The sequence below is a fragment of the Vulpes vulpes genome, chromosome 15 (genome assembly GCF_048418805.1).
Source record: "Vulpes vulpes isolate BD-2025 chromosome 15, VulVul3, whole genome shotgun sequence".
NCBI classification, from domain to species: domain Eukaryota; kingdom Metazoa; phylum Chordata; class Mammalia; order Carnivora; family Canidae; genus Vulpes; species Vulpes vulpes.
The window spans coordinates 83,011,966-83,084,054 of NC_132794.1; the positions used below are offsets into that span (position 1 = coordinate 83,011,966).

Here is a 72,089-nt window from a genome sequence, read left to right on the forward strand (position 1 = left end):
ATGGCGTCATCTTGTATATATGATTTTGAGATTTGCTTTTCATATTTTACAATATATTTTAGAAACTTCTTTATGTTGTTTGAACACAATGTCAGACCTAGTTCATTCATTTAACTGCAGCCAGTATACCACAGTGTATTCATTTCCCTATGGAAGAACAATCATTATTTGCTGTTGTTGTTGTTGTTGTTGTTGTTGCAATGAACGTGCTTGTGCATGTACTGTGGTGCTCATGTATATAATTTCTTTAGTGTGGGCACCTGGAAACAGAATTGCTAAGTGGTAGGGAATGGACTTCTTCACTCTCCCCGGGATTGACAAATTGCTCTCCCAAGTGGTTGTACAAGTTCACATTCCTAGCAGATTAGAAACTACTGTTTTCCTCCATCCTCACTGTCACTTGTGACACTTAAAAAATTTTCCAACATGATGGGTGAAAGGCATTTTGTCATCTTAATTTATGTTTCTTTGATTACTCATAAACTTAAGCATTTGTGTATGTTTACTGGCCAGTATTATTTATGTGTCGGTGTGTATGTGTGTGAGAGAGGGAGAAAGGGGAGGGAGGGAGAGGAGGAGAGGGGAGGGGGAAAGGAGGAAGACCAGTTCTAATCCTTTGGACCTTTTATTTTTTTTTTGTAATAATAAATTTGTTTTTATTGGTGTTCAATTTGCCAACATACAGAATAACACCCAGTGCTCATCCCGTCAAGTGCCCCCCTCAGTGCCCGCCACCCAGTCACCCCCACCCCCTGCCCTCCTCCCCTTCCACCACCCCTAGTTCGTTTCCCAGAGTTGGGAGCCTTTTAAAAAACTGGTTTACCCTTCTCTTATACATTTGTAACTAGTCTGCATTTATTCTGAAGCTTTTTAAATTGTGGACATCTTCTACTAAACTGCATCTAGCTTTTGTTTATGCTACCCTCTGTTATAAATCACTCTATAAATTTGATGTAGTCAAGTTCATAAATCTCCTTAAGATTTGTGGGTTTTGTTCTTTAAAAAATCTGCTCATAACTCTACATTCCGAGATATTCTCCCATATTGTTTTCTAAAAATTCTAAATTTCTGCTCTTCACATTTAAAATTTTGTCCATCTGGAATTTACTTTTGCTTATGTGGTGAAGTTGAAATCTAATTTTATCTTTTCCAAATAGAAGCTAAATGTTTCAGCACCTCATAAGGAGAATCCAGCTTCTCCCAGTGTTTGAAATGCCATCCCTGTTAAATACAAATTTCCATGTACAAGTGGCTCACTCTCTTGACTCTCCAAACCATTCTGCTGGCCCACTTGTCTGTCCCTGCACCATACTGTAATTTGAATATTATTACCACTAATGGTGATATTTAGCAGTTGGTGCCGTGATTCACCTCATTCTTTGTCCTCACAGTTGTTTGTTTTCCAGTTTTAATGAGATATAACTGACAAATAACACTTCTAACTTTAAAGTGTACAATGTGATGACTCGATATATGCACAAACTGTGAATGATTACCACAATTATGTTAGTTAACACATCTGTCACCTCAACAGTTACCGATTGTGTGTGTGTGTTGAAGACATTTAAGATTTCTTCTCAGCAAATTCCAAGTATGTAATAAAGCATTGTTGTCTATAGATTCAAATTTATTCTTTCTTTAGTTCTTACATTCCAATAATTTAGGCTTAGCTAATTGATTTCCTGTGAAAAACGCTATTGGCTTGATAAAGGAAATGTGTCTAATGGAATAATTTGGCAAATGTTTGCCATTTGTACAATATTGAATCTTCCTGACAAGAAATGTGATGTATCTTTCTGCCTAGGCCTTCGTGATAAATTATACATTTATATTATTTAATATAGATTGATACTTTTCCCTGTAAAGATTTTACACCTATTTATTAGCTATTGTAGGAGGCTTTTATAATGCTTGCTACAACTGTAAATAGTGTCTTTTTAAAAAATTATATTTTCTAACAATTTGTTGCAGGTGTTCAGGAACCATTTTTAAAGTGAATTGTAAATAAGGCAACTAGTGTATTTCTTTATTTCTTCTAATAGCTGCTGATTACTTCTCTTGATTTTTAAAAATAGATAATCATAGCATCCACAAATAATGATACTTTTATTCCTTAATTTTGAGTATTCATTTTATCTATTTTTCTTGTCATTACTTCATTGGCTAAGACTAACAAAGCAATGTTGAGTAAGGGCTTTTGATAGTAGTCATCCTTGCCTTGCTCCTGAACTGCAGTGAAATTATTTTAGAGACACATCAAGTATGATTTTGACTATAGACAGATCATAGACAACTTTATTGGGTGGTTCTTCTGATTTCTAGTACGCTAAAAGATTTTGGTTATGAATGGTATCAAATTTTATCAAATGCATTTTCCACATCTTTTGAAGAGATCACATGTTTTGTCTTCTTTACCGTGTATGGGGCAAATTGCATTAATATTGTTTGCTATTGTTAAGCTTTCATCTCTTTAGCAACCCAACTTGGTTATAATGTATCATTTGCAACACTACTAGTCAGTTTGCTAATGTTTATTTCAAAACTCTATGTATTTCTTCATCAATGAAATTCATCTGTATTTTCCTTTTTTGTAATTGTCTTTTCCAGTTTTTGTTGTCAAGGTTATATTAATATCATATAACGAGTTGGAAAGTTTTGCCTTTTTCTTGTTTCTGGAACAGATTGCATCATAAGATAGGAATTGAATTCCCTTGAAAGTTGAGAAAAACTAAACTGTAAATCTCTTTGAGGTATGAACTCTTTTATGAATAGATTTTTTAAAAAGATTTTATTTATTTATTCATGAGAGAGGCAGAGACATAGAGAGAAGTAGGCTCCATATAGGGATCCCGATGTGGGACTTGATCCCAGGACTCCAGGATCATGCCCTGGGCCGAAGGCAGATGCTCAACAGCTGAGCCACCCAGGCGTCCCATTTTTTATGAATAGATTTTAAATTACTGGTTAAATATTTAAAAAGCCATAAGTCTATTCAACTTTTCTATTTCTTTTTTAGCTATATTTACTTGGAGTGTTTCCATTTTATCTAAAATTTCAGTGTTATTGCAACAAAGTCATACATAGTCATCATCTCATGACTTTGTGAATTTATACTGTATCTATAGTTACATCTTTTTCTTTCCCAGTGTGGTTCATTTGTAACATCTTTCTTTTTTTTTTCTTTTTCTGCTCTTTTGCCTTTTTTTTTTTTTTTAAGAGACTTTATTTATTTGGGAGAGAGAAAGAGAGCATGTGCAATTGGAGGGAGAGGCAAAGGGGGGAGGGAGAGAGAATTCTCAAGCAGACTCCCTGCCAAGTGCAAAGCGCCTCAAGGGGCTGGATCCCAGGACACTGAGATCATGACCTGAGCCGAAATCAAGATTCGGCCGCTTAACCAACCGAGCCACCCAGGTGCCCTTATTTTGCCTTTGTTAATCATTTAATTTGTCTTCTATTTTATTCATTTTGCTTTTCTTTGTATCTTTTTTCCTTTGACTTTTCTTGAGTTCACATTGGTTTTTTGTTTTTTTTTAACTTCTTTAATTAGATATGTTCGTTCATCCTCAAAATGTCTTCCTTTTGGGTGTATGCATATGTGGGATGCCCACGTGTAATTTCCTCTCTGAAGTACTACATTAGTCACGTCTCACAATTGTGATACGTACTTTTTCCCCTCACCATTCAGCTCTAGATATTTTTAAATTTCTATTGTGATTTCTATTTTGACTCATTAATAATCCAGAAATGTTTTTAAATTTCCAAACACATGGTTCCTTTTCTGTAGTTACAGTTTGTAATTTGTTTCCAATTTAATAGTCTTTTGGAAGGGGCTGTGGTCTGTATGATATTGATTCATTTGTTACTTTTAGATACTTGCTTTGTTGCCAAGTATGTGGTCATTCAAAAATAAGTGCAATGTATACTCACTAATTGTTAGATACAGGAAATGCTGTATTCAAGTTATTAAATGTGTTGCTTCAATCATTTATGTTTGGTAATTATTTTGTTTGCTGAACCTACTTAATATAGAGCAATGTGTTAAAATAGCTCACTATGCTTGTGAATTTCTTGATTTTCTTGTGATTCTGGTCATTTGTATATCAAATATTTTAAGACTACATTCATAAAAGTTGATGATTTCAGAATTTTTAAGTCTTTTTGATGGATAGTTTCTGGCCCATCTGTGTGATGACTCCTGCTCTGCTCCATTTCTTCATCTTAGAAGTGAAACAGGGTCAGAGCATTTTGCCATCATTGCCCATACCACATCCCCACTGCTCTTGCATTGAGATTTATAGCCTACCTTTGAGACTTAGATTTTCCTGACTTTTTTCTGAGATTTGCAGCCACAAGACACTCTCCAGGCTTCTACCCCTACACCTCCTTTCCTGATGTCAACTGCTTTGGGGAAGCATTTCCACTTACTTTATGATTCAACTTTTGGCTGTCTCATAGTGTTGCTAAAATTTAAGATTGAATTTTATTTTCCGTTCTCCTTGTTGCTTTTGGATGCTTTCCAGGCAATCCCAATTTTTACTGCCATCTTCACGCTGGAATTTTTACATAATGAAGCCTAAGCTTAATCAACATCTTTACTTGTCTCCTGAACATTACCTTGTCCATATCCATTTTGATCACTGTTTCTTGCACTATGTGCTCTCCTTGTCTAGTATTTTAGTTATGCCTTGTCTTTATAACCCCAAACAAATCATCATTATATTGTTTCATGATCAATGCTCCTTTAGATTTGCCCATGTCTTTCTTTATCTGTCTCTCTACTTGCCTTTGCTTCTTGCTTCCCGTGGCTTCTCCCAAAGAGGTAGAGCTTCTGGAATCCTTTCAGCAGGGAGCTGTGAATAGTAAATTGCTTCAATCTTTGCTTGTCTAATGATGTCTCTAGCTTGCTTTCACTTTTGAATTTTACTTTAGCTGAGATAGAATTCTAAAGTGTCCATTATTTTCTCTGAAGTTATTGTTTCATTACCAATTTCTATTATATTATTAAGAAATTAGCTAGCAATTTAAGTAATAATAGCAAGAAAAAAATCTGGATGCCTCACAAAGGCACGAAGGTATAAATGAGAACAACTGGAGGAATACTAAGTCATGATACTCATTTTTCTTTTATATTTTAAAGATTTTATTTATTTATTCATGAGAGACAGAGAGAGAGAGAGAGAGAGAGAGAGAGAGGCAGAGACACAGGCAGAGGGAGAAGCAGGCTCCATGCAGGGAGCCTGATGTGGGGCTCGATCCTGGGACTCCAGGATCATGCCCTGGGCTGAAGGCAGGTGTTAAACCGCTGAGCCACCCAGGGATCCCCATGATACTCATTTTTCAACCCCTTTATAAATTACACAGTTTTTTTTTAAATTCAACTATTATATTTTTATTTCCCCTGATGTCACTAAATTATTCTTACCAACTACTTGGAATCTGTTGCATTTTTACATATTTAACCCATATGTTCAACCCAATAAAACTCTTCATTTGGAAGAGCTGTAAACAGGTCAGAAGTTTCTGTTTCCAAATTTGGTTTTTGCTCTTTTTTTTTTTTTCTGGTAAATGTGCAGCTATGAGATATTTTCCTCTTCAGAGGTAACACTCTTACATTGTTTTGATGACGAAAAAAAAATCATCTAATTATGGGAAATGTCTTGACATCCCTAACAGCTGGAATCACATCTGCTAGCTGTATGTGGCACTTCAGGCAAAGCACTTCCACTCTTTCTGCCACCCTGTCATCTTCCCAGGCCCCTGTGGTCCTGCAACACATTCCTAAGCCACCCTTGACGTGCCCAGCAAAAAATCCAGGCCTTTGAGTAGATGTGGCTCCATGAGTTAAAGTAGTCATTGGAGTGGATTTCCAACACAGCTTTTTAAAAAACAGCAAGGGAGGGGAGGAAGCCTGTGCAAAATGTGATCCCTTTTGTATAAAAATTTTTAAAAGATAAATAGATAGTTGGTGGTATAATATAAACAATTCTGAGGTGAGGAGAATCAGTGGTTAATTGTTCACAGTGGTTAACAGTTATGGAAAGAGAAACTAGGGAACTTTCTTTCTTTTGCACTTTTTTTGAAGTATTGAAATCATATAGCTCAGCAGACATACTATATACATAAATGTACAGGTGTATGCTGTATATTTATATGTGTATGCTTGAGTATATATATAATACAAGCACTGTATATGCTAGATTGAGATTATATATAGTGAGATCATATTATAATACATATTATACATTATATATAGTGGAAAATTATATATTATATGATAATATATATTACATACAATAGGAATTCAGAAACCTGCTATTATATGTATAATATATGATATATAATTGTATGTATACAATATATAATGAAGGTACATATATTTGTGTGCATGTGTATGTGTCTGCACACATACACATTTATTGACAGCAGGGATTTTCTGAGCAGGAAGACTCTATACTACCATCATTTCTGGCTTATTTTCTTCTTTATACTTTACTGCTGACAAAACATAAAGGAAGAAAATGTGGAAAACAAAAGGCTTCATATTATACCTGTACTTGCCTGCCAGGGCTTCCCTCACAAAGTACTACAAATCCGGTGGCCCAAATGACAGAAACAGAGTGCCTTACACTTCTAGAGGTGAAGTGTGACAGTGAGGTTGCCTCTGTGGGAAGGGTCTGCTCCAGGCCCTTCTCTTTGGCCCACAGGCGGTTGTCTTCATTGTGCACTTCTTCACATCATCTTCTATGTGTGTCTCTGTACCCAAATTTTCCCTTTTAATAAGCTAATTATTCACCTTGGATTGGGGCCCCCCTTAAAATACCTCACTTAACTTGATTGCCTTAAAGAGACTCTATCCTGAATGAGGTCATGTTCTGAGGTACTGGGGGTTAGGATCCTAATGCATCTTTTGGGGGAGCACAATTGAACCCACCACAGTCCTTAATATGACAGGAATTCATAGAAATGGAGAAAATAAATAAATAAAATGGAGATACTTTCTGCAGGAGGTGATATTGGACCTCATTCTTGGAGGATAAATCGTCCTCCATCCTTTGATGGGGAGAAGGAGTGGATTTCACACTCTCTTCCCCTCTTTCGCTGGAACAAGCTAGGAAGGTGAATGTTAGGAATGAGGATTATAAATGAGCAGGACATTCATGAGGTCCATCTGCCTAGAAATAGATGTTTCATCTCGTGCAGTGAAGGCAAACTGGAATCGAACTGATGAGGCCAGAGTAAGGGAGTAAGGGCTAAGTGGAACACAAGAAAAGACTTGCAAATACCCAGAGTTGTCCTATAATGAAAATGGGCCATTCCACAGCTGAGGGCATGCCTGGGGGAAACTGAGGCCAAAGGCACAGAAGAGTTCTTACTGGGTAGGCAGCTGGCTTATGCCAATTCTAGTCTTCTGTGAAGTCCAGCCCAGCATAGGTGTGCAGGTGAGTGGGATGGGAAGGAGCATTCCCGCTGGGGGAAAAATGAGACCCCAGACACAAGAGGGCAAGCTCCTTTCTAAAACCTGAGCCAGAGGCAATGGGGGAACAGTGGGAGCAGGGCGAGAAGACACTCACTTCAATGGGGAAAGTTGGACTTGCCAGAGCAGCACTTTGCAGCCATTTTTTCTCAGAGCCACAAAGTCCAGGCCCAAAACATGGAGTCAAGGGTATGAGAATTTTGGCCCAAGATGAATACACCTGGCCTCAGCAGCTGCCACCACTCTGGATATTTGTATTTGAAAGAATGTGAGCACTTGAGACTATTTCTAGTTCCAGCTGCTCTGTGGTATTAATAAAGGTCTAATTGCTAAAACCATGTGCAGTGGACATGGTGTTCATTTTCCTGACACATGAATAATGTGGTTTGGAGGCCAAGCTGTCAGGCCCAAATCACCTCCAGATTCTGCCTATAGCAAGCACATTTCATCACTGGGCAGGACTTGGGAAGCTTGGTGGATGGCCTCATTACAGCTATTTGTATCCAAACGGGGGAGCCAACATGACAGGTTTGAACGCCCGCTAGAGAAGCACAGCACTGCTTCCTTCCGGCACCATTTCCCAGGTAACGCGGTGTGGAGAAAGACCATCACCTTATCATGCCTGCAGATGAAGGAGCCAGTTGTCCAGCATCCAGACCAGGTTTGTAAGGTATCCCCCAACGCTCATGAGGTAGTTTGATAAAGAAGGCACCACCTTATAACTCAGAGGCAATTAGGCTTCCTGTGCAAAAGGAGGTGGTGGGCAAGGGCAATAGGGGTTGTAACCCTGTGTCTCTGCATCTCTGTGGGGAGAGACAGGAGGAGGCTCCGTGTGGGTCAGGGGCAGCTCCACTCTTGTTGCCACCCCGACCCCACCCACAAATACTGGTTGCTGTCTCTCCTCCCAATCTAAATGTAGTTGATTAATTTTTTGCTTCAGGGTACCACCACACATATTCACAAAAATTACTCATAAGTTGTCCCATACATCAAAGATCAAAGTCCATACATTTATATCGTAATACTAGCTGCAGTTTTTTAATGGGGAATCCCCCTCCCTAAGTTCACTTACTTCTAATTCATCTTTCTGGCTTGTGAAGAGAGTTCCCAGCTCAGTTTTCATTCCTTATTGGGCTTTCCAGGCACAATATTGGAGTACATTAAATGACCCTTCTGAGAAGTTCCAGGAATATATGCCTTGCTGATTTATGGGCCTGCCTCCTGGACACGTAAGTTTTAAGAAACCCTGGAGTTTGGTCGATGGCCTCATTGGAGTTTGACAAGCAGTATGACATAGTGACCAAGAGCCCGAACTCTGCAGTAAGACTCCCTGGATCACAACACTGTTCCACCATTCATACCTCATTATGACCTTGGGCAGGTGTCTTTGGTTTCCTTAAATGTAAATTAGGAAAAATGATGGCACTTCTGCATAGGATAGTTGTGACAATGAAGTAAGTTATCATGTGTAAAGTGCTTTACAATAAATGTCGGCCATTATTACTGCCTCCACAGAAAGAATGTTGTTAGATCAAGGAAAAGTGGGGGGCTCTAGGAGACCCAAAAAACAAATGTTGGATTTGCACAGATGCTCCTCACAGGGTCATGCTGTGTGCCATGTTACATGTAGAGTGGGCATGATATGGTTAAAAAAAAAAACAAGTACAGCTTGGACTATTGGAGGAGTGGATGTTTGCTGTTGCTGAACAGCAAGCCCAGCCTGGAAGAGGCTATTTACCTTGGAAGAGTCCTGGCCCACTTAGCCAGAGGCAGTTCAAGGAGACACAGACATCCCTGCTTTGCAATGAGCTCAGCAAAGACCCAGTGCAGATGGAGAGAGGCAGTCCTTTCATGAAGTGGGCAGCAGGAATTCTGCAGAATGTTTTCTGGGGGTTCAGCAGGGCCCAAATCTATGCAGTAGTCAGCAGGGACAGCTAAAGCAGTTAGGGGTGAAGAATGTGCTTTATGCCCAAGCTTAATGGAACTGCTAGCAGACAACTGGTGTGGTTCCCAGGCCAAGCCGGTGATTGGCTTAAAGCCAGGGTGATGAAAGAGGATTCAGATATAATCTGTGCAGAGACATCTGCTTGGAAGAGCCTATCATGTTCACCACAGGGGCGCTGTGGTAAGCCCCCCAGCCCCTGTCACAGATGTAAGCAGGTCTTATTTCCCAGCTGCCAGCACACAGCCCTCAGGTGACAGTCCTGTCTGGAATTACCTCGGCTGAGCTACCTCACTCAGGGCCATACCTCTTCCCAGAACAGCCTAATCCAGTGACCAGCTGATGCATAGGTACAAAGGTCCAGCCCTTTTGCCCCAACTCAGGACAGCCCTGAAATTATCTTGTCTTCAGAACCATTCTCCCCTCCATCCCCCAAATCAGGTAAGGCTCCTGAGGAGACTGCATGGAGGCTTAACCTGTCACTCTGTCCAATCCTGCTTTCTGCTATAGGTGTGGACCCCAAGAATGCTCCCTCAGAGATGCCTCCCATGGTAACCACCACCTCAGGATCTCCTTGTCTTGCAGCACCTGCTTCTCCCCTAATGAGCTGTGGGCTCCTCTACATTTCCTAGCCTGTAGGTTGGGGCCATGTGACAGGGCTCTGGCCAATAGGATGTAGGCAGAGTCACGTGGCCCAGGGATCTCCCAGTGCCCTCAGAGGCCATACGTGTGAGGTGGCATAGACACTACTTGGAGGAAACTCGCATGTGTGGCAAATGAGTCTTTGTTGTTTTAAAGCCCTGAGACTTGGGATTTGTTTTCGTTGATGTATTTGTTTTCTCAACAAACCCTATCTTACCCTGTCTTAGCTAACCTATCAGCCATACTCTTTAAAAACTTTTCTAATTCCAGAGAGAGAAGGAACTGCAAGATAATATCTGAATACACTATGAAATATTTGTTGCTCGTTTTATGTCTGCTTAAGTTAACTGTTAGGGAAGCAGAACATAATTAATCCCATGTTGTAGATTTAGCTATTCTCAATAATAATATCGCTCATGAATCCTTCTGTTGTGTTTATGAATTTTAGTTATGCTCAGTGGCGATATTTCCAATGAAACATTTCTGTGTTTGTGTATGTGTATTTACAAGATCCAAGTTAAATAGACCATTAGGCATTTTAACAAATAAATCTGACCAGAGTGCCTCCAGCTGAGAATTACAGTCAATATTATGATGCCCTAAATAGAAAAATCAAGTTAATATAAATATAAATAAGTATTTGCACACCCACTGATTGACTCTCTTAACCAGCATTAGCTAAGCACCTAGTATGTGTATCATGTGCGTGGAGGTTTGCTACATAGTAAGGGCTTCCTAGTCGCAGGGAGTTTATTGGTCAGTGGGAGAGGCAGACCTGTACCTGACTGCCTTTGGGATTCAGCACAGTAGGGATGCACCAGGGCACAATGGTGGCCAGTGGGAGGGAAGGGGTACTCAGCTCTGCCTGTGGAGGGCCAGGGAAGGCCGTAAACACACAGTTGACCCTTCAGTTACAACTTGAAGAGTTGGGGTTTACCAGGCACATGAGGTGAGGCAGGGGGATTCCAGGTAGAGACGCTAGAAACAGCGAGATGCATCTGGGAGAGTTAACCTGGCGAGGTAGGACAGGAGTGCGGCAGGCAGGAGATGAGGTGGGAGAGACAGCACAGGCCAGGTTCTGGGGGTTTGTAGGTGATAGTGGGGGATTTGGACTTTTCCATTTATTCTTTCTTTGATTGCCAAGTTTGTTTGACCTGCTTCATTGTTACTCTTCTAGGCTCAAATGCAGACATGACTTTATTCTGAGTGGTAGAGTTTGTGGAATTGTCATCTTCAGGCATCATTAAAACTGATTTCCCATGGTTCATACCAGTAAAAATAAGATCCCAGCGGTACATCCAGATAGTGGAATATTATTCAGTGCTAAAAAGAAATGAGCTATCGAACCATGAAAAGACATGGAGGAAACTTAAATGCATATTACTAAGTGAAAGAAGCCAGTCTGAAAAGACTGCATACCATATGATTCCAACTATATGACATTCTAGAAAAGGCAAATCTATGGAGACAGCAAAAAGATCAATGGTTGCCAGCCTGGAGGAGAGAGGGATGGATAGAATTTTTAGAGCAGTGAAAATACTCCATTTGATACTATAATGATGGATACATGCGATCATACGTTGGTCCAAACCCACAGAATGTACACCACCAAAAGTGATCCCTAATGTAAATTATGGACTGGTTATTATATTATGGGCTGCTAGAAAGTTCAGGCCCAACTGCCAAGTGGCTTTGTGTCGGTGTAGATTCATCAATTGTAATGAATGTTCTATCTGGTTAGGAATGTTAATAATGGGGGAGGCCATGCCTGGTGGCATGAGGAGGTATATGGGAAATTTCTGCATCTTCCTCTCAATTTTTCTGTGTACCTAAAACTGTTCTAAGATATAAACTACAATAATAAAAGACCCTCTGAGCCTCTAGCTTCCACCATGCAAGCACTCATCCCTCAGCTTCGAAGTGGCCCCAAGCAAATTCTAAGGTTCCCTACAAGATGCTTTCGTACCTGTATTCCTAGATGACTAACTCATCCCAGTTTCTCCAGAACTTTCTTGGTTTTAGCACCGAAGGTCCTACAGCCCAGGAAACCTCTCAGTCCAGGGCAAACCAGGGTGGAAATCCTAAAGTGTGCTTAGGAATTTGTCCGACCTGCTCATGTGGGTCTCCTTAGACCCCTCCTCAGGCTGCCAAGCCACAAGCTACTAACTCAGCCAGATCCCTTGGGAGGTTCTACTGGCCTCTGGCAGCTCTGGGCAGCCAATCTTTGTTGGGCAACAGATACCAGCCGTGCCCCTTTGGGCAGGGAGAAATAGACCTCCTACTACTGGTCAGTTTGAGGCATGAACACCTCCCCACCCTACACCTGAATTTCCCACAGCCCAACAGAAGAGTAACAGGACATCCTTAGTCTTCCTTCACAGGAGGCTTAAGGATAACAGAAGTAAGCTCAGCTTCAAGAGTAATCTCAGCTGTTGGCAGAGGCAGCTCCCTGAAACACACCTCACAGAGTTATTTTCAGTGTTCATGGTACCTGGCCTGGGCTCTGTGTGGCAGAGTCCAGCTCACACCTGCTGCTAGAATGTTCAGGCCCAACTGCCAAGTGGCTTTGAGTGACAAGGCACATCTCTGCCCATCTAGGTTCAGGCTTGCTTCCCAGATGGGGGACTCTCCTGTTGCCCCTAAGTATCCATTCCCCTGACTCTGTAGTAATAGCACCCCCATTCATTTAGGGTGCAAGGCACCCTGGTAAGAGACTTTCTCAGCCCCTCAGCCAGTTTTGGAACTGTTTGGGGCACTTCAGAAAGACTTTAAAAGACAATCAGCTGAGAGGCCTTACCCTAAAACACATACACTCACACAATTTTCTTCCTCCTCCAATTTTCCTCTTTCTAGGCTCTGCTGTGAATATGATGGCTGGAGCTCCGGCAGCCATTCTGTGACCCTAAGAACAGAAGCTGTTCATTAAGGTAAATTAAGCAGAAAAATAGAAGGAAGCCTGAGTCCTTGGGGACCAAAGAGCTACCCTAAAAGTTCTGACTGCCAACTTCTAGACTTTATTTCAGAAAGAGAAGCAGCTATTTATGTGTTTAACCTACCCTTTATTTGGGGTTTAACCTAATCTGGATATAATTGGTTTTTCTTGGGATGATTGACATGGGAATTTCTCCTTCCTTAAGGAGCAATCCCAACCCCTACCACTAGGGGGTGGCCTTGCCCTATATGCCTCAACCTAACAAGAGTCCAACATCAGTTCGTTCTTCCTTTTTTCTTTTTTTCTTTCTTTCTTCTTTTTCTTTCTTTCTTTTCTATTTTTTTTATTGGAGTTCAATTTGCCAACATATAGCGTAACACCCAGTGCTCATCCCGCCAAGTGCCCCCCTCAGTGCCCATCGCTCAATCACCCCAACCCCCCACCTACTTCCCCTTCTACTACCCCTTGTTCATTTCCCAGAGTTAGGTGTCTCTCATGTTCTGTCACCCTCACTGATATTTTCACTCATTTTCTCTCCTTTCCCTTTATTCCCTTTCACTAATTTTTATATTCTGTATAATTCAGTCTTAGCAGTGTGCCTGCGACAACTGTGTGCCAATATGGGCTGAGCTGGGCCCAACTCTATTCAATTCCTCTAGCATGAGATATGGATCTCATGTTTTGCCTGTTTTGCCTGCCCAAATCCTCAGCTTCTAGAAGCAATCCCTAGAACCAAAACAAGTATACAGAGAAGCCAGTCTGACAAAGGCAAACATAACAATTGCTATTTCCAAACAGAACAGTGAACATCTAGTCTAAGCAGCAGTCAGGTCAGTGATAACTTTACACTTTTCAACAAGAAGCAATGGGTAGATACTTGCTTTACATTTGTGTAAATAAAAGTGATTTATTAACCACCAGCTGGTAGTACTAATAAAGGAAGATTCTAGCCTAAAGGATTATTGAATTTCCACTTCCTACAAGGTGGAAAATTGCCTGCAGCACTCAAGTGACTGTTTTTTTCAGTTTATACTCATCGAAGTTTCAAAAATCTTGAGGCAGAGAGTTTTAGTCATTAATAATCTGATGGGAGGAGAGTAATTTATCTAATTCTCACTTTAGCTAAGGGCAAGTTGCTTTCTCAAAATGAGAGTACAGTACTAGTGCTATTAAAAAAAAAAAAAAAAACCACCCACAACTAACCAACAAAGGACTCTGTGGTGTGAGAGGTGGTTATAAATCAAATCTCTTTTGACAGTTTCAGATCACATTGCCTTGGTATTTCTGAACTGGCCTTGTCTACCTCCAGCTTACACCCCAATGCTGGAGAGTGAAAGACACAGGGGGTTTTATAGGAGAACTAATAATGCTGCATTTCTCTTCTCAATTTCCTTACTGGGCTGCTGTGTTCAGTACAGACACACACACACAAAAATTGTCTAGAGAGCTGAGAAATATGCACTTCGCTCTCTCTCATCTCCTAGACCATGCAGAAAGTCTTCACAGGTAATAAAATCAGTGATCATTGAGCAATCTCAAAGTAGAAAAAAGGACTAAAGCCAGCTGCTTGCTCACAGGCACAGAATCAGGTGTCTTTTCCCTCAGGGAGTCCCCCCCCCCCCCCAAGAGATTAAACATACAGGATGCCCTGTTAAATTAGAATTCTTTGTGCAATATTCAGGACACACTCATGCTAAAAAGTTATTCAATGTTTATCCAAAATGCAAAGTTAATTGAGTGTTCTGGATTTTATCTGGCAATCCTACTTAAGAATCTGCCCCTGATGGGGGGCCAGGGGAGAGCAGTAAAAAAAAAAAAAAAGCAGATTCTAGAAGCTATCAAGGGGACTGCCCCAGGGCATGTCACTGATTAAAAACAAAACAGCCACAAACCACTAGGCCTGTGAGCAGGTTTCTCAGAGTAGCTAATGTCCTTTTGTTTTGTACTTTTACAAAGTCTCAGATGCCCTCCTGCTCTGGGCATATTGAGAGCTGAGTTAGGGAGGCTGATTGCCGGTGACCACCAGGAGGAGGCATGAGGGCCTGGCTCAAGCTCCCGGGCTTTGAGATGGTGTGTTCTGTACTTTCAGACGTATATCTGTGTGGGTCCTCGTTACCGTGAGTTCTCTTCTTAGATACAAGACGGTTATTACAAGGATATCTAGCCTCCCCTACCATCTTTCAGAAGGCAGCTTGTCCAAACCATGAGGTAAGGAAAAAAACTGGTACCCCTTCCTTGGGTTTGTCCACTCCGCAGTGCTGCTTGTCCCAGCTCTGTCTGGCTTACTCAGAACTCCTGACCAGAATCCACCTGACAAAGAAATATAAAGATAGGCACCCTCTCCTCTGGATCCGGTGAGGATGTAGGTGGACAGCGCTCCATTTTCGGCCTTTTGGTCTCCATGTCACACTTGGCAGGCATAAACACATGACTGTACTGAACAGAGAGTCAATCTCAGATGAGAATTACAGGTAAGGATCCTCTCCTTCATTCCAATTCCCTTCTGGCATGGAGCCCTGCATCCAGTAAGGTCAAAGATCTCACCAGCTGAAAACTTCTTGAGTTCCAGAGGGAGGTAGCTGAAGACTTAGGCATTTCTCCAGGGTGAGGTCCTCTGCCTCCTTCTCTCTCCCCTGCTGCCTTACCTTACCCTTGGGTTTCAGGCCCTCCCAGGTACTTTCTTCCCTAGCTCTTGTCTAAATCTTTACCCATCTCCCCTACAAAAAAAACCCACCTTGATCAACCCTAAGAGGCCTCCCTTTCTGGGTTCTTCTTTCCTTCCCATGCAAGATCCCAAGTCCCTTTTTCAGTCTAAAGTAGCATTGCTGGGTGTTCAGAGATGTCTATGGCCACCCAAATCTGAAAGAGGGGAAAAAAAGAAAGAAAGAAAGAAAGGAAGAAAGAAAGAAAGAAGAAAAAAGAAAGAAGAAAGAAGAAAGAAAAAAGAAAGAAAGAAAGAAAGAAAGAAAGAAAGAAAGAGAAAGAAAGAAGAAAGAAAGAAAGAAAGAAAGAAAGAAAGAAAAAAAGAAAGAAAGAAAGAAAGAAGAGAGAAGGAAGGGAGGGAGGGAGGAAAAGAAAAACAAATCTCATTATCATCCTGGGTAGATGTGGATCCCTCTGGTCACAATTCCACTTCATTTCTACAGGCATACCAGCCCTTTTCGTCATGGCCATGTTAAATTGGGCACGTACACTATCTCAGGAATAATGTGAGCTGAATCCTCTTCGAGAGAGACCTGTTTTCTCACTGGCAAGACAACCAAGCCCCATTATTGTGCAGAACAGACTTCCCACCAGGAGCCAAACAGCATAGAGAAAGGAACAAGGCCACTTGTTAACAGATGCCCCTTGACACACCAGGAAGAACTCCAGACTACTGGATTAAATTATTTAGGTTCAACCTGTCTCTTTAGGTGGGGAAAGGGAGTGGAGTGAATTCGGCTGGCATTTTTTTCCCATGACACAGACAACAAATGTTCATCAGGACTTAACATGGGGCCTCATTTTCTTTAGGGTAGCTTCACCAATTTCAGTCTGTTTGAAATTACAAAATTGCTTGCATAGCCAGGTTACCGGACGATTAGTGTGAGATTGGTCAAGCCAAGTTAATCTTATTATTTCTATTTCACTTTATTTTTTTATCAGAATTCACAGGGTCCAGTTCTACCACCTTCTGATTTCTCTTTGTTCCTCCTACGATTCTTCATCTCTAACCACTGTGCTTCCCTTATATACTGGTTCTTGTTGTAGACCTGACTTTCTTATACTTCCAGATCTTGCTCCATGATGCCCTTTAGGCCTGGAATAATCTTTTCCCACCCCTCCTGCTTGTGACTTCCTCATGCTCACATTTCCAGTCTCAGAGTAAATGATATTTCCTTATCTAGGCCACATAGACCTCCTTGGCAAGGCTTTTCAAACTTTGGAATACATCAGAATCACCTGGAGAGCTTTTTAAAGCTATAGATTCCTTCTGTTCTCTGCCCCCTTCCACCAAATTCTAATTCAGTAGGTCTGGAATGAGGGGGTGGGTAATTTAAACAAGACCCCAGGTATTTCTGATTCTTTAGACCATGCTTTGGGAACCACTTCCCCCAGACTAAATTAAATCCCCCAGCACTGTGGTTCTGGAGCTTTCTCTATGCACCTTATCAAAACACATTATTGTTGATATCCCCTTAATATCTCTCCTCCTGGATAGGCTGAAAACACAGTGAGGCAGATTGTGTCCATATTATTCACTGCTGCAACCTCATCAATTAGCACGTGTGCCCCAAGTGTGTAGCTAGTTTACCTCAACCCTGGGGTCAGTAGCTTCTCCCCACAATTATTAATAACTAGGTTGTCTCAACTTCCCGTTTTGCTCTTCTAGACTTCCTTCCAACGTCTGTGAAACAATTCCCTGTATTAAATTTCCTCTGTTTGCTATACCTTGTATGGTTTCTAATTCCCTGATTCTGCTGTTACAAAAATTTGTTTTAAAAAGCACCTCTTTCGGGGCACTTAGGTAGCTCAGAGGTTGAGTGTCTGCCTTCAACTCAAGGTCGTGATCCTGGGGTCCTGGGGTCCTGGGATCGAGTCTGGCATTGGGTTCCACACCGGGAACTTTCTCTGTCTGCCGATGTCTCTGCCTCTCCCTCTGTGACTCTCATGAATAAATAAATAAAATCTAAAAAATAAAAAAATAAAAAGCATCTCTTTAAATACAAATGAGGGTTAAGCATTCATATAGTCATGTAAGTTATATACGTTATTTTCCATTTCTCATTATTTTTTCTGTTCATCAGACATTGATTGAGCATCTAATTTGTACTGGAGCCTATGCTTCCACCATTGGTTTTTTAAAAAATGAAACAGTTCTTGTTCTAGAGGGGCTGGGAGTGGAGGTAGGCCCGGGTGAAGTGACTGTGATCACAGTATGACAAGTGCTGTCGGAACATACGAGGCTGGGGGGTGCTAACCCTATCCAAGGCTGAGGAAGTGATATTGCCTTGGATCTCGAAGGATGAAAAGCAACATATGATGTAAAACATCAGAATACAGTGATTCTATGAAAGGGAGCCCTATTTGCAGCAGCCCGGGGACACCACATTCCTGGTGCATGCTCAAGGACTAGCACAGAAACTGACGTGCCTAGGCTACAAGGTAAAGGGATTGGTTGAAGTGAGGTCCTTAAGGTCAATTATAAAGGACCCCAGGAGCCTTATTGATGAGGACACTTTCGGGCAACAGGGACTGAAGGTTTTGAAGATGGGTAGGGGTTGATAAAATAGATTCACACTTTAGAAAATCGTGTCTGGAGGACAGAATTGAAGAGTAGAGACTGGCAGCAGGGAGAGCAATTACAAAGCTGAGGCCGAGGTTCAAGGTTTGGGTGGGAGCCGATGAGAATGTGACCTATGAGAAGCTGGTAGGGGTGGAAAAGAGCAAGCCAATCCCGGGTCACTATGCTCCATCCTCAAAAATACTTGTCAGTTAGAGCCTCCATTCTTCTCAAAGGAAGCCTCAGAAAGATGCTTTTCTTCATCTTTCTCAAAACTTGGCTAAAGTGTATTTAACCGTGTTTTAAAATTCATGCCCTATCCAAGCAGAGGTTTTGTTTGTTTGTTTGTTTTTTTATCGTTCTAAATTCTTTTGGAAGGCATCTGAGGGAAGAGGGAAAGGGGAAGCATGGGAACTCAAGCAGAGTGCAAGGCAACACACCGTGGATGTAGGGAGACCATGTTCCAAAGAAGGCTAGGGTGAGGAGGACTGGACCTGAGTCAGACCTGAGTCTGAGACAAGACACTGGGGGGATTTTTTTCTTCTTCGGACTGATGAGGGAGAGAGAGGAAAATTCTGGGAACAAATGGTCAGGTGTTATGAAGGCAAACACGTCTGGGAAATTGGCAGGTGATATAAATGAGGCAGGCTTGCTTGAAGAGCATAGAGGTGCATGGTCCATGAAAAGAGCAGATACCCACAAGCTCCAGCGAATTGTTGTCATGTGGAAATACAGTGTTGCCAGATCTTGTGATTTGTCAGCAGAAGCCAGAAGTCTAGATATTCCTGTAAAATTACCCACTGTCTTTAATATGGGTAACTAATTCAAATTTTTTCTAAACACCATGCTGGCCAAGTAAAACACATCATGGCTGTGTTTGGCCCTTGGGTGGCCAATTTGTAAGCTCTGATCTAGAGGGAATGGGAGGGTTGTTCCTTGAATAAATCCCACTAGCCATAGCAGATATGCAGCCTACTTCTGCTAGAACATAAACAAGTCATGAGCATACCTCATTTCAAAAAAAAAAAAAAAACTATTAAATCTACTGGCTAATTTTGGAAAGCTGATACAGAGTGTGCTGATATGTAACTGTGGTCTTGTTTTGGTCGGAAGAATTTTATGACGCTGAAGTGGAAGGAGATCAATAATCTCTGAAGCAGTCTCTAACACATCTTTTAAAAGACAGATTTAAGAGAATGACACTTCAGAAGAGATCATGGTCTAATGTCTCCTTCAGGAGTTTAATATTAATGATTAAAGTCAGTTATTTTGATATATACCACAGACAGTAAAAAAGAATTCCCATGAATCAATAATAAGACAATACCCCAACAGAACATGGATAAAGAATATGCATAATTCACAGAAAAGGAAGTATTGTAGGTTTTTCATCTGGAAAAATGTTTTGCATTACTTCACTTATCCTGTAAGAAATCCAAATTATGACATGTCTTTAATTTATGTTGGAAAAAGTTAAAAGGAAAGTTGGATAACAAATAGTATAGATAAGGGTGTTGGGAAATGACCGTCATACACTGGTGGTAGTATTGTAAATTCCGCCATGGCTGCTAAAGAAAGCAAATTAGTGGGATCCATTAAAGTTTAAAAATATGTAAACCTCTTGACCCCCAAATTTCTAAATATAAGAATTATTAATTACATGGTTTTATTCACACATTTGTGAAAGGACATGTGCATATATGAATATTCATCATAGGATCATTTATGCTAGCAAGAAAATTAAAATAAACAAAATGGTCATCACTATGGAAATAATAGACGGTGAATGGGACACTGAAGCCCTAAAGGTACTAAAATGGACATGTCTCCTGCATACTAAGAAAGAAGCAAGGTTAAGTAGTTTAAGTTGCATGATAGCATTTGGGATTGCATAAATATGTACTTATATATGAATAGAATGTGTTCAAAAGATTCAAAAAGTATCTTTTAAAAAGGGTTGCCTCTGGGGAGGGCAGGTTGGGTGGGAAGCAGAGATGGGAGGGAATTAGCTTTTTGATATACACTCTTCTGTATGTGTTGAATTTTTGTTATATATATATATACACACATATATGTATGTTTAATGAATTACATTGTATGACATAATATGAATACTACAATGTATAAGATATATTACCTATTAAAAGCAATTTTTTTAAAAAGTCCTACTAACTAAAAAACTAAAATAAAATCACTAATGCTGTCAATCCTTTCTAAGATTTCCTAATACTTTTGAATCCCAATATCAAACTTTGGCTTCATAGTGCTAGCAACCCTACCACAACTTTGGCTATTGAAATAATTGTAGTTATTTTTCTTTTGCTATCTCAGATTCAGATCCAAATCATTAGCTTCTCTATCTAGCATGCTGGTGAAAGTACATCCAAACCCAGGAATGTGAAAAAATGAGACCTGGAAGTATGACTCGTTTGTGTAACATTTCTGTGTAGTTCCTTTGCGGGAGTCCAGAAGGCTCCCCAGCCTTGCTCTGAATCGTTTCTCTGAGTGAAATGAAATGATAAGGCAGACATTGAAACGAAAAGCTGAGCCTGGGTCTGGTGTGCTAGAAGCAGAAAATTCAGTGAACTTTTTATGTTCCCACTGTGTTGGAGTACAAACTATCTTTCTCAGGCAGACATGGGAGCATATAGAGGACTTAGAAATCCCATTAAGTTTCAGAGTCTACTGCCAATAAATTTAATAAGAAATGGAAGCAAGGTTATTTATTTGTTTTATGGCATTCTCAAGACGGCACAGAAAGAAACTCTTAGAAGAATTTAGATCAGTGAGCAAAACATTAACGATTATTCACCAAATCCCTGCATACATCCTAAGCACCTACTAAGCGCTAGGTCAGTAGGCTAGGCACCATGGTGGGGTTACAGGGATGGATAAAGTGTTCATAATCTAATTCAGGACTTCCCAAAACTCCTCTGAGAGGAATTTTTTTTTTAAGATTTTGTTTATTTATTGATGAGAGGCACAGAGAGAGGGGCAGAGACACAGGCAGAGGGAGAAGCAGGCTCCGTGCAGGGAGCCAGATGCCGGACTCAATCCTGATACCCCGGTATCACACCCTGAGCCAAAGGCAGATGCGCAACCGCTGAGCCACTCAGGGATCCCAACTCTGAGAGGATATTAACATCCTTTCAAGATAAGAAGGATTTTCTCAACAGTTAAGAATCAGAAAATAAGTAAAGAAATGAATCAAATATATAATCCAAGTTTCAGCGGTACAGGACTTTTTAGATTTTTTTAATATGTTGATAGGCAATGGGAATCTTCTAGAGAGGGGCATGGTATGCAGCTTTTCCCCCAAAGTATTTGAATACAACGAGCTTTATGGTTTGAGCAGCTGGAGGCACTGATGTTTTTGCAACATACATAGGAAGGCAATCGCCCAAATGGAGAGAGAAACATACATACATATGTGGAAAGTTAAATAGCAAAATAAAACTTTCATAAAACAAGGTGTGGTTCATTGCCCAAACATTTGGCCCTAAACAGCCTGAAATCCAAGGAGGAAAAGGAAATGATGACTCAGAGTCAGAAAGGTTGCAGGGAACCAAAGGGCTGGGGCTAAGCCTCCAAGGAGGGAGCTATCAGTCAAGGAGAAGCAGCTGGAAGAGATAGAGCTCTGTGGAAGGGGGAAGGTGACCAGCTTGGCTGGAGCAGAGGATTCATTACAGAGGAGGGAAGAGATGAAGTCCAGGCAGGGCTGGATTGGAAAGTGCCCGGACCTTGTCTTTTTTTTTTTTTTTTTTTTTTTTTGGCCCGACGTGGGACTCGATCCCGGGACCCCAGGATCACGCCCTGGACTGAAGCGCTAAAACGCTGAGCCACCCGGACTGCCCCCCTCCTTTTCTTTTAGGAAGCCAAACCCCACGAAAGTTGGGGTATCCTAGAAGGATGCGCAGTAGTAACAGACAAAGGTCAGGGAGAGGCAGGGCAGCAGAGGTGGACAGCAAGGGAGGATGTTCTGACAAATGTATACACCCTTGAAACCGTGACTGTGATAGAGAGAACCAACACCTCTCGTCCCCCAAACTGTCCTGGCGCTCCTCGGCCACCCCTTCTTACCTCCCTCCGGCCTCCGCCCCGTTGGTAGGCAGCTCCCCGACCTGCTCCCAGCCCCTGCTAATTCCTGTCCACCTTACAGCGGTGCACGTAAACAGACGTGGACAGAGGAACTTCTTTTTGGCTGGCTTTTTTCAATCAGCACGATTAGACTCGATTATATCCATCTACGTAGTTTATCCTTGGTTCGTTCTTTTTTACTGCTGAGTAGTATTTTGTTATATGGATAACAAAGGATGGATTTTTTGTTCATACCTTCACTTGTCAGTGAACTTCTGGATTAAGATATGAAAATTCTTTATGAATTCTGGACAGAAGTCATTTACCAGATACGTGATTTATAAGCATCCCCGCCCCTCACCGCCCCCCCACCCCCCACCCTGCCGCCCCGGGCTGTGGTTTTTGTTTTTTTTTTTGTTTTTACACTAGCCTTAACAATGTCATTCAAAGAACTGTTCTTCTTTTTGATAAAGTCTAATTTATCAATGCATTCTTTTGTGGATTGTGCTGTCACTAAGAAATCCCAGGGTAAACTAAGGTCGTGGAATTCTTATCCTATGTTTTTTCCTAAAGTTTCCACAGTTTTAGGTTTTATATTTAGGTCAATAATCCATTTTTTAAAAATATTTTATTGATTTATTTATTTGAGAGAGAGCATGAGCAGGGAGATAGGGAGAGGGAGAGGGAGAAGCAGACTCCCCACTGAGCAGGGAAATGGACTCAGGGCTCTATCCCAGAACCCCAGGATCAGGACCTGAGCTGATGTCAGATGCTTAACCAATTGAGCCACCCAGGCATCCCAATCCACTTTTTAAGTTAATTTTTATATATGGTACAAGCTATAGACTGCAGAGGTTTGGGCTTTTTTTTTTTTAAATATGTTTTAGTTCTTTTGTTAATGTTAATTTCTTGTGTACAAAGATCCAATTGCTCTAGCACCCCTTTGTCAGACATCAATTACTACATATGTGTAGGTCTATTTTTGGATTTTCTATTCTGTTTGCTAATTTATTTGTCTATCTTTATGCCAATACAACGTATATCTTGATTCCTGTAACTTTAGAATAAGTTTTGAAGTCAAGTGGTATAAGATTTCCAACTTAATTCTGTTTTGGCAATTCTAAGTTTTTGGCATTTCCCTATGAATCTTAGAAACAGCTTGTCAATTTCTACAAAAATAAAAGCCAACTATAATTTCAGTTGTACTGCCTTGAATCTATAGGTAAATCTGAGGAGAATTGGCAATAATATTGATTCTTCTGCTCCACATCCGTCCCAAGATCCTATTATTTAGGCCCTCTTTCATTATTTTCAGCAATGTTTTATAGTTTGCAGTGTACATACCTTGAACATATTTGGTCAGATCTATCCTTAAGTATCTCATCTTTTTGATGCTATTGTAAACGGTTTTGTTTTGGAATTTCAATGTCCACTTGATGATGTAGCCTTGTTAAGCTCACTCATTAATTCTAGTCGGCTTTTTAAAAGAAATGTCTACATAGATAATCATGTCATCTATGGATATGTCTTGCTTTCTTTATCTAGATGCTGTGTATTTTTTTTTCTTGATTTATGGCTCTGTCTAAAACCCCCAGTAACAAGGTGTTCTAGTTATTTTATGTGATGACAGTCAGATACAACCACAAGAGAAAACACAGGAGAGGTTCAGAAAAACAAAAGTTTATTATTCTCACAAGTCCTAGTAACAGGAGGCCACGTGGAAAGCCTTAGGTAGTCAGGAGGAAAACAGGAGCAAGGGGAAAACCAAGGATGGAGTCTTTATGAGGGTTTCTGTGGAAAAGATAAGGCAGAGAAGGATGAACAGTTTAGGACTGGCTAGTTTGAACAATTTCAGCAGGTTCTAGGCTCTAAGGATGGTCTCTGGTTGCCTGGTACCGGGCCCTGGGATAATTAAAGTAGAGGAAGACTGCCTTCTGGGGAGTTTGGGCCAGACAGGGAAAGTTTGGCTCTAGATTGTCTAGTTTTAATACAAATGCATGCTTTCAGCTGAGCCCTTTGTAATCGCTTAGAATTGACTAGTTTTAGAAGAACCATTCTCTCCCCAGGCACGATCCTTTCTCTTTTCTCTTTTTTTTTTTTTTTTTTTTTGAGACGTCAAAACATTTTAATGTACGGAAATATATATTATATATATAATATACAATACATTTATGTACATAAATATATAATACATTTATATATTATATATTATACATAATTATTATGCATATTATATACCTTGTATATATATTTGTATTATACATTTTTATAATGCAAAGGTTGAACAGACATGGTGAAGTAGACATCCTTGCTTTGTTTCTGGTCTTCTGGGTTGACAGCATCACCTGCTCAGACAGGGCAAATAAACAGACTGAGAAGCCATTAGACTCAGTGACTGAGAGATAGCTAATGTCCTTGTAGGGCAAGTTCAGTACAATTGTGATAACAGATGCCCACTTCAGACACTTCATGAGACAGCGTGGATGAAGATGTCTCTGAATAAGTATGGGTCATTCTAAGGGTTCAGCTGTGAGAAGTTAAGAAATTCAGGCAGTGGTTTGAAGGTGGTGGGGATCCTGAGGAATAAGCAGAAGGTTTTACTGACAGGAAAGACCTAAGATGTATGTTTAATAATAACCATTTTTCCATCTTCCAATATTACTATTGTAAAACATTCGTCACAATTCCAAAACTTTATTTTTAGAGAGGCAATTCACTCAATTCACTTACCTAGTACAAAATAAAAAGTGCAAATATAAAGAAATCCTTATTTAAAATGTAAATGTTATAAGAAATAAATGTTGTTAGCCCCTAAATACAAGTAGAAAAACTATGATTTTTTTTTTTTTCTAAAATTAGGAGTCCTAGCAATTGGCTCCTTTTTACTTAACAACTGTTAATGCAAAGGATGAGAAAACTGAGGCGCTGGGTGTGAAAGCCATGGAGACAGAGTATGTGAGATAACTCAGCAAGTGGCCCAGGGCACGGGGAACTAGGCCCCTCTGAGCCCAACTTTTGGAGCTTCTGTTCCATGTCATCTGGTGATTGGAGGAAGCCTGCCTGCTCGCTGCTGTCTACAACTCACTGTCCTTCTATCTCTATAATATGTCTTGTGCACAAGACATTTGCAATTGGGCCCTGAGAAAATAATGCAAAGAAAATGGTAGAAATTTGTGTGTGGGATGCTAATTTGAAGTTGGTTTAGAGAGATCGAGTTGACTAGAAACAAGAAAACTAAATCCAAATTAGCTACAGATAGGTTCTTTTCCTGTTCCTGTGTTTAAAGTAGAATGAGGATATGATTAAAAAATAATAGTAAGACTGGAGCAGATAGAGCAGGACAGGGGAGAGAATCATGAGCTACTCCTTCCAGTAAACCTGCCACTCGGGATCCCTGGGTGGCGCAGTGGTTTGGGCCTGCTTTTGGCCCGGGACGTGATCCTGGAGACCCGGAATCAAATCCCACGTCAGGCTCCCGGTGCATGGAGCCTGCTTCTCCCTCTGCCTATGTCTCTGCCTGTCTCTCTCTCTCTCTCTCTCTCTCTCTCTCTCTGTGACTATCATAAAAAAAAAAAAAGAAAGAAAAAAAAAAAAGAATAAAACCTGCCACTCTGGGTACGAACCGTGGGCCAGAAGCATAAGCATGACTGGGACTAGAAGCAGAATCTCAGGTCCCGCCCAAACCCTCTGAATGAGACTGTGTATTCCCAGGTGACCTGTCTGCATGCTAACGTTTGAGAAAGGCTGCTTTTGAAAACATTCAGGAACCATGGGATGGTTGGTATCTTGAGAAGTTCTTTGGGGATCAGTTCTTTGAGAAGCTGGGAGGCAAACCGGTCTGCCTGGAAGGAATCATCAGATTAGTGAGACATCAGTCAGGGATTAATCAAAATAGATTTGCAAAGGAATCTTAGAGAGAAGAGGAAGCCAGAGGTTAGGGAAACTGAGTAAGAGGCTGAATGTGAGAAACAGACATAAATCCTGCCAGCTTCATCATGCTAGCAGAATCGGTGGCCTAAGGAGATTGAATTTGTCTCGGGAAACCCAGAATAAGGAATTTTGCCAAAGCCGAGGCCTGGAAGTTTTCTGGATATTTTAGCAAGGAGAGTTTGAACAAAGCGTGAGGCTGGAGAAGGAAGAAGAAACCAGTGGGTAGTGCTTGGCTTGGGAGCAGATCCAAGTACTGGACATACTCGGTACACCGAGCTGATGGGATCTTCCCTTTTATCTTAAAAACCCCTCATATGGCTTGTGTTGTTTGGACCCTCCTTAGGCGAACTACCTCCAAACAAAAACAAGATAGGCCCGAGTACAACTTTCAGTAACATAGTCTCCACTGGAAATTCTTAATCCTCCCTGGTGATTGCAGTGATTGCAGGAGAGAGTTACTCTCAGAGAGTCAAGGCGGGGGTGGGGGGGGGGGTGGAATTGGCTGGGGACTGGTGGTGGGAAGCTGCTGAGAGGCACCTCTGTTTGTGACAGCTGTGCATTGCAATGACTCGAGTCATCATCCACACCCTCCCTTTCTGACCCAGCCCCCGCACCACTATATTATACAGTCCAGTGCCCAGGATCTGCCCTCGCTGACCTCACTCCCTACCTGGGCCCTCCCGACACAGCCGGATCTATTCCTCCCGGTTTTCAAATATTTTGGGGCTATCAGGACTACCTGGGAACTTTAGCATAAAATGCTAATTCCTGCCCTCCCGTGCCCAGGGCCCTGAGAGATCCTGATAGTGGAGGTCCAGGTTAGGATCCAGAAAATGCATTAGGAACAAACACCAGATAGTGGTTCTCCTGCACATGTTCGCAGACCAGATTTTCAGAAGCATTGCTTGACACCCTCCCTCTGCTTCACCAGTGGCTGCTCAGGAGCTTGCCAGTTGGGGTGAGGGTGGTGGCGGTGGCAAGGATTTGGGAACTCAGGTGTGTGCTAGAGCCTCAGCCATGGCCCTCCCTCTCCTCACCCCCTTTGCTGGTGTCCCGGCCAAGTTCTTTTCCTCTGCCCTCCGCGCCTGCACAGTGACCAGCAGACGGGTGCAGGCCACCCATCTGCACATCTGCAGCCCTACCAACTTTCAGCTCTAAAGTCTCCCAAACACGTTCTCTTTCTTGTGGTCTCCACTTCACTTTTGGAATTCTCCTCTCAATTCCAGCCGGCTTTTACCCATCTCTTCCAAGACTTCTCTAGGTCTCCGATTACCTCTTCAAGGGTATATTCAAGGGCCTCTTTCTATTCCACCTCCTTGACCTCCAGCTGCATCTGCCACTGCCAACCACCCTCTTTGAACTTTCTAGCTCTGCAGGGCTGGCCATTTCAAGGCTACACGACACTTGGCCTTTCTACTGAATCAGTGGGCCCCGCTCCTCAGCTGTGAACAGATCTCAGGATTTCGTAGGCATTCATACTTGTCACTGCCTCATATGCTTCCTTTAATCCCCTGAGAATTGGAATATCACTGGTGAACCTAAAAAAGGAACTTTCTCCACAGTCAGTTGCCTTCCTCGGGAATGCTCAAAGATCCCGTCTTATAGTCAAGACCTGCTACCTAATTTGCAGCACCCAAGTGCCACATGAAAATCCAAGTCCCCTTATTTTAAAGGCACTAAGAGGGGCATCTGGGTAGCTCAGTGGTTGAGCATCTGCCTTCAGCTCAGGGTGTCATCGAGGGATCCTGGGATCGAGTCCACCATCGGTCTCCCCACAGAGAGCCTGCTTCTCTCTCTGCCTATGTCTCTGCCTCTCTCTGTGTGTCTCTCATGAATAAATAAATAAAATCTTTTTTAAAAAGTGCTAAGAAATACTTACATACATTAAACCCATACCTAAGACGGGGGGCCCTTTACAGTGTGGAGCCCTGTGCAACCTCCCAGGGCACACACACTCAGGATGCCAACTCTGCTTACAGGTGACCCGACCTGTTAGCCCAGTGGCCACCCGGACCAGAGAAGTGGGTGAAAACAGGGTAATCGTTCAGATAAAATCAGAGCGCACATTCCCAGGTACTAGCTAGGTCTCCCAGGGAAATACCTGGCAGGTTCCCAGTCCCTGGGCTCGGCATCTTGTCCCTGGGGTAGGCAGAGGCAGGGGAGCATGTGAGTGACACCGCAGGTTCTCCCACTGCCGGGGGCAGAAACCACGCAACAGCGAGGCTCAGAAGCATCCTGGTCATCCATGCGGCTGCCCTGCATCGATTACGGCACACAGGGACTTCTGTCCTAAATGCTGTGCTCTAGCTTTTCCCCTTTTGAGCCCCTAAACCCCAGGCGACCAGACTGAAGATAGAAGCTAGAATCCCGAGGCAGCAAGTCTCGCTGCTTTCTTTGGGGCGGCGCCAAAAAGAGATAAAGAAAGTGTTGTATTAGGCAGCAGTAAACAGGCAAGGGACAAGCAGGCCTTTAATAAAACAGACCTTTATTGGGGCTAAAATGGCCCCGGGCTGACCCCACCCTAAATCCTGGCAGTGTCCAACGACAGGAATTCAGAGGAACAAAAACGCTGGCATTGCTGGCTGCATCCCATGCATACAGAACAGAAAGCATTGCAGGAACCTGCAAGCAAGGAATACATAAATACTATTATCCAGCATTTCAGCCCAAACTTATTTTTTAGTCCAGACGACTGTGCTATTCTGCATTCTCCGCCTCCAATTTCCGTCCTGTGACTCACAGGGAAGGCCTAGGGACAATGAAATATCCCAGAGACCTAGAGTAGGTCCTTCTCCCTCCCAGCAGCATCAGGATGCATTTCCTACAGCATTTGTTTTTTTCCTGTATTAACCAGGCATGAATGATAATATCGCCTGGGCTGAAGCACTCATCTCTGTCAGTGGTAAATATAAATAATGAGGCACATTCATAGAAAAGCATGCCAGAATTTCATTGATTAACATCCTGTGCCGCAGCCTCTCTCTGAAATTAAAAACACTTCCAATGACACTGCACAGAAAAGGCATTGCAAGAAAAATATTTCCAAGAGGAGGTTGTCATTAAAACGTGCCCGAAATAGAAGTGTTTTTATTTAACCATTCTCTCTCCTGTCCCCCGCCCCCACCCCGGTGGGCTGGGAAGCTGCTCGCAGTTACATCGCCAGCATTACAGAAAGAAATTCCATCCATTTGAATGTTAGGAGCTTCAAGAGCAGACCTACAACGGGTAATGCTTAGTTCATGGGTCTCTTTCCCCCACTGCAAGTGATAATCAAGGAAGTGATAGAGCCAGATGTAAAATCCAGCTGTTGAGTCACAGATAAGGAGGGTTTTTAAATGTCTTAACCATGCATCAGAATCAGCTCCCCTGCCAAGGTCTTCAATCTGTGCCTCATCATCCTCCACACACAGCCTCCTCATCGGTCTCCTTGACTCCAGCTTTGCACTGCTTTTGCCCTGGGACACCACTGTCTCAAAGCAACTACGAACTGGTCGCGACAAGGCCAGGCTCACTGCAGGCTTGTTGGGCTTTGCAAGTACAGTAGGGTATTTTGTCTGGTTTGGAGTTTTAGGTTTTGAATGCCTCTAAATGGGGCTTGTGTGCTTGCTGCATCATACCTCAGCGCCCCCTCTTACCTCTCCCTGGGCCCTCCTCCCTCTACTCTGAGGCCCTGCAAGTAGCTGGTCCAAGGAACACAGTCCAAGCTCTTCCATCTCTGACTTAGGATCCTCTGTCACGTCAGGACTGTCAAGCTTCCCATCTCCGTGTCTCACAGTTCTTTTAATCTCTACCAGCCCCAGTCTCCTCTCCTGCTGGCCTTGTCGGCCTCTGTAGGGGGCCAGGGCGTTCTTCAGCTCACCACAGTCTGCCCTCCTCCTCTGATTCCTGACTCTGCCTGACAACCCAACTCCTCTTTCAAGACCCAATTGAAAGGTCACTTTCTCTGTGAAGGCTTTGTTCTTCTTTGCAGTCTAGTGTGAAAGAAAAAGCAAGGGTTGTGGTGGCAGCCGGACCTGAATTCGAATACTGCTCTTTGACTTAGCAGGTATTAGAACTTGGCAATTTTCTGAAGGTCTTTGAAGCTCCACCCATGGATCTGTAAAATGAGAATGATTTTTACCATCATCATAGACTTGTTTTGAATATCGAAAGAAAGAATGTATGTTAAAGGTGCATATGTAGCTCCTGCCACAGGAACCTGTGATTACTATGTGCTTTTCTACTTTCATGGAACATATTAGAGCATTTTCAACGTTTTCAACATCTAATGAAGATATTGGTGCCAATGCCTTTCTCATACTGAATCACAGAGCAGGCACCTTATCCGCTATGTCACTGCATTTCCCACAGTGCCCAGCATAGACCTCCTACCTTGATGTTCAGTAGACATGCACTAAATGTGTGCTTGCTCGAATGATCTGTTCTGTTTTAATGAAACTGACAATCATTTGTTTAGCTGATACCCCATGGGAGAAACGGGCCTGAAATACTTTATGTCAATTCATACGACATATTTAGACTTCTTTCCTCTTTTTTAGATTTTTAGCCACATGATTTAGATTTTAATCCCCCAAATGATAATGGCAATTACTTATTACCCATGTAAATATATCTATTTTTAAAATTTTTATTATTTTTATAATGCTTCCTATAGACCAGGAACTATTCCAAGTGTTTTCTATATATTCCTTATGCAATCCTCACAACAAATCCAGGAAGCAGATGTAAATTCTAGCTCCATTTTGCAGGCAAGGAAACCAAGGTTTGTTGATGTTAAGGTCAAGTAACTTGAGTAAAGTCATGCAGCTAGTGCCTGGTCGGCCTGGATCCAAACCCAGTAAGTCTGGCTCCAGAGAACAAAATCTTTACCACTGCCTAGCAGAGCTTCTAACATACTACCACCAGATGAGCTGTAAAGTAGGAAGCAAATGGGATTGATCCAATTGGTTTCTGTTACACAAACAATATAACCTAATTCAGCTGATCCCTTGATTCACTAGACTAGGTGCCTGCATGTGAGCCTGTGTGTGATTGAAAAAGACTGACTGGAGCACACCCCTGGCAGCTTGTGTAGGCCCTGGCAGGTAGCACTGGTGTGCTGGAAGTCCCTCCTGACTCTCCTGTAGATCCAAGTAAACTTGTGGAGAAAAGCACCAGTTGATCAAACAGGGGTGTAGCAGCAGGGGGCCACCCTGGAAGGAGACCAGCTCCTGCCCAGCAGTGCCCACAGAAGCAGAGGTAGGCTGGGAGCAGAGGAAGATGATGGCTGCCACAGACTCTGGTCTCAATTCATTCGTGTCAATTAAAAAAGGGATGGCCTTGAAAATGACTCAAAGCTTAGAGCTGAAATCACCCTGAGGATTCATGGGGTTGATAGTAGCAGCCTGCAGAGCTCAGGACCAGTTTGTGGCTGTGAGAATCACCCATGACTGCTCTTTTGCTGCTGGGACTCCAGACGTATACCCTGGCAATATGTGGCTATTTTTGTGCCCAAATCTAGGATCACAGGACACCATTTTCCACACTGTAATCAGTAGCAATGTGTTTCAGATTTTACTATGTAGGCAGATTACCTGTGAATTTTGTGAAAAATGAAGATTCTAACACAGTGGGTCCAAGGTTTCCTGTGATTCTGCATTTGTAGCAAATTCCTGGGTGATGCTGGTCCACAGACCATGTTCTGAGTTGCAAGGATCTATAGAACACTAGCCTTCTGGGAGAAATTCAGAAGAGAGTACAGTTCTTTATAGACGACTTCTTAGATCCTGTAATGTACTAGAGTGCATTGCAAGTCTTTAGAAAGGACCTATAATACACAAAATTTCCAGACTTTATTTGCCCAAAGAAACTTTTTTGGTAGAACATCTATTAACATCTGTTTTTTTGTTTTTTGTTTATTTGTTTGTTTGTTTTAAGATTTTATTTATTTATTCATGAGAGACACACACACAGAGAGAGAGAGAGACAGGGAGAGGGAGAAGCAGGCTCCATGCAGGGAGCCTGACATGGGACTTGATCCCGAGTCTCCAGGACCACACCCTGGGCTGAAGGCTGCACTAAACCGCTGAGCCACCCGGGCTGCCCAACATCTCTGTTAATTAAGATTAGGTTCAATTTCTATTAACAGAAAACCCAAAGTAACTGTGACCTTGTGTCTCCCTGTAAAAAAAATCTAGAGCGCCTGGGGTTGGCATGGCTTCTTGCAATGTCAGAGACCCGGTTTCCTTCTGTCATATCATTCCACTCTGCACAGCATGTGGCTTTCATATCAAAGCCCAAGATGGCTGCTCCAGTTTCAGCCACCACAAACTCACATACCACCAGGAAGAACGAAGGGTAGAAGGACACACACGCTCTTCTTTCCAATGACTCTTCTAAGAAATTGCACACCCTGTCTACTCTTTCATCTCGTTGGCCAGAACTTCATCACATGGCAAAAATGAAAGGAAGGCTAGGAAGTGTGGTCTCTATATTTTGAGCAGCCATATTCATAGCTAAAAATCAAGGGTACTGTTACCAACAAGGGAGTGGTAAGTATTGAGGAAAAACAAGCTGTTTCTATCACAGTGTCTTAAAGAACTAGTAAAAATAGTTTGGGAAATGATACTCTGGTCAGAGTCCATGTTTTCCACATCTGGTTAGTGGGTGAGCCAGGACAGGCTTCTCTGCGTCTTGACTCCCACTCCAGGTCATACTCAATTACTTTATGGTTCCTCTTCAGATGGCATCCTTCCTATCCCTCATGGCAGAGAGGAGACCCCAGGGAGTCCCTCTTGGCCGCTGGAAGCTACAGCCCTGTCAGGAGCACATGGCTGATTGGAATGACATGCCCAGCTCCCCCTGGACTCAGAGAATGCATTAATGTCATCGAAGAGAGGCAAGGACACTGGAGAATGAAAGCATACGTTGTTATTTTGCCATTGGATAGGTCTGCACCAACAGGCAGAGGATAGCATCAAAAGTTGTATAATTCAGTCAACCCATACTTTCTGAATGCTTCTCTGCGAGTTTCTCAATGCTTTAGCCGTCCATCCTTGCCTTACTGTCTATCACTGTTGATCTGCTATGGGAGGCACTGAGGCTCATTCTCTAACACTGAATCACTGAGCAAAATCACTCATGTCTCAAGTGCTGTGATTCCTGTACTAAGTGAAAAAGGAACTGAATGGGGGCTGGGGCAAGGGGGATTTAATATTTGCTGCCTGGCTACTGTGTGCCAGATGCGAATCTAGATATTTCTTTATTTATCTTATCTACCACTCATTGCAATTTATGACACAGACTGGCAATGACCAACTTGGGGGTGACCCAGGTATCTATGCCTTGAAAATCCATCACTTTTTACGAGGACAGAAAATAGGAGTCTTCTACACGTGCCTTCACTTTCTTTGTCTCACGTGCTTCACCCTTCCCCCCATCACATTCTTTCACACATTGACTTTGTGTTCATCTTTTCCCAGTAATTAGTAAATTACAACCCCTGCATCTCAAATTCTTGACATTCATTTGCTGTTTCCCAGTAATTCATTCCATTTGGTATCTGCTTTGAAAAAGACACAGAAGTGCTCGCTAATGCGGCGCGCACTCCCTTGCCTGGATGAGGCTCTTCACCTCATTTATCACATTGCGTTGCTGGTCCTGAAGGCTGACAGGCAATTCAGGCTTTCTGAATGCAATTCAGGCATTGATTTTAATCTATAAAGCTTTGGCGTCTGGGTCCTGGCTGCCATGGAAATGAAATAGCTTCTTGGATACTTTTCTGCATGCTGCTGCTAACTGTTCTGAAATGCAGGGCTCGGAGAGACATTTGTGTGCTTCTTCTGATGTAAAAATGTCCAATCGAATAGCTTCTGAACTTGAACCATCGTAGTTGACATGGAAGAGGAATCTCAGACAGGGACACACACACAGGGAAAGCGCTTACATTCATGGATCTACACACGCAATTTACTGATAATATCGGGTGAAAAATAAATTTAAAAATATAGACTAAGAGGTGGCCAAAACATCTGGTTTCCAAACAGGAAATCTCTAAGCCCGAGCAGGACAGAGGGTGTCAGAAAGCCAATGGGGAAGCATGGTGTTTAATCTTTCGTGTGCAATCTGATTTTCTCTCACTCGCATGGGGGACTTTGGTGGCAGAAAAAGGATCCTGAGGTGCCTGCTTTGTCAAGGTGGGGATGGGAAGGATGAAAGTTTGGTGCTTACACTAAAAGTATGCCTGCAGGCATGACCCTTGACACACACACACACACACACACACACACACACACAAGGAGGGGAATATTAACACCACCTTTGTTCCAGTTGGCCATGGAGGCGAGGAAAGGGTGAGGAAGATCACAACCGTAGGAGGATTTAAATGCTCTCCACCAGAGTTCTGCTTTCATTCTCTTCACTAGAAGCTTCTGGCTCTCTGCTTGGCTGTTCATGTGGCATTCATTTCAAAATGCAATTCCTTGTAAAAAGCTTTTTACATTCTGATGGCATTGACATTAGCAAAGAATGTGACAAAGCAGTTGACATGTTGACATATATCCCTAAAAGGACAGAGCTTTTAATATTTTTAAAAAATAAGAATGTGTCCAAAAGTCAGAGACTGGAGTGAAAGTAGAAATGTGAAAGGATGAACCTGAGGTACTTTCTAGTAACAAATGACAGCTGACTCCACAGTGGGTCTTGAGTTTTCCATAGAAGAAGGCTGGGGGTCATGACTCCGTCTGGAGCGCTGGCGGGAACATGGATGTACTTGGGTCCTTAACACATTCCTCCATAGCAGCTGCTTGGTAGCACATATAGCTAATTGGGCCTGCAGTTCCCAGTCTCAGCTCCCATGAGCAGTTCAGGATAAGCTTGACTACGGCTTCGCAGGATCACCCAGCCTTCTCCAGTTATCCAGTTCTGTTTAGAAAGTCATCGTGAAAATCCTCCCAGCAATAAGAACTACAAGTATAATATCAGAAATGTTCTCTGTGGGGTTTAATTTCAGCAAAGCCTGGCCAGGCTGGGAAATAGAGCTGACATCAGATGGCATCAGCCTGGTAAGTGCACACTGACTTTCTTCCAGACTACAAATGATGGCTCTGTTCGTAAAACATCAAAACAACTGTGTGATTAAGTCAGTTCAGTCAAGAATCTCTCAGGGCCGTTGCTTAGAACATAAAGACAGACTGGCTAGTCACTGCTTTTTCGCTTTTCAGATGTGAACTGTGTGGCCTGAGGTACATGAGGGGTAAGCGGTAGGTCGGAGCGATAAACTCACTCTGTATTTCCCAAAGCCAAGCCAGCCCTTGTATAACCGACGGCCAGCCAGGGTCAGGGAGCTGCTGTGCAGAGGCGGCATAGGAAGTTGAGCATGGGATGAGAACCTGACCACCCAAGCACCACCACAGTCACGAGTCCTTTTTTCCACCTACTGATTTCCTCCTTGGAAAAGACTGCACAGATTCTCTCATCCACATTCTCAGGTAAAACAGACACCGACCTGAGCTTGTGGTGATGCTCCCCTCTCCGAGAACAGCGCCCCCTCGCAGGGACGGGGCCCAGCAGGCCCGTGTGTTAACCAGCCCAGTCGCTTGCCTGGTTGTCAGATCCAGGGGAAAGTAAACCCAAGGTGGAGGGATCAGGGCCCCGCCCTGCTATCCACAGTCAACTGCCCACAGGAGTAGGCAAAAATGTTAGCAGTTTGCTCACCCCTAGCAATTGTCCTTTAAAACCATCAGAAACTTAAACTGGCCTACCTGACGTGGGGGAGCCAGGCTTGTTTGGGTGTTTCTGCAGAAGCGGAATGCAATGGGGTCATCTCTCCTCTGGAGGCAGAAGCCATGGGGCGGGACCTCGGCCCTGGCAGCAATCCTATTCTCCGCGGAGCCAGAGATGCTGGTGTGCGACGTCAGGCAGTGATGAGAGACAGACACAGACATGCACAGTCCTGAGGACATTTGTGTCTTGGGTCCACCTGCTCCCTCCCCCGCGTGTGGCAGTTGTATGAGGCACCCCCTTATCCTTCCGATAAATTTTCTTCCGCCTGAGCCAACTAGTGTCGGGTTGCTACCACTTGTAGTCAGCGTGACTCGCTGGCAAGTTTTCTCATCCTGACAGCTGACCTGTCCCACAGCGAGATGACTCGGGGGTGTGTGTGTGTGTGTGTGTGTGTGTGTGTGTGTGTGCGCGCGCACCGCGCACGTATTTGCCTCCAGTCACCCATTCATCCCCTCTTTCCTCAAGGATGCCTCTGAGTCACAACCTGTAGTATGTGGCACTCATACATTTCTTAAGGACACCACTCCCTGTGACCCAAAGCTCACCTTAGCATTCCTGTCACAACTGCAGGCCACATCCTTGCCCTCTCTCTATGCGTGGAATTCCGTGCCTCCCTGGCTCCATACTTTCTCATCCTTTTATTAAGTTCCCCTCCCTCTGTCGTTGCTTGGGATTCCTGGCAGATAATGGTGCAAATTTGGCAACTCTGCCCCCCTCCTCCATCCAAGACCGTGATCATTCCCTGTCCCCGAGAATTTTAATAAGCATCCTTTGTTCCTCCTTTCCCTTTCCTCTGTTAGCCTAACAGCCATACCCTGGGACAATTGAAAATTATCTCCTCTTTTTAAAAACCCAAGGGAGTCAGCTTTAAGGCTTCATTTGACCTTGATTTCAATAGACTTTTAGGATCTTATTTTGGAAGATTATACATAAAGGCCCTTAACATTCTCAGATTTCATACTCACCATCTCCCCATCTGGAAGACTTTTTTTTTTTTTTTTTTTTTTTTTTTTTTTTTTTTTTTACTGTAGAGCATCTGAATTTCCTTCCTATGTTTGTGAAATTAGGGGAAGACAGAAAGCTCCTCTTATGGGAGCTGCAGAGGGTTGATATTCACTTTTCTAGTTAGAGCCCCAGCACCCAAACTAGGCATGGCTCATGCATCTGGGACTGAGAATCAGAAACTAATTAGTCAAAGGAGGGATCATGGATACTGATGGTGGCAGCAGAGGCAACAACATCTAGTCTGTAGGGGCAGCCATGGCCTTGGTGACTCCAGTGGGGTCCAATGCCTAATAGCAGGGAGGCAGTGTCCATGTTGGACAACTTCTATGGCATTGATCTCAGCTGAGGACAGGCTGCCCAACTCTACTTTGTGCCTGCTCATTTTCTCAACGTGTTTTTCCAGTCTTCCCCAAGAATTCTGCAATGTTCCCAGTGCCCTTTTGTATTTAAGTTTCTCACATGGGATCCCTGGGTGGTGCAGTGGTTTGGCGCCTGCCTTTGGCCCAGGGCGCGATCCTGGAAAACCGGGATCGAATCCCACGTCGGGCTCCCGGTGCATGGAGCCTGCTTCTCCCTCTGCCTGTGTCTCTGCCTCTCTCTCTCTCACTGTGTGCCTATCATAAATAAATAAAAAAGTTAAAAAAAAATGTTAAGTTTCTCACAGCTAGAAACTATTAATGATGCACCTTCAGGATAGGCAGAAATTTATTTTTTTCTTGCACCACATGTTTGAAATATGTAATCTGGAAGGCTAACACATATAAGACCTAGTTGATTCCCTGATGAATGAGCCTTGCTGACTTCCAGTATCTACGACTCTCAATTCAGCTTTACTCTGTCTTGTGAAATGGTAAGAGATGGCTTCTTTTTTTTGGGGGGGGGGGTTAAAGGGAGACACAACTGATCAATTGAAGCTGTGGTATAAGTGAAAGAAGTGTAAAGAAAGGAAGAGATGGTTTCTTCTCAGAGAGTAACTGTATTCATGACTTAAGTCCTGTGCATAAAATATAATCCTAGCTCTGATGGGATCATTTCAGTGATGCTTCTATTGTGTGGGGGAAATTAGATTCTTAGAATTCTTATTATATTCTTATATTTGATTTATCGACTAAACCAGGAAGATATTGGCAATGAAAAGAGATGCTGTTAATGGAAACGCTGAGACAACAGACATAATGGTCAGCCTAAGTAATAGAGGCCTGGATTTTCCAGAAGGTCTTAGAGTCTATCAGGCGCTAACTTATCTGTGGTGATGCCTATCCCATAGCGCTCCTTCTTTCTTCCTCACCCAGATTCTAGTTCTTTTCCCTCAGGTCCAAAGCTGGACATGGACAAGTGTCAACATGCCTGCCACTTGCTTGCACCCCCATATTTATGCATCTGGCAACACATTCTACATTTCCACATGTACTCACAAGAGTGATTTCCATAGCAACAGTAGAAATATAAAAAAGGCACCTGAGTGATGCTTTAAAGATAAATCACCCTCTTTAAGAAGTCTTTACCCTGGGGAGCCACAGGCTATTGCCTCTTAGAATTTCTTAGCTCCCTGACACATATGTACATTTCCAACCCCAGCTATCTTCCAGCTTAATTAATTACAAACATTTTAGCCTTCATTTTTTATGCCAGGAGATAAAGAGAGATCCTTGCTGGACAGCTGTGGTTTACAAATGTTTTATGAACTAAGAAGAAAAGAGGAAAAAAAACTTCCATGTTTTCACTTATTTTGTCTCATTTTCATAGTAACTCAAGCAGAACAAGGATACTTCTGCAGTGCAAGTTACTGTGCAAAGGTGGTAAATTTTACATCCAATGTCGTATCCCTGTGTCTCATTACCAAGATAGCCAGAGGGAAAAAAAGCATGAAGTAGTTAGAGAGGGTCTGCAAAGGGTAGGGGACTCAGGTGTCAGAGGGAGAGCAGAACACATAGGGCTCAGGCTAGCTATTCTGTTTCCAAATCCTTCATCTCATTAGAGCAGAGGGGAGAGAGAGAGGAAAGAGTGGTATTGATTCCTTTTCTGAGCTGAGAAGTGATACCCTGCAAGCAAGGGGTATTAACTAATTGGGATTTGCTTCTTTGACACTTACCTGCCAGCCTCAATGAGTTTTCTTCTTTTTTAATTTAAAGAAATTTATATACAGCATTATCTTTTTAAACAAAGCCTTAGTAATTTTTTACCTCCTATAAGGACCTCTGTTTTTTGAGATGGTGTCACTATGTTTTTAAACTTTTGCCCTTTTGAGCATGTATGGAACAGGGTACATTCTTACCTGTATTCATTTATTTATTTACTCATTCATTCACACAGCTAGTTATGAATCTCCTCCTTTGTGTCAGTTTTGGACCCGTTTCCTTGGGCTGAGAAATGCACATGAACACAGGCCCAACCCTACAGAGTTTGTCATCTAATTGAAAGAAAGCAGTCAATTAATTACACAGTTATGAAATTACAAATTGTGATAAGGGCAATGAAAATAAGAGTACCTGATAGTGACAGAAGTGTTGTGACATGGTTCCCTGTTCCCCCTACATTCTACCATTAAGGTCTTTCCATGTAGAGGATGGATGAGTTAGCACATTAAGATATGCACCATGAGTAAGTTCAGTCACATGGCTTTCCTTCAAACAGACGCATGAGATCAGTGTCCTGAGGAAGTGGGGGGATTTATGGACTCAGTGGAGGAAAAAGGAGTAACTTGGGAGCATTAGACATTGTTTGGTGGGTGAACCTGACCAGGGAGCCCCAGAAACCCTATTTGCAGCAAAAAGGTACCAGATGCCAGAGAGGGAAGGAAAAGGACACAGAATAAGAAGCTAAGAGCCCAGAAAACAGATCTGTCCTAAGGAGAGCTTTACCCTACCCCCGCTGTGCTTAACTAGGGAAAGGAGAAGTATGAGGTACAAGGAATAATTTTAAATTCACTTGTCATTAGTACCTGAGCTATTCAAAGCTAATTTTCAGTGACTTCAGATTAATAATAGACACAGGTGTTTGGCATTCTCTCTGAAACCAAGTGGCATCTTTTTATTAGAGGTTTTCCAGATGGCTGCATTCAATTCTGCCAACTACACAGATGGGAAGGGTTCCCTTACCTGGACTGAATCTGCACATCCCGTCAGTTGTTACTTGTCAAGCATGGTCTCCTAAATGAGATAACATAGGAAATGATCAAATTAAATGAACATTTTTTATTCCCTGCTATGACTTAATCTCTGATTGTGATTGATTCTTGGTTACATCCTTAATCCCTCATCTTATTGAATTAGATTAAACATGTGAACTCGAAGCCTCTCTCTCTTTTCCCTGATTTTAATCTGAAGCCCAAGACAGAACTAATTATGAAAAATCAGCCTCTTCGTTTGCTTTCCCCTGAGCTTCCACCTGGCCCTGCTTATACTGCTGGATAAAAACAGCTCCTAAGATGAAGGCTTGGCCAATGCTGTTTTACTATTCCACAGGCAGAAGTGAAAAGAGTTTCCCCAGGATTAATTCTCATTTTGTCACCCTTTCCACAGGTCTCCATGGCCAAGCCTTGGGAAGGGCATGTGGATCCTCAGCTAAACCCATGTGAAGTCCTCCCTGAGTTTAGAGTTGGGGCAAGAGATTATGCAAACACTCTTTCAACTTTCTCTTGGGACAGTTCCTGCAAGGGCTGTTATGTTCCGTAAAAAGCTAATGTGAATTTCCTCTAGTATTTCCCTCTCTTAACTCAAACAAGATCCTGAAGTTCTCTTAGAATCTGAATCTCAGTGGGATTTTGCTTGATGTAGGTTGGAACCTTTGTATGTTTTTCGACATCATTTTAATTAAAGATATATCAAGAAGCTCTTTCTCTGTGCCTAGGATGGGGTGATCCTGGAAGTGTAGAACTTTGTCTTACAACATTTCATCTACCATGTGACTTGTTGGTACAAGCCTTTCAAAATACAAATTGAATTAATCAATTGTCTAAGTCTAAGGCAACTTCTCAGCTTTCAGGAAATTTAGAATCAGGTGAGAGAGATAAAGGTGTGCACAGATTAATAAAAGACATACAAAGTTGTGTAGTACAATGGGAAGTTCTTTAAGCTGGGAATTAAGAGCCAATGTCAGAGTTGTGGTTCTGCCATTTATAAATGGTGACTCAACATTACTTCCCTGAGCCCCAGTTTTCTCATCTGCAATGTGAAAAGTTGGACTAAATAATATCAGATGACTCCCTATGAATTCTACCTGTCAATGATATTTCAAATCTATCCCCTTGCTTCCGTGCCCACTATGGCTCCTATCCAGACTACCACCATCTTGTTGCTATAGCATTGTAGAAGCCCCTGATCTCCCTACTTCCAGTCTTGACCTACAAGATTTTGTTGTCATAGCTAGAGTAACTTTTTAAAAATACAAATTATATATTAATACATGCCCCTCCCCTACCAACAAAAATCCTCCATGGCTCCCAACTGCACTTAGAATAAAACATAAGCTACATAACTGGCCTCCCATGATTCCCACAGCCTGGCCTCTGATTATGTCTCTGACCTTAACATCTTGCACTCTCTCCCTTATCCATTATGTGATTACCACCTTTTTTTCTTTTTTTTTGCCCCAACCACACCCATAACCATCCTATTCTTCCATTTAGAAAAGTTCCCTCCCAAAGAATCCATATCTTCTTGGCTTTGTGCCCCAGGCATTTCTTATTCTCTCTTTCTCCCTCAAAGTAGGACTAGGAACCAAGGGGATGAGGGGCAGAAATCAAGATAGGATTCTTTTTAACTTAACTGAGAAACTAAGTGAAGAGCAATGTAAAAGTTTCTAGCTTGAAAGTCTAATAGAGGCAGGAAAATAGAAGAGGAAAAAAGAGGTTTGGGACATGTTAAAGGAACTCTCAGTGTCTTGTTTATAGATTCTTGTCTTTCTTTAAATGCGTTCCCTTATCTAGAATATACAAGCTTTTCCTTTTTCTTTTCTTTTTTTTTCACAAAGAAGATGGCAAGCACATTATGGCTAAACTGGTTGATATATTCAGTATCTGATTTTATCAGAAACTCAATCTGACTGGTCAGTGCCCAGCTGATCCAAATGATATTTTTAAATATCATGGCTGCTAGTGGTCTTTCAAGTGTCCCACTCCCCCTTCTAAACCATCTCCTGGTCTACACTAGAATGCCATCCCCAGGCAGAGTTTGTCAACGTCTTCCCTCCATGGACTCCTAAACATAGAAATTCTTAGAATAGGGGTTGTGGACCAAATTTATTTGAAGACCCTTTTCTTTAAGCCCTACAATTCATCAAAATTTGTATTCTGCTTCATTAAAAAAAAATCTGTATCTGTTTTCATATAAAATGTTTTAAATTTCCATCAAGGTTTTTGGCTTAAAGAACAGAAAGAGTTGAGATCACTATACTGCCACTCAGTAGTTGTATGACCTTGAGCAAGTTGCCTGACCTCTCTGAGCCTCCCTATTTCTCACATGGCTGCTGAGCACATGGTAAATCTTCCATAGATAGTGAGCACCCTGAGGGCTGGAGTCAGTGATGCGTCCCTCTTCATATTCCCCACAGAGACTAGAAGAGTGTCCTGTCCATAAAAGTCACTTTAGATGCATTCATTCCTCTACATCAGACATATGTGAACTTATGGTTATCCAGTTTTTACCACTAGATGGAGAGCATGTATCCTAGGATTTTTAATCCATTTGTAAGTGAGAGAGCAAACATTTATCTGTAGCGCCTTAACCAAATCAACTTATTTATTAATGACAGCATCATTAAAGCCAGCTCTCAAAAATGCAATTATAAGATAACTTTCAGAAATAATTGTTCTTAAAATAATTAAAAGGCAAAGGCAAAGGAGAAACACGAACTCCAAGATAGCAGTTACCTCTGGGGACAGCATCAATTGGAATTGGTAGGAGGGGGAAGCTCTACATGTATCTATCCACTGATTTCTTTTTTAAAAATAGATTCCAAGCAAATACGTCCAAAAGCATTAACCTTGGATGAATTCTCGGTGGTAGTGGTGAATACTCGGATGTATTTCTCTGTGTTTGAAATTTTTCACAATTGCAATTATTTTTAAAGTGGGGGAAAAGACTCAAAGATGAAATTTATGCTTACCGTTTCAATCTCTATGCATGCTGCCTAACGAGCTTTTTAACGTTTTCCTCGGAGAGCTGCAATTTGCAACAGAAACTACAACATAGCAAAAACCGTATTGTATTTCTCCACTTGGTCTCTCACGTTGCCACCTTCCTACTGAACCTTACATTTTGCCCTGAAGTCAAGTCCTTTAAAGGTCATCACTTCAATTCAGTTAGCTAATTAGTTCTTGTCTCCAAATTGGATTGTTTTCAACTAATTTGAAAGATGTAGAAAAACTGTTTCTGCGTGTCCCTTCTGGTTACTATTGCTACGTAATAAACCTTTGTGACATGAAACACCCATTTTAATAGGCTCTTGGAACTTGCTCCATGAATATCTGGAGTCTCAAGTCGGAAGACTTAAACTAGGGGATGACTTGACAGTTGGAAGTAACTTGCAGGTTGGGGATAGAAATCATGGGAGGGTGGGGGGCTGTCTTTGCTCACATGTCTAGTAGTTGCTCCTGGCTGACACCTGAGACTTCAGTTGGCTGTTGAATGAGCCACCTTCTGGTTATAAACAAGTCACTGCAGTTAGCTCAGATTCTACAGGAGGGGACAGAGATACCGGACTCTCAATGAAAGGGGTGTCAAAGAATCTGCAGGCATATAAAACCATCACAGTATCCTCTTAACTCTGTTATTACAATGAAGTGAAATTGATAAACCTGGACCCCTCTTTCTCTTTGTCCACTCAAGTAATCTACACTGAGGAGCATTTGAATATATCACTAAATTATCTAGGAACATGTCTGATCAAGTTCATGCAGCTCAGGTTTAAACTAATATGGTAATTCATTTTTACCAGCCCTATATTGCTCTGGAAAGCTGACCAGATATTTTTTTATGACCAGGAAACATAAAGGTATATAACATAAATAACATTTATAATAAAAATTTTACTACAAATGAAGTATTCTCAAAGGGGAGCTTTGTTAATTATCTATTGCTACACAGTAAATGAGTTTAAAACTCAGTAGCTTTTACACAACAAACATTTATGATTTCATGGCTCCTGTGGGTTAGGAATTTGTGAACAGCTTGGCTCAGGGGCTCTGGTTCAGGTTCTCTTGTGGGATTGCAGTTAAGATGTTGGCCAGGGCTGTGTCATCTAAAGACTTAACTGAGGCTGAAGAATCTATATCCAGCGTGGCTCACTCACACGGCTGTTGGCAAAAGGCCACAGTTTCTTATTGGTTCTTGGCAGTGACATCAGTTCCCCAACATGTGGTCCTCTTCATAGGACTTCTTTAGTGTTCTCAAGACATGACAGCTGGATTGCCAGAGTGAGTGATCCAAGAGAGAGAGCAAAGAGGAAGCCATAGTACCTTTCATGTCCAAATCTTTGTAAGTGACACGAGGTCACACCTGCTGCATGCTGTATATTATAAGTGAGGTACTAAGTCCTGCTCACACTCAAGGAGTGGAGAGCTAGGGCCCACCTGTGGAGGGGAGGCATATCAAAGAATTTGTGATTCTATATTAAGACTACCACAGGGAGTTCAAAGGAAAGGTTCCTCTCACTCTGTCCTGAAAGGATCAGCCTCAGGACAGCTGTTCTTATTTATGCAACCCATGTGGGAAACAAGTCATTTCCATATGGAAAAGCAGAAACCAATTTCCAGTTTGCCATTCAGATGGGAAATAGACCTGAATGCTCTCTTCTACTCTGCTCATATCCTCATAGGATGGGAGCTCTGATTCTTGCCCACAAAAGCTTGGGGAATACTTTAATACATTGTGTATTTTATCTTTACACATGAATGTGGTAATATTATGAAGGTGTGGGCATTCCAGTGCCCATTCCAACCACCTCATTGACACTAGGGTTGATTGGGCCACCCAAGTTGCCTGGATAGTTGTGTCCTTCGTCATACTCCATTATTTTATTACATATCTTTCAAAACTCTAAATTTGAATGGTCAGGATGATGGATGAGGCTGTGCTTCAGGCCAAGGTAGATCATAAGATGCAGGAAAATTGCCAATTTGAGAAGCAAAACCCAGCGAAGTAAAGTGCAATCCTGAGTAACTGTTTCTCATCCTTAATGAGATAGAGCAGGAAAGAGGCAATTGGTCATTTATTTCAGAAAGGGAAACCTCAGTGCACTTAATTCAGAGATCTTAAAGGAAGATCTTCTATAAGTCCTAACTCAGACAACGCCAGTCCTTAAGATGGAAGAGCCAGGTCTCTGACAGGAAGGTTGGGGTAACTCCCTTCAAGGAAAAAAGGGGTGAATTGTATCTGGTTCTGGATCTAATTCAACTTGACTACTTATTAGTAAAGATAAATTGAACCCACAGAGAAAACTGAAAATAGCATTTTCCTGGCAAGTCCTTCAATGGACTTAGTGTGTTTAGATTTATGAGGGGGTGAATGACCTTCTCTGCCTTGGTTTTTCACATTTTCGTTTTTCCAGGACTGATTTTCCATCTGGCCTAACCAGAGCCTGAAGTTGCTGAATCAAGCAGAGCCAATAGGTCTGACTTGAGCTGGCTGGAACATGTACAGAACTAGGAAAGACAAATAGGCTCCTTTCTGAAAGGCCTATCAAACAGAAGCCTATGCCTCCCCCCTCCCCACCTGCCTCAGAGCACAGCACTGAAAGAGAACACATCCAGTTCTTCCAACACCAAGGCCAACAATGGAGCAGCAGCCGGCCTGGGGGAGTGTCCGTCCCGGAAGCTGGCTGTGTGAAGAGGAAGGATGCCATTCTTAAGTGCAAGGGCATTATTGTCACACAGACCTGATTCTCCTCCCAGAGTCCTTGGCTACTGGGGCCAGAGAAGGCTGAGTGGTCAATTGATTTCCAGCAGCCCTAGAGCAACATGGAAGAGTGCAAGTTTCTCCATACCCAAAAGGGGCTCAGGAGTAGCAGAGCACTCATCAGCCTTGGAAGTATCTGGCAGAAATGATAAAAAGACATTGCAGCAGAAGGCAGCCAGACCAAATAGGGTCCTGGACACTCCCAGAATACCAGTAGCCAGAGATGGGCTGCATCCCAGGACAGGCAGCCCTTGGCAGGATGCCACCTAGGTTCCCCATGCTAGCAGAGAAGGAAAACAAGAGAGAAAATCCAGAATTAACTGAACTTGGATGAAAAGACAAAACACAGAGGTTTTGTAGGAATGAATAAGAGTGCATGTTCTAACACTAAGCACGTTCAGTGTCATTATGGAAAATAATGTGCTATTTCTCGCAAGTTTGCGGTTTAAGAAAATTCAAAACTATGTCATTCTTTTTTTTCTTATACTTTTCTCTATTTTTCATGTCATACAGAGGGAAGGGGCAGTTTGGGATTAATGCATCTCTCAGCACCTCAAGAGGTGACCACAGTCATGTGGTGTGAAGTGACAGCATTAGAAAGTCTCTTAGATGAGAAGTCAGAAAATATTTTCTTCAAAGGGCCAAGTAATAAATACTTTAGGCTTTGCAAACTATACAGTCTCTGCTGTGATCCCCCAGCTTGCCCACCACAGCACAAAAGCAGCCATAGACAACATATAAAGGAATGGGCACAGCTGTGGGCCAATAAAACTTTATTATGGACACTCAAATCTGAGTTTCATAGAGTTTTCATGTGTCAGAAAATATTCTTAATTTTTTTTCAAGTGCTTAAAAATGTAAAAGCTACTGTTCATTTGCAAGGTCACATAAACAGGTGGTGGCCCCCAGGTAGTAGTTTGCCAACGTTTGTTTCAGACCGACCACTGTTCTCCATACCAAGAAGGGACCAACTTATTCACATTCTTGGCTCTGGGTTAAAAAGGTCTGATTCCTTAGCAAAATGCCCAGGAGATATCATCTTCCTGGAAATTATAGAATCTTTTCAATAGGGATTTCTCTGGGAATCAGCCTTTTAATGTAGCTTCAAGGCAAGTGACAAGCTTTACACCTGACTTGGAAAAGCCACAACTTATATTCAAACTGCTCCTGCGTTAACAGAAGGTATCAGCTGGGCTCCAAGCCTCGGGAAGACGGGCTCTCCCTGTCTGCTTTCCCTGCTGCTCTACTGCTGGGGTCTCATGTAGTATCTGACATAGAGGAGGCACTCAACGAAATTCTGTTTGTGGACTGAATGACTGAGTGATTGAAAAGTCCTTAGCAGCACTTTTCAAAACCGTTTTACTCCAACTTCCACGAGTTACACAACTCTCACTCTAAAAATGCCTGCAACCATGATTCAGAATTCAGAAGGCTCCTCATGCATAAATAGAAGATTTTCTTCAAACATTGGACCAAAATTCCATGCCAGTGTGAAACTACAAAACCATCGTGAGTTCTGTTTCAGAGGGGCCCTATTTGTACCAAGACACTAAAGGAAAGTAGCTGAGGATATCAGAGATTGTCTCGGTACAGCATGTGCCGCCGAGCCTCTCCCTTGACATTAATTTTGATCTTTGGAGGTGGGCTCCACCGTTATGCCCATGATATGAAAAAGCCACCTGGGAAATTTATCAGGGACCCAGGATACGGGAGGAGCCAATACTGAAAATCCTCTGCTCTGTGCAAAGTTGGCAGCTCTCTCCCCATGAAGACATACACAACATCCAGGCAGAAGACACCAAACCTGAGGACCACAAAGCTTTGGCTACCTTCGTACAGCATTAAATATGAATAAGCTTCATAGCTCTCCTTTTTAAGTTTTCTTTTTTAAATCCCAAATAAATTTACAAAGGAAATCATGAGAACGTGGGAGACTTTGGGATGGTAACTAATGTGTGGTACCAAGCCGGAGAAAAGAAAAAGATCAAAGATTAGTTTCTCTGAGCTGGGTGGCACCTTGGCACAGAATCCTGGGAACAGATGCTGGCTGATTTGAATTTAAAAAGAGCAGAAGTAGCCAAAGATAAGAAATAATTGGCTAAAAGATACAAAGCCATATTTTCTGACTGGGGACAATAGAGTTTTCCAAGCAGATGTTAGAATAACTGCCTCTTCAAAAAACAACTCCAAGGAAAACTGGGAAAAGAGAAGCCTTGTTATTAAATATTTTCCCCCAACGTTTAAATTCAGACATGGTCAGAGAAGAGGAGATCCCTTCCAAAGCCTCAGCAGGATAAATCAATCTAGTGGAGGCCTTTGTGTTCCAGGAGAATGATGGCAGATCCCATCCCAGGAAGAAGAAAGAGACGTTTGCGCTAAAGGTCACTTAACTATAAAGATAAATGCTATTTGTAATGACTTAAAAAGCCTTCCAGGAAGGAGAGAGGAGTCAACTCACTGTTACAGAATCAATGAAAAAGGGAAAACGCTCCTGGTTAAAAACTTTCAGGGTCATTTAGACATTCTAAAAAGTCCACGAAACTTTGAAGAGAAAGAACCCAAGAGTCTGACTGTGAAAAACCTTTGTTATATTGTTTAACTGGTAAAAGGATATTGTGCCAAAAATCAAAAAGTATACTGTGCATGTACATATGCATCAGTCATGAAAAAATCGAGAAAGCTTCTAACAAGCAGAAGGCAGAGACTAACAGTCCCTCCACCTTGTTTCTTAATTATCGACCCTGAAAGTCTTGGGTTAATCAGATGTTCATAGGGCATGGGGAAATTCGGGGGTAGAGAAGAAAGGATACCAGCCTGTGATTCAGAAGACCTGGATCACGTTCCAGCTCTATTACCTTCTACCTCTAAACACTGATACACATTTTCAAAGCCTTATCTCGTTAGTTAAGGGCATATAATGAGTGTTCCTTGAAAGGTTCTGGATAAACAAAGTCCCTACATAGAGTGGACACATCGTAGGTGCTTGGTAGATGGATTTAAATTTGCTGCATTTGAATCAACTCACTAGTTAATTACATAGAGCACTTACTATGTGTATATACTTTATTCACACTGTCTTGATCTTGACCAGGGAGACTGTCCCATGACCAGGGAGACTGTTATCCCCTTAGGCAGATAAGGAAACTGAGGCTTGGGAAGGTTAGGAAACTTGTTCATGGTACAAGCTGGTGAGTTGCCACTCCCAGCAGCCTGGCTTCAAAACCCCACCCTTACCTGACCTAATATAGAAGAGAGAAAAAGTGATCAGACTTAGGGTATCTTCTTCCTCTCTCTGTTTTGACACAGGAAACAAGATGAGATTTTCCTTTAGTAACATAAGTAGTTACTAACTTCATTCTGATTACAAAAGTTGAAAAAGGTGGCCTTAAATACAGAAGATAAACTAATAACTCACACTTTATGGTCCAGGCAGGGTTCTAGGTGCTTTGTTATGTGGATTCATTAATTTTCTCAATAAGCTTGTGAGGGAGGTGCCACCATCTTGTCTACTTTATGGAGCCTGTACGTGAACATGTGGTAGAGCTTGGCTTTGGACCAGCCACTGGAACTCCAGGCCCACACTCAACCACTACACTCTGCAGCCTCTCAACTTTAGGCTTCAGCAGTGAGCAAACAAGCAATTATTGGTTGCCCTGGTTAGGTATTGGGGGTAGGAGGAGCAACGTAGCTTCAGAGAGAACAGAAAATTGAAGTGGGAAGAAAAATAATATTTATTGACAGCTTATAATTTCAGTGAATAAGGACATTTTAAGTTAATAATGTCCAACCTAGGGTTCCAAGTCCTTGGACTTCACCAAAGATAATAACAGGGGTCTGTGAGCTATTTTTAATATTTCAAAATGCCTATTAGTATGTCACTAATCATGTAAAACATAGCCTTATATATGGTAACAAAGCCTTAAAGAAAAAAACTTTGAGAGAAAAATTTCATTTCTAGACTTGAGCAAGTTTTCAAGGATTCCTAGTTCTGGAAACAGGTGAATTTTCATGCTATTAGAGTTGAAATTATCTTTGTAGATATTAGGTTTGCCCTAATAGAGAAGATACCACATCATCAAAGAAAACTCAACAAGACTTAAAAACTTCAAGAAAAAAGTTGCCGACAGACATGAAAGGCAATTTTAGCTATTTACTTGGAATTGCCAGTCACCATAGGAGCCGAAGAGGCATTTTTCTGCCAACTGGTTGAAGCTCCTGCCAGAATGATCCTGCTGTTTCTTAATTGTCCTAAAAGCTTGTAGCCAGCAATTTCCCTGCCAAGCCTGACCTCACTTTCATGTTTTTATAATATGCAGATCACGAAGTGTCCCATTCAGAGTGGGAAAACGAGAAATTATTTCCTTGTCCTTATTCTCTTTGGAACTCCCCACCTAATCTGTGTAACGTCTCCCTGTAAAATAATACTTCAGTGGCCAGGGCAAAACCTCAGGTACCATTTTAAAAAAAAATATTTGAATATCTTTTAATATATGATTTATCCTCCAGCAAAATAATAAGATTAAGGAGAGGAAAGCAGTGTTATTCCCATTTATGAGTGATAAGCAAACAAAAATATGACTGATGGACATAAAACCCTACGTGAGATGTATTAAGTTGCAAATTGCAGATGAAATGCAGACTATGCTCTCATTTTTGTACAAAAGAAAAGCCACATAGTTGTGTGTGTGTGTGTGTGTGTGCGCGCGCACATGTGTGTGTGGGGGGCAGGCTGAAAAGCACGGGCCCTCTAATATTACCATGGTTACTTCCTAAGGTGAGCATGAGTAAAATGGGCTATAAATGAGAATGCTCACTTTTATATCTCCATACTTTTTCATTGTTTCAATGTTTTACAATAAATATATTATTTTTATAAATCCAAAATAATTTTTAAAAAGAAAAACAGTTTGAAGTAGATAATTAACATTTCACATGATATAGTTTCACATTATATAGTTTTTTCTGAGTGATTTTCAGAGTGAAAATATTTTCACTATTTTCAGAGTGATTTCAACAAGATATTGGAAAAAACTGTCCAATTGCTGCAGGAAAATAGTTGCATGACACCTTAATGTTATAGAAAAGTGACCTTCTGCTCAATCCTTCTTGGGGGCCTTTGCTTTGGAATGGAGACTGAGCTGGCATGACCAAAGGATTCCATTGACCATCTCTTTGGCTCCATGGAATCCTTTGAGAAGCAAAATAAAGATTTCAAAAAATGGAATACAGTCTTCATGATTTATTTAGATTTTTGCAAAAGCCTTTGATAGGGTTCCATAATGAAGGCAGTTTGGGGGTGGATAGTTCACATGGCAAAGTCCTTCCATCCCAGTAGGAATGTAACTACAGGACTGTGGTTTACGAGAAAGAGCAAATGTTTGGATTTTGATAGACTTACATTCAAATCCCATCTGCTGATTAAGAGTGATTTAGTGTCAGACAATTGATGTAATTTCTGTGAAACTCTCCTTCCTCTACTACAAAATAGAATAATGTAAAAGTGAGGGGTTACATGCAAAGGGCATCACATAATTCCTGGCTCATGGTAGGTGTTTGAGAAATTCTTGGATTTCTAATATTAAGAAAAGTAAGTATAAAGGGCCTTTCATCTATATTGATACTTATAGTGAACAAATAAGGGAACTTAGAATGTGGATGCCATTTTGACAGCCCCTGTGAAGATTGGCAGGAAGTGGCATAGACTCTGTCCATGGTCTAATTTCCTATCTATCCATTATGTTTTCTATCTGGTCAGATTCATTACACTATGCAAAAACTATTTCAAATCTATCTTACTGAGGAAGGGCCAATAATGTTGACTCTGCATATGAAAAAACAATATGCAAGAAGTAGAAAGTAACCCATTTGTAAACGTATTTGTAATTGGGTAGTTTGTTATCGGAAGTATCTGTCTTTTCCATCTTCTCCAACATTCTGCATCAAACAGAGATGGCAAAACATATTATATTTCTCAGGGATGTTTCTCTGATGACTAGACTTGGCCTCGAGGGTGAAAAAGAGCCAAAGGAAAACCTCTTAGTACTTACCAGATAAGAGGCAAATGGAAGACTGAATCATTTCAATGTGACAAATCCAAAGAAATCACCCATGAAGAAATAAACTGTGTTGTATCTGTAGGAAAATTAGTTGAAGACTCTCCAACTCAACCTTGGAAAAACATCTTGGTGTCACTCAATGAATTCACATGTGTAAGCAGGATGCCATATTAGGCCTATGGGAGATTTAAATATGGATAAACAGGGGCCTTGCCCTCTAAGAACTCATAATCTAACAATAGTGCAGAGGAAAATGACTCACTGGATCATCTGAGATTAAAATGTCCCAATTTTTATCCTTGCCACATAGCTTCTCTGTGATGCTTCTATCATTAATGGGCATGGGGTGCTTTCATGTGGAAGAGACTGCCAGGTCTTATGAGAAACAATCAAAAAGATATGGAAGACAATAATGACCCTCTAGGAGACCACCACTGTGGGGCTGCAGTCCTTGCTTCTTTATTTCCCACCTTCCTTCCCACAAGCTGACCATGGGCAGCCTCACATTCAGGTCATGGATTTGAAGAAGTAACTTTACAACAGCATGGGAGGACTGGGACAAACATCATGGAAGCCTCGGTCAGGACGAATGAAGCTTCAGTGTCCAGCACTTCCCAGCCCAGATATTTTTTGTCTGGCTCCCTGAGTCTGAATTTTTCTTCCTAATCTCATATATTGCTACATCTCTCCAAAGGCTGAAGACTCTCTCAGCTCTCCTTGTCCTGAAGCAGTTATACCATCTTATCTGCCCTTTCAGGAACCACTCCTGGATCTTAGGAAAGCAGGGATCCTGGGTCTCCGGGAGCTACCACATGGATGTTGATGCTTGCTGGTCAGCACACCTCAGAGGTCTCTCCTGAGCCGGCTCCTCACAGGCACCATCTTCCATACTTTCTCTTGCTTTTTAGGACTCTCCTTTCTCCTGTGATGGCTGCCAGCCCCTAAAGCCTGTTCTCTGTTTCAAAGCTTTTCCCAGACAGTTTGGGTTTAAATTGCAATTTATCCAAGTAGATGGATAATCAGGTCATTTGTGTTCTAGTGTGGTCTCCATGGCCACAGACGAGTCCCTTCACCTCTCCAAGCTTCAGGTGACTGGGTGGGGAAAACTCTATTGGCAGAGGCATGTTCACCAGGCATACACATGCAAACACACACACACACACACACACACACACACACATATAACACAGAATGAGTTATAATGGTGGTTTGACTTCCAACTCCCCTGTCTACTAGCATGTATAATCTTGGGCAGTTGGCTCTTTGAGTCTCAATGTCCTCATCATGAGGTGGAGAAAACACCTCCCTCTAGAGCCTCCATAAGGAATGAATGAATAGAACATAGGGCTGAGCACAGCACAGAGGAAAACTTAGTAAATGTCAGCACCCATGAAAGCTTATGCCTCCCTCCCAGATCTTCCCATGTTCAAGTATGCTCTTTGAAGTCTCCCTCTGCACTACTCTCCTCTCCTTCCTTCTTTTCTATCACCTTCACTGAATAATTATTCAGTCTTCCCCTCTTTATTCCCATCTGCACTGAAAATGGCAGAAGGCTCAGAAGAGGGTGGATTTGTGTCCTTTACATGTGCCAACTTGCACTAATTAAAGAATGACAGTGGCTGTACCTAAATGTATCTAGCCTTGGTGGCCAAAAGATGATGATTAAACTCTATAACTGGGCTTGAGGTCAACTAAGACCGTGTAACCATTTAAATCATAACTTCATGAAAAAATTTTTATTGCCATCACACCATACTCTTGCAAGAAAAAGCCAAGAGCAACATTAGATGACTTCCTAAAAGTATTTTCTCAAACTTTTTTTTCTGTGAAAATTACATTATAGGAAAAAAAATGTGAGTAGTATAATATCCATTTTCTTAATTTTTTCCTAAAATTTATTTTTATTTGGCTTTCTTTATTATATATTTATTCTAGAAAATAGGAAGTTAGAGAAAAATATTTGGAGGAAATTAAAATAATCCATAATTATACACCCCAAAACAAATATTGTTAGTTTTTAATATTTTCCTCTTTGTAAATGCTTATTTTTAAAATTAAGAACATATTTGCATATATAGTCCTGTGTCCTGTGAGCACTTTATGATGCCCATAAACAGGTTTTTATAAACAGAAATTTTAAGATATTCCATTGTATTCAGATTTAACTAATTGTCTATAGTGAGCTTTTTGGTTGTTTGCAATTTTATTGATTTTGTTTGCCCTACACCCTTTCTCCTCTTTCTTCTTTGATTATTAGTGATGCTAAATATTTTTATATGCTTATTCACCATGAATATTTGTGAACTGTGAGTTCCAGCCATTTTCCTAGTAATGGTATTGTTCACCACTATTGTCCTCATTGTAGCATTTCAGGTCAAGAATGGTCAAGGCCAGGTTAGCTCACACTCTTGGATAGAGAAGGTAACCGCCTACTAGAACAGATTTTATTTCACTCTGAGCATTTATCTTCCTGATACTGGCATTCCCTGGGAACAGGTGGTATTGAAAAGAGTTGTTCCTTTGCCAAGAAATCCACTAGAAAGTGAGTTTGCAAGGACATCCAGGCCTGGTGTGGGGCCTGAAGCTAAACAGGAAGCTACCAAGTCATGGGCTTTCTCAAGACAGCGCTAGGATCAGCTAAGGTGAAGAAATCCTAGGAAGAACAATTAATGGGGGAGGGGGGAAGCATGGAATCTTTATTATCTCTAAACAGAAAAATCGTTCCTTCAGTGAAGAATTAATTTTTTTCTATATAGTTCCCTTTTAGCCTGACTCTACTTCTAGGCTCAATCAATTGTATCTGGAAATCTACAGAAGGCAAAGAATGGAAAACAGACAGCCATGCTCCAAATTTAGGATTACATACCAGTTAGGACCTTTCCAGGGCCACCTGCTTGCCAAGCTCATTGATCACCAGATTGAGCAAGTCAGGGAAGGCAATTGTAAGTTGAGGACAAGAAGTAGGAGTGTTAGTTCCACTTCCAAGTATAAAAAAAAAACAAACAAAACAGTCATTTCACTCATCACCCTACAAAGACTGGTAGACTTGACTTCACCATACGTCCTGGCCTTGGTGCTTGATAACCTCCACAACTTTGAGGCACAAGAACACACTTAGTATCATCCCTGAGAATATAACATTCTTGAAGTCAGAAATAAAATCTTCAACTTCTTTGGAACTTTCACTGCACAGAGCTATCAGACTAGCAGTCACCCCGACGGTGTACGTACCTCTTTGCTAGATGCCAGGTCTTCACAGAGGTAGGTATTATTGCCTGCAGGGGAAGAAATGGGCTAGAGCCAAGTCAAAGGCTAAGGATACCATGAAACATAAATCAGCCCATATCACTGCCCACTCAATGCCCTCCTCCCACCCCATCTACTTTGAGTAGAAGCCAGCATCCTTCTGATGGCCTCCAAGACTCTCCATGATTTGGTCACAATCCCTCCCTTACCTCTTTCTTCTCTTTTTCCCACTACCATTCACTCCACCCTATGCACAGCATTGTTCCTCCTGGCTCCCCCCCCCCCCCAAAGAGCATGGCCTCAGCTTAAAAGCTGAGGCAAAGCCCAAAAGCCCTCACAGCTGGATGCTATCAGATAACTGCACTCCCAGGAGTCGAACAGCAAGTTCTTTCTTAAAGGAGAATCCAAGTGGTTTATTCTATGGCGGCCACTCTCCCCAAAGTAATTTTTCCAGATTTTCACCATCACTGCCCCTCAACCTGTCAACGATGTCTGGGCTGGATGTCCCGACCATGTGCTCCCATATTCCCACTCTGAGCCAGTGCTCATTCCACTTGTCTCTGTCTCCTCCTGGACAGAGGACAGAGACTGTGTTAATCTTGTTCACCATTCTATCCTAAACCCTAACCAGAGCTTGGAACACAGAAGACATTCAGCAGATGGCTCTTAAATGAAAATATAAATGAATAAATGATACCAGCTGCCTCCATTCCCTTAACCTGCTACAGAATTAATAAACAAATCTTGAACCTAGTGGATATATGAAAATAAAAATATCATCGCAGACTCTCAAGCCAGCGTTTCTGTGCTGGTTGCTACATTCTGCTTGCTGATTTATGCTGATGATGACTGCCATGTTCACTTGGGATGTGAATGTCAAACTGCAGTGTTACTTGAGGGAAAGCTCCCAAATTCCTAAGTGTAGGGACTCTGCTGCGGACATGGACTTCAAGGCTCAGAAGAAATTGTTACACACACACACACACACACACACACACACACACACATCTAGATCAATCCAATGGAATAATTCCATAATGAAATTTTTACCTCAAACTGATTGGCCCCAGACCTCTTGACCCCATGGCTAAGCCAAAGATAATTTGGATCCTTGTAAGTATTTGAAGGAAAATGTAAGAGAAGGACTCAGGGTTTCCCTCCAGACCAGGGTGTATTTCTATACCTTGGCTGTACAATAGAAGTACCTGGTGGGCTTTTAAAAATGCCAGTGCTGAGACCATACCTGAGACCGATGACATCAGAATTTCTGAGGGTGAGAACCAGAGAATATTTTTTCAAATACTCCACATGCTTTCAATGTGCAACCAGGGTTGAAGGGCACGGCACTGGATTCTTTGTTTCCCTGAGTTCTTTCATGGAGCCTTACTGGGCAGGAGGACTTTTCCCTTAATCTGTTTCTATGAAATCATATCTCACCAATTTTGCATGGACTGGTCTGCGCCCTGGAAGGGAACCAATTTTATAAGCCCTCATTATTTACTCTATACTGTCAGAAGATAGCAAGAATAAGAAAAAAAAATGCTTGTAAACTTGCTTAAGCTATCCCCCTAATATCTAAAGAGAATCCTTTAGCCCAATCCTTTATAAGAACATTGGAACTAAAGCCATTGCACAGATAAACTGTAAATTTTAACTTATACACTACAATTTACATGCGAGGGGATAAAAATTAATGTTTGGAGTTCCCAGAATTCTCTCTTCACTTTTGCTCACTCAGGCCCTTCTCCCTTCCTCACTTTCCATAAAGGAAAGGGTTGGTTCCCGTGAGAAAAGCGATTAGCATAGAACCCAAACCTCAGTCCTCTGGGATTGTGGGACTGGGGCATGTCTCATCTGGAGCCTGTGTGGAACTATGCATGGATAGAAAAGAGGGGAGACCAAGGAACTAGAGCAGCACACAGAGCAGAAAAAAGAAACTGTAAGGAATTTAGGAGTGCTAAAAATAGAAGAGATCAAGAGATTTTAAGGAATTTATAAGGACTAAGTTATTATATCTGCTTAATTGTTTCTGAGAGAGTGAAGTATAAAAAATAAAACTTCTGTAGCGGCCATGCTACCAAACTCCAGGCTCTCCCAGGCAGGACTGCAAAAGCCACATGTTTATGTGAGTTACAGAGATAGGTGCATGCAGGTGCACGCCCTGAACTCTGATTCCTACTGCCTCTTCCTCACTGGATATTGAGGAGACATATTGGGAGGGACTTCTGAGAATCTCTGCCTTGCTTCTGAGGGAGTCTTCTTTATCTGTCATTCAGCTTCTCCATCTTCTTTCAGACTCCCACTGTTCATTTTTGCTTTGCATGCACATTGGCTGTGTCCTGGTATCCATAGCATGTGAAGGCAGAGTTGTCCCAACATATAGTGTGGCTATAGATGCAGCCTTCTACACTTCCATCTTTAAGGTTATGGACAAACCAGACATTTATTTATGTAACATGTATTCACTAAGTGCCAGCTGCATGTCTGACACTGCAGAAAGGAAGCAGTATAGTCACAGTCACACATTCCTGACCTCAGAGAGCCTACACTCTAGCAAGGAATGAGATGTGATTAAACAAGCAAGAGTTAGGGGGTTTTGTAAGTACAGTTTTTAATTTTTAAAATTTATTTATTTATTTATTTATTTATTTGAGAGAGAAAGAGAGAGCACAAGCGGGGGGGGGGGGCAGAGGGAGAAGGAGAGAGAATCTCTTCCATGCTGAGAGCAGAGCCCAACATGGGGCTCAATCTCAGGACCCCAAGATCATGACCTGATTTGGATGCTCAATTGACTGAACCACCTAGGCTCCCCAGTACTGTTTTATTTATTTATTTTATTTTTTTAATAAATTAATTTTTTATTGGTGTTCAATTTACCAACATACAGAATAACACCCAGTGCTCATCCCGTCAAGTGCCCCCCTCAGTGCCCGTCACCCATTCACCCCCACCCCCGGCCCTCCTCCCCTTCCACCACTCCTAGTTCGTTTCCCAGAGTTAGGAGTCTTCATGTTCTGTCTCCCTTTCTGATATTTCCCACACATTTCTTCTCCCTTCCCTTATATTCCCTTTCACTATTATTTATATTCCCCAAATGAATGAGAACATACAGTGTGTCCTTCTCCGATTGACTTACTTCACTCAGCATAATACCCTCCAGTTCCATCATGTTGAAGCAAATGGTGGGTATTTGTCCTTTCTAATGGCTGAGTAATATTCCATTGTATACATAAACCACATCTTCTTTATCCATTCATCTTTCGATGGACACCGAGGCTCCTTCCACAGTTTGGCTATTGTGGACATTGCTGCTAGAAACATCGGGGTGCAGGTGTCCCGGCGTTTCATTGCATCTGAATCATTGGGGTAAATCCCCAACAGTGCAATTGCTGGGTCGTAGGGCAGGTCTATTTTTAACTCTTTGAGGAACCTCCACACAGTTTTCCAGAGTGGCTGCACCAGTTCACATTCCCACCAACAGTGTAAGAGGGTTCCCTTTTCTCCGCATCCTCTCCAACATTTGTGGTTTCCTGTCTTGTTAATTTTCCCCATTCTCACTGGTGTGAGGTGGTATCTCATTGTGGTTTTGATTTGTAATTCCCTGATGGCAAGTGATGCGGAGCATTTTCTCATGTGCTTGTTGGCCATGTCCATGTCTTCCTCTGTGAGATTTCTCTTCATGTCTTTTGCCCATTTCATGACTGGATTGCTTGTTTCTTTCTGTTGAGTTTAATAAGTTCTTTATAGATTTTGGAAACTAGCCCTTTATCTGATACGTCATTTGCAAATATCTTCTCCCATCTGTAGGTTGTCTTTTAGTTTTGTTGACTGTATCCTTTGCTGTGCAAAAGCTTCTTATCTTGATGAAGCCCCAATAGTTCATTTTTGCTTTTGTTTCTTTTGCCTTTGTGGATGTATCTTACAAGAAGTTACTGTGGCCAAGTTCAAAAAGGGTGTTGCCTGTGTTCTCCTCTAGGATTTTGATGGAATCTTGTCTCACATTTAGATCTCTCATCCATTTTGAGTTTGTCTTTGTGTATGGTGCAAGAGAGTGGTCTAGTTTCATTCTTCTGCATGTGGATGTCCAATTTTCCCAGCACCATTTACTGAAGAGACTGTCTTTCTTCCAGTGGATAGTCTTTCCTCCTTTATCGAATATTAGTTGACCATAAAGTTCAGGGTCCACTTCTGGGTTCTCTATTCTGTTCCATTGATCTATGTGTCTGTTTTTGTGCCAGTACCACACTGTCTTGATGACCACAGCTTTGTAGTACAACCTGAAATCTGGCATTGTGATGCCCCCAGCTATGGTTTTCTTTTTTAAAATTCCCCTGGCTATTCGGGGTCTTTTCTGATTCCACACAAATATTAATTTGTTCTAACTCTCTGAAGAAAGTCCATGGTATTTTGATAGGGATTGCATTAAACATGTAAATTGCCCTGGGTAACATTGACATGTTCACAATATTAATTCTGCCAATCCATGAGCATGGAATATTTTTCCATCTCTTTGTGTCTTCCTCAATTTCTTTCAGAAGTGTTCTATAGTTTTCAGGGTATAGATCCTTTACCTCTTTGGTTAGGTTTATTCCTAGGTATCTTATGCTTTTGGGTGCAATTGTAAATGGGATTGACTCCTTAATTTCTCTTTCTTCAGTCTCATTGTTAGTGTATAGAAATGCCACTGACTTCTGGGCATTGATTTTGTATCCTGCCACGCTGCCAAATTGCTGTATGAGTTCTAGCAATCTTTGGGTGGAGGCTTTTGGGTTTTCTATGTAGAGTATCATGTCATCGGCGAAGAGGGAGAGTTTGACTTCTTCTTTGCCAATTTGAATGCCTTTAATGTCTTTTTGTTGTCTGATTGCTGAGGCGAGGACTTCCAGTACTATGTTGAATAGCAGTGGTGAGAGTGGACATCCCTGTCTTGTTCCTGATCTTAGGGGAAAGGCTCCCAGTGTTTCCCCATTGAGAATGATATTTGCTGTGAGCTTTTTGTAGATGGCTTTTAAGATGTCGAGGAAAGTTCCCTCTATCCCTACACTCTGAAGAGTGTTGATCAGGAATGGATGCTGTATTTTGTCAAATGCTTTCTCTGCATCTAATGAGAGGATCATATGGTTCTTGGTTTTTCTCTTGCTGATATGATGAATCACACTGATTGTTTTACGAGTGTTGAACCAGCCTTGTGTCCCAGGGATAAATCCTACTTGGTCATGGTGAATAATTTTCTTAATGTGTTGTTGGATCCTATTGGCTAGTATCTTGTTGAGAATTTTTGCATCCATGTTCATCAGGGATATTGGTCTGTAATTCTCCTTTTTTTGGTGGGGTCTTTGTCTGGTTTCGGAATTAAGGTGATGCTGGCCTCATAGAACGAATTTGGAAGTACTCCATCGCTTTCTATCTTTCCAAACAGCTTTAGTAGAATAGGTATGGTTTCTTCTTTAAACATTTGATAGAATTCCCCTGGGAAGCCATCTGGCCCTGGACTCTTGTGTCTTGGGAGGTTTTTGATGACTGCTTCAATTTCCTCCCTGGTTATTGGCCTGTTCAGGTTTTCTATTTCTTCCTGCTCCAGTTTTGGTAGTTTGTGGCTTTCCAGGAATGCGTCCATTTCTTCTAGATTGCCTAATTTATTGGCGTATAGCTGTTCATAATATGTTTTTAAAATCATTTGTATTTCCTTGGTGTTGGTAGTGATCTCCTCTTTCTCATTCATGATTTTATTAATTTGAGTCTTCTCTCTCTTCTTTTTAATAAGGTTGGCTAATGCCGTATCTATCTTATTAATTCTTTCAAAGAACCAACTCCTGGTTTTGTTGATCTGTTCCACAGTTCTTTTGGTCTCGATTTCATTGAGTTCTGCTCGAATTTTGATTAACTCTCTTCTTCTGCTGGGCATGGGGTCCATTTGCTGTTTTTTCTCTAGCTCCTTAATGTGTAAGGTGAGCTTTTGTATTTGAGTTCTTTCCAGTTTTTGAATGGATGCTTGTATTGCGATGTATTTCCCCCTCAGGACTGCTTTTGCTGCATCCCAAAGATTTTGAACGGTTGTATCTTCATTCTCATTAGTTTCCATGAATCTTTTAAATTCTTCCTTAATTTCCTGATTGACCCTTTCATCTTTTAGCAGGATGGTCCTCAACCTCCACGTGTTTGAGGTCCTTCCAAACTTCTTGTTGTGATTTAGTTCTAATTTCAAGGCATTATGGTCTGAAAATATATAGGGGACTATCCCAATCTTTTGGTATCGGTTCAGACCCAATTTGTGACCCAGTATGTGGTCTATTCTGGAGATAAGTTCCATGTGCACTTGAGAAGAATGTGTATTCAGTTGAGTTTGGATGTAAAGTTCTGTAGATATCTGTGAAATCCATCTGGTCCAGTGTATCATTTAAAGCTCTCGTTCCTTTGGAGATGTTGTGCTTAGAAGACCTATCGAGGGTAGAAAGAGCTAGATTGAAGTCCCCAAGTATAAGTGTATTATTATCTAAGTATTTCCTCACTTTGGTTATTAATTGGTTTAAATATTTGGCAGCTCCCACATTCAGGGCATATATATTGAGGATTGTTAAGTCCTCTTGCTGGATAGATCCTTTAAGTATGAGATAGTGTCCCTCTTCATCTCTCACTATAGTCTTTGGGGTAAATTTTAGTTTATCTGATATGAGGATGGCTACCCCTGCTTTCTTTTGAGGACCATTTGAATGGTAAATGGTTCTCCAACCTTTTATTTTCAGGTTGTAGGTGTCCTTCTGTCTAAACCCAGTACTGTTTTAAATATAGGGCAAAGATAAGAGGTATGCTGCAGAGTCTTCCAATCAAAGAAGACCTCCTGAGGAAGTGACACTTAAACTGAGGATGGAAGGAGGCAGATGACAAGAGGGGGGGAAAGGGTATTTTAGCAAGGATTAAGAGTATGTTGGAAACCTGGTAAAGGCAAAAAAGAATACTCAATAAATTAAAGGAAGTTTAGCATGACAGGAGAATAGTGCTGGAGGGGAGACATGGTGAGAGATAGTGACAGAGGAGGGACCGGGTCTGGATCTTGGAAGCCAGAGTAAGAACTCTGAACTGCATTTAAGAGCAAAAGAGACCCCTTCAATAGCACTATCCAATGAACTTTTGGGGGATGGAGGATATGGTCTATATCTGCCTTGTTCAGCATGGTAGCCACCAGCCTCATGTGGCTATTCAGTGAATAAAATGTGGCTTATTCAACAAAGGCACTGAATTTTCTGCTTTAGTGAACTTAAATAAGATACTCATATTGGACAGCTCAGCCCTACAGTGTTATAGTCACAGGACACTTACGTTTATGCCCGTTTGTTGACATATGTATATACCCACACAACATAAATGGTTTTGTGCTTGCACATGCTTATACACCCTCATACCTCAAGAATATGCCTACAGATATAACCAGACACAACTGCATAAAACAGACCCTTACCTATTTTTATAGAAGGATATGAACAATGAAAATTGAAACTGGAAAAGGGCAGTATAGGGAGATTTGACACAGGAAGAATGGGTGCAAAAAGGATATGGGTGGCTTGTAACACAAAGTGATAATTTTAAACCAAAAACAGGAAGAAAAAAAAAGAAAAGACAATCCACAGGAAAAAAAAAAAAAGAAAAGAAAATCCAGTGAGACTATCAATGGTTCAGGAAAGCTTTGTTTCCTTCAATCTTTTCATATTTCAGTAAAAGACTTTCACATATGACACCTATCCTTCGAAGGCACACTGGAATTGTAAGGATCACCTTGATAACTGGGAAGAACTCCAAAAGACATAGACAGAAAGGGGGAAGGAAGCCCTCTATAATCAGGATGGCCTAATTGTCTGACTGACATTCAACCACTAAGAATATTTTAGGCTTTTTGGTTTGCACAACTATTTCTTTCAAAGTTATTAAAATTGTATGAGATGGAATAGACTTAGACCTAGCTATCATAATTATTAGTCTCCTTTTAAATCTTTAAAGATTTACTGTCTCATGAACTAGCACAATGACTTTTTCCTTGTTGGAAAGGTAACTATATTCTACACACATGAACTAAACAATGACTCCTCCATCCAGTGAACAATATAATTGTTACCAGCTAGGAATATTATGATTGGCTTTCCAATGCTCATCTTACCCAGTAAGTCCCTTGATGGATACTCTTTACCCATCCTGGCTTAGCAGTTCCCTTAATATGCTGCACTCTTGATTGCCTCAGAGTCTTGGCATATGCTGTTCCCTCTACATGAAGCACTCTTCCCAACCTCTTGCCAAGTTAGCCCATGACTGTCCTTCAGGTCTCAATTTATACATCACTTCCTGAGGAGTGTAGTCTCCAACCCACTCCACCTAATCCAGATTAGATCAGTCCTTCCTGTTTTACATTTTTTTAAATATTTTTTTTATTATTATTTATTCATGATAGTCACAGAGAGAGAGAGAGAGAGAGAGAGAGAGAGAGAGGCAGAGACACAGGCAGAGGGAGAAGCAGGCTCCGTGCACCAGGAGCCCGATGTGGGATTCGATCCCGGGTCTCCAGGATCGCGCCCTGGGCCAAAGGCAGGCACCAAACCGCTGCGCCACCCAGGGATCCCTGTTTTACATTTCCATACCTCCTGTTCTTCTTTTTCACAGCACTTTTCAGAGTTATAATATCTTAATAACTTGCATAATTATCACTTAACTTTATCTTGTCCTCTGGATTGTTGACTCCATGAGGTCAGATATTGCAATCTCCCTTGTGAATCATTTATCGTGTCTACAGGACTTAGTACAAGTCCTGGTAAATAGTAGGTGCTCAATTAATATTAATTAAATGCTCCATAAGTGAATGAATGTATTTAATTTTGTTTTTCCTTTAGGTTTGTTCATCTAATCCCTTCCCTCCATCTTGCTATATCATAAACTACGCTAGAGTTCTATACAATGGAAAACAACTCAAAAGAAACCCTAAGCCCTGTCCATAGTTGATTAACCCTGGTATTCCTTACACAGTTCCCCCTTAAGATCTGATAGAGCATCTGATGGTAAATCATTAAGTCATAGCAGCTATAAACATGTTCAGGCCCAGCATGAACTTGGTCTGACATCCAACCAGTCTTCTGGCTGTCACAGAAATGCCTCCATCCATTTCAGAAATGTGCTTACTATAGAAATACGATGCTCAGTTTGTTATATTTATGAGATACTGAATTTCCAGGATGCCTTCAATCAATAGAAAATAGACATTATATTCTTACCTGAAGGCAATAGTGATGTGACTGGCTATGAATCTGGGAGTGAGGGAAATAAGATGGCTCTCAGAAAATTATTTTAATAGAGATGTGCTAACTTATCTTAGGGAGAATGACTTTCAGAACAATGAGGCTTGATTGTAATGAGAATTACAGAAAATTTTAAAATATTCGTTGATCAGAAGGGGATTAATCAGTGATGGAGATGTAGAAAGGAAGCAGTACCAGTGAAGAACGTCACAGACAACAGATCATGAGGAGCTATGGTCACGTTGGCAGAACCTTTTCTCCCTTGAGAGAGGCTTGAGCAGGATATCTGTGTCTATCATGATTTAATATCCTTTTCATCTAACTCCTTGTTTTGACTCTGCTCACCAAACTATCTTTGATTATAATTTGGTTTCTTATGTCTGTCTACCAGAGGCAGTATGTTAATCTTGCCGATATGCCCATCCCTTTGGGACTAACAGTTCTGTTTCTCATCAGAAAGACATGCATTGGCACCTGGGTCTTGGGAACTTGGCTAACCTCAGTCCTCTCCTGAGAGGTATACCTTTCCCCCTATCCCCAGGTGCTGTCTAGAATCAGGTGACAAGGTGTGTCCAGTTGAAGCCAGCCCTAGACCGGAGCACCCACCACAAAGGCTGCCCTGGCAAGTTCCCCGAGGTGTCACCTGCCCTCCCCCTCTCCTGGCAAAATCCCAACCTGCTGTACACTGTCTCTGTCCAAATTTAAAGTAGAGACCAGGCAAAGTAACTTGTTTGTTGAAAGCAGCCACACCCTCCTAGGGAGGAGGGAGCCACACCCTCCCAGGATCCTTTTGGAGATTCCCATTAAGAGACATAAAATTCAAGTCATATCATGGGGATGAACACTCCTGCCTTAGGAAAGATAGGGGCAGCTGGTAGAAAGGCCAAGAGAAGGAGAGGAGAAGGAGAAGAAGGAACTAATGTCCTCATCATAGCAACTGAAGAGACAAAACATGCTATGCCCGAGGGGTGACTGGAAACCCAGTAAAATATAACCTAGTTAAAGAATTATCAATAAAAGAACCAGAAATCACAAAAGTAACTACATTGTCCAAGATAAACACATGGATGAGGAAAACAGAAGTGCCAGAGAACCAAATTCACTTCTACCATAGCAGGGGGCCAATGGATAATGCAAAGAGAAGCATGTTATTTAGAGATCAAGGGGTAACTCACAGAAAACATAGCTTAAAAAGTTCTAAGTGGTTATCTTTGGAAATCTGACTTGAGTAAAATGGGTTGTGGCAAAGGAGGTTATTTTTTTTATAAGTCTATTATTATTATTATTATTATTATTATTATTATTATTATTTGATTTTGATCATGTGCAATTTGACTCATTCATTCAGTCATCCATTCAGTAAATATTTATTAAGTGCCAACCATGTGCAAGGCAGAATCGAGGCCCTGGAGATATTAGCACTGAACATCATGCACAAAAATCCTGCCCTCAAATCATACCAAATATATGGTATGTCACATGATGTTTGTGCAGTTGAAAAAAATAAAAGTTTTTTTTAAAAAATAAAGGTCTTTTATATCAAATGAGAGATCTGAATGCACACTTGAAATGAGTTGAGGGAGGGAGCAATGTGGATTCCTGAAGGAAGACTGTTCCAGGCAAAGGGGACAGCCAGGGCAAAGGTCCTGAGGTGGGAGTGCCTAATGAGTTGGAGGAAGAGCAAAAGGCCAATGCAGGTATGGAGGGAATGAGAAAACACAATCAGAAAAGGTAGCAGTGTTGGGATAGGGGGTGGGGGACATCCCAGTATAAGGCTTTGTAGCTATACTCAGATTTTGACTTTTACTCTGAGTAGGGTGGGAAGCCCACTGAAGATATTCTAGCAGAAGAGAAACAACATCTAACAAGTTTTTAAAAACCTGACATTTTTAATAGTAGCATTTTTTGAGATTGTCAAGGGGAAGGACCATAAGAAGAGAAAACAGTTGATAAAAATTGTTTAAGTCACAAAGAAAGATAGTAGAAAAAATAGAATTCTAATTTATCATTAAATAAAAGGATATGTTTTCTTGTTTTAAAATGTAAATATCTGTAGGTTAAATATCTTTCATTACACAATGGAAGAATTTCCTGTTTCCCCTTGGAGGTTCTTTTAACATGCTTGTTCTCAATGAGAGTCCATCTGTCAGCCAATGCTGCTGGGTTTCCAGAATTTGAAGACCAGGGCAGCTCCCTCAGCCATCCCTGTCTCCCCACTTCTCCTCCTTTAATGTGGAGTCTAGGTATTTCTGTCTCTGTCATTCGCATATCAGTGGTTCCCGGACCTGGCTGATCATTAGAATCACATGGAAGAGCTTTTCACAAATATAGACATCTAGGGCCCTCCTCCCCTCAACCCAAAATATTCTGAATATTTTGGCTTGAGATGGGATCTAAGCAATGATGGCAGGAGGGCAGTGCACTCTTGATCCCTCAAGGGCAGGGTGGCCGAGCGGTACACCCAGGTGTAAGCAGTAAGTGGATGCATTATCTTTTAGAGAATTTAAAGAATGGTAATAGAACCAACTAAAAGTCTGTGATCAAATACTTCTCCAAAATCTAGTTTGTTTGTCTGATTGGTTTGTTTGTTTGTTTTGGTTTGGAGGTTTTCTTGTGTGTGTGTTTTTTTTGTTTTGTTTTGTTTTTTTTTTTTGGTCTAAGTTCTAAGCACTTGGTCTTTGAATAATATATACTCTAGCCACAAATTGTACATTTTTATTACTAATCTTTATTGAACATCATATTCTGCATGGAATTAATTTATAGAACTCGCAGTTATTCAGCCAATCTGCAGCAGTCTCACCTACACATGTTCATTTCCAGGGAAAGTTTTTTAAAGATTTCACTTATTTATTTGAGAGAGAAAGAGAGAGAGCACGTGCACAAGTGAGGTGGGGAGGCTGAGGCAGAGGGAGAAGCAGGCTCCTCGCTGAGCAGAGAAGCCCACTTGGGACTCAATCCCAGGACCCTGGGATCACGACCTGAGCCGAAGGCAGATGCTTAACTGACTGAGCCATCCAGGCATTCCCCAGGGATAGGGACTTCAACTTTTTAACAGTTGAAGTCAGAGGCTTGCTTGGGGTTCAATTTGTGTCTTTAACACCTGTAGTGGTACATTTTCCTGCATTCCAAATAAATCAGAGTAACTCATGGTAATAGTCTTAGTCAAGATGAAGAAACAGAACTTGTGTTACCTCAAATTTGCCATTCTATGTAACCACCTGGAATTTTTATTTGTGTTCCAAATTTAAGATGGTGAAATAGTGTAAATTATGAAGTACAACATATATTTTAGAATGGGTAAATTCCATAATTGAACAGTCATATAATATTTTTTCTTTTTCTTTTTTTTTTTTTTTTTTTGAGTAGGTTCCATGCCCAATGTGGGGCTTAAACTCAGACCCTAAGATCATGCTCTACCAACTGGCCAGCTAGGAACTCCTTGTGTAATATTTTTTTAAGATTTTATTTATTTATTCATGAGAGACACACACAGAGAGAGAGAGAGAGAGAGAGAGGCAGAGGGAGAAGCAGGATCCATGCAGGGACCCCGATGTGGGACTCAATCCTAGGCACCCCAGGATCATACCCTGGGCTGAAGGCAGGCGCTAAACTGCTGAGCCACCCAGGGATTCCATCCTTGTGTAATATTTTTAAATTGAAAATTCTTCTTTTAGGGGCACCTGGGTGGCTCAGTGGTTGGGCATCTATCTACCTTTGGCTCAGGTCATAATACTGGAATCCTGGAATCAATTCCCACATCAGGCTCCCTGTGGGAGCCTGCCTATGTCTCCCTCTGCTTCTGTCTCTGCCTCTCTCTTCAATAATAAATTTGTGTGAATTTATTATTACTCATGAATAAATAAATAAAATCTTAAAAAATTTTCTTTTAAATTGTTAACTATAAAATAAAAATGAGTCAAGAAAATATTATATAATACATACACCATTGTTTTATTATATATACATTACATACAATGTATATCATATATGTATTATATATAATATGACTTCTATATCTTATATAATTATTTACTGCTGGTTATTGCATAATTACTATTAAAATAGTTTGTCACAATTTGGAGGAGGTTGTTAGTCTGCTACAGCAGTCAAGGTCCTTCACTGGATCTAGAGGTCTATGCTTTAAACATTCTCCAAGTAATTTTTTACATGCAGCCAGACGCAGGGTCAGTCTCTGTAGCATATTCACCACTTGCTCTAATTCTATTTATTTTTCTTCCTTCTCTCCACCAGCTCTACTCCTGCTTTCCACATTAGGTCTATCAAGGTTCCTGAGGAAGTGAAGGGGGTGCTAATTAAAACCTTTGTCACCTTTAGGCAGTGATGTGTTGGCAAATACTTAATAACCAACCCTTGGAGGGATTTATAGCATTTATGGATTTCTATAGTGCAAAACACTCCCAACCCCAACATAATGTCAACCTGCTTGAGAAGTTCCTGCAAATGTAACAGTGAGCTTTTACAAGCTTGTACAAGTCAGCTGCAGCACACTGCTGCTCCCAAGGGTTCTTGAGACATTCTGCTAGAAGAATAATGGAATCCCATGGAAGAGTTCACTCATTTTTAGAAAATATTTATTTACTTATTTGAGGGAGAGAGAGTGAGTGGGAGGGGCAGAAGGAGAGAGAGAATATCAAGCAGACTCCTGGCCGAGCCTGGAGCCCAGTGTGGGGCTCAATCTCATGACCCATGAGATCATGACCTGAGCCAAGATCATGAGTCTGGTGCCTTAACCGACTGAGCCACTTAGGCACCCCTAGTTCACTCATTTTTTAGAAACTAAAGTTCCGTTTTCTGGATCATTCCTTAAGTTTATAAATTCATTGTTAAAATTTAGACTACTCTTAACATTCACTTTCCCACCATGGGTCAGGAATAACAACTTTCATGTTCCCTTCTTTATCCACTTTATGAAACATACACCAGCCTCATATTCAGAAGTGTTTTTGGATGATAATGTGTCTTTATAGCAAAGTATGTGCAAATACACACCTACAAACTCTTCCTTATCCCCTTAAGTTTGTTGGTAGAATGTACCTGAGAGAAATTATGCTGCTTTCTCTGCCTCCAGCCCACCTGTTCCTCCATATAACTCATCTTAAGTCTTCCTTCATTCTTCCCTGTCAAAAGGAGGTGCTAAGGGCAGCCCCGGTGGCTCAGCGGTGTAGCATCGCCTTCAGCCCAGGGTGTGATCCTGGAGACCCGGGATCAAGTTCCATGTCGGGCTCCCTGCATGAAGCCTGCTTCTTCCTCTGCCTGTGTCTCTGCCTCTCTCTGTGTGCCTCTCATGAATAAATAAATAAAAATCTTTTTTTAAAAAAAAAAAAAAAGGAGGTGCTAAGAGATAAGGCAGCTTCCTGTCCTAACTTTGAACTGCGAGTCATGGCCAAACAGACCTGGGTGCAAGTTCTACTTCTTACCACTTACACCGGGTAAGACCATTTACGGTTTCTGAGCCTCAGCAATAGTCACTACCTCATAAGGTTGGTGTGAGATTTAAGTGAGATAATACTAGCTGAGTGTGTTGCCTGGGCTGGCAAATAGCCTCAGCAAGTTCTGTTATTATTATAATTACCTTGGTAAGTACAAATGTGATCGTTCTCCTAGACTTTCCAGTTACCATGGAAATGAATAGCTGAGGTGCTGATGTTCACTTAGATACATATCCAACTGGACCAAAAACAGTTGAAGGACCCTTCACATTGCTCAGTCCTTGCATTTATAATCACTCACAGAGCATTGCTTAGAAGCAATTCTAGTATGTAATTTCTTTATATTCTTTTGTATCAACAAAGTCTGAATACTTAATTCCTTTCTACTACTTAACTGTTCACTTGTTGTGCTTTGTTTTCTTAACTGTTTTGTGAAAATGTAAGAGTCGTATCTTATTATTCATCAGTGAGCTCCTTCAAAGCACTTAGAAGAGTGCCTGGTATGAAGTGGATGTTCAGTAAATATCTGATTGACTACATTGTTTATAGAAAAGGTTTGCACTGTATTTTTGTTTGTTTGGTGTGGTGCTGGAGATCTATAATATTTTATTATTCCTAATTCCCAGAGATTAAGGACTGTGGACAAAGCAAAGCACCTCTTTCCCCTTAACAAGAGAAGTGTACATTATTTTTATTAGTATAAAGTATATATGTATATAAATATATTCAGTTATAAAAATGATGTAAGGAATATAGCTTTATCTTCAGAATGATAATGCATTAAAGATCTTCAGATCCTTTGCATTTCTCTGTACATCTGTTAGAAACTCAGTAAGGTATTTTGGGAGCTGATCCAGGCTATGTCCATGACTGGTATGCCCAGGTGTTGAACACCTGCTTGCCTCAAGACAGATCTTGGCATACTGTCCTTATAGTGGACCCAGGGGCAGAAAGTCTCAAGAAGTTTGGGGACCTAGGTACCACCTCTGTGGCTATTACTAAACATAAGAGACAACACTTTCTGACTTGTAGTTGTTGGAAGCAAAGGATAAGGAGAGTCATGGATGGAACCGAGTGTTTGGCTTAAACCATGGGAAAGATGCTGTTTACCGAGTTGGAAAACTATGGCAAAGAAACAGGTTTCAGAGGGAAGAAAATACCTAGTTTTGGAATCATCAAATTTGGGATGCTTATAAGTCACCTGTGTGCAGATTGAAGGAGGAAACTAGACCTAAAAGAGTCTAGAGTCTAGAGTCCTAGAGAGTAGTCTGGGCTGATTACATATGTCAGGGGCCCTCATGAACACACAGATGGCCTTTGAAAACAGGAGTGGGTGAATTTACCTGGAAGGAAAAATGAGAGACTCTGATTTATAAAAGGCAGAGAAGAGTGAAAGCCTGAAAAGAAGCAGACATGAACTGACAGAGAAGGAGGAGGAAGACCAAGAAAAAGTAGAATCACAGAAGCCAAAGAAGGAGCATTTGAAGATGTGTTATGTTGGCTTCCTCAGCAAGCAGACTCTGGGACAAAAATCAGCATCAGAGGAATCTCTCTGGGTCTAACACCCATGGAAAAGAAGGGAAGGAGACAAGAGTGAGTAGAAAGAGAAGTTGAACTACGATGCAGGACCAAAGGCACCTTGGCTCCTCCCACAGATTTCTCTGGAGCTAGAATGACTGTTCAGAGTCTAGCTGAGGTAGCCATGCCTTTATTCTCCTTGACATCAGTTGTATTGGATGGGAGCCACTGAAGAAGTGTGATCTTGGTCCAGGGGCTCTTTGCAGCTGAGTGCCTCCCTTAACTGGCTTACAGCTAGAGGCTCTGTCGTATCACTCCTGGCAGCTGGGGCAACAAGTCCTTCTCTGAAGGTGGCTCTGGGTCATACATCACAGCATCCACCTAGATAGCAAGTCATCAGCAATGCCAAAGATTCAAGTAACCCAAGGGTGTGGAGATGTACGTTGCACTTGATGATGTTAGTTTGGTGACATCATGGGTTAGACTTTGATTTTCTAAGTGTTGGAGAATTACTGAAAGTGGAGTGATTCAGGAAGATATATACACAACTCTTGTATTTGAAGGGGTGCTCAGCAATGAGGTAGAGGCTAGAAAATAGAATGTGGGATAAGCGAAGGATT

The 72,089-nt window shown here is 41.6% G+C and overlaps 2 long non-coding RNA genes across 2 annotated transcripts; both read right to left on the minus strand.

Annotated features, from left to right (window-relative positions):
- Positions 1-23,994: 23,994 nt before the first annotated feature.
- Positions 23,995-28,694, minus strand: LOC140595689 (uncharacterized). Its single transcript, XR_011997500.1, has 2 exons — positions 28,362-28,694; positions 23,995-24,121 (listed from the first exon to the last, which is right to left on the minus strand). It is a non-coding gene; the product is annotated as an uncharacterized lncRNA (long non-coding RNA).
- Positions 28,695-28,728: 34 nt separating this feature from the next.
- On the minus strand, positions 28,729-36,629 carry LOC112917584 (uncharacterized). Its single transcript, XR_011997499.1, has 4 exons — positions 36,568-36,629; positions 31,834-36,139; positions 29,896-30,356; positions 28,729-28,882 (listed from the first exon to the last, which is right to left on the minus strand). It is a non-coding gene; the product is annotated as an uncharacterized lncRNA (long non-coding RNA).
- Between the last annotated feature and the right edge of the window lie 35,460 nt (positions 36,630-72,089).